Below are 70,468 nucleotides of genomic sequence, written 5' to 3' on the forward strand. Positions count from 1 at the left end.
TTTTTATGAAAACAACGTGTCAATACCACACACAGAGTGAGGGGGGGGGGGGAAATGACAAAAAGCAACATGAACACTGAATATTTTATTTTTTTTACATGATAAAAAGACACACTATACGAGTTAATCCTTCATGAATTATTTCTCTGAAAGGAAGCAAAAATGCAAAAACTAACTTCTCAAAGCTAGCAAAAAAAATGTTTAAGGGCGTTATTGGACGCTACTGCTACTGTGTGCTTAATCCTATAACAAGGATCGGCCTTGTCCGATACAATTTTACAATGATCAAACTATTTCACGTGCAGCTTAGACTACTGTTCAGATACACGTTTCTAATGCTGTAGATTAAAGAGAATTAAGCTTGAATTACACAAACATTTTTTTGTTGTTATGGGTCTAAAATTCAAGTTTTAACAAAAAAAAAAAAGATGAAAGCTGAAAAAAAATGATTTCATGAACCCTTAAAACAAAATTTGGATGCTGGGAAATAAGCCATTTACGAAACAGGTGTACGGATTAGAGCAATAAGAGGCAAAAATCTGCTTGCAGGTAGATCGTTACAATCACCTGCCCAATCACAAGCATGGCTCCCCGTTCTGTGAAACTAGATCTGTAGACGGAGTGTGGTTTGTTTTTTTCACCAAAAAATCGTGTCTCAGCTTCTGAATATTTCTGAAACCTCCACAACTTCTGACATGTGTAATTCAGTAACTTTTACCAGGTGTAATTTATCTCAAGCAAGACTTCAATAACTTTTACCAGGTGTACTTCAGTTCAGGTGAGACTAACATAATCTCTACCAGGTGTACTTCAGTTCAATGTGAGACTAACGAAATCTATACCAGGTTTATTCAGAAAAGTGTAGCCATCTTATGATATATTCGTATAACTAGAATATACACGTGATGTCTGATGAGGACAGGTGAAGTAGAATTAAGGTCTTTGACGGAGATTACATCAAAAAGGTAATGTACTTTAAGACAAAGGTAAGACACTAGCTGTTAACGTAACAAATAAATGTCAGGTAATCAGCAGTAAAAAGTCAGGAAGTCACAAATGTAAAGTCAACAGTCAGCCTCGAGAGTCAGGGTTTAACGGCATGGAATATGTGCACATGTAGCACATTAACAGTTTAACGTCATTACCTTTAACCTACGGATTGAAAGAAAAAAAAATTAATTATGCAACCCATATTTTTTGTGTCTTACCAGTCAATGCTTAGTGCAGAGAGAGTAGAGTTGAGCTTTTCAAACAGGTAACATTAACAGTTTTAAAATAATAAATCTTTAAAGTTTATATACATTTACTAACTTTAACATTAATTTTAAAACCTATTATGAAAACATGTTTAAATACCCCACTCCCCACTCCCCCCCCCCCCCACACACATACACACACGCGCGTACTTGATCTAAATTTAGCCGAGGTGTAAACAGACACCATCCTAAATTTTTTTCCTTCAACCAATGAAGTCGTCTCGCTGTCGAACTGACGTCACATGTTCATCATCCCGCACCAGATGTGCCCCGGTTGACAACGGAAGCTGCGCAGACGAGACTAATTAGCATAAATATCCCCGCGGGAGAGGAACCATAGATTAGCGCCAATCACCAAGTGGCACTGACGTAAATGCCGGGGATTTGTGTCGCGTCCCCTTCCTGAAAACGACGCTGGGGATGATTTGTTGTGAGCCCTTGTCCCGGTGCGCACCAAATATATTTGAACGCACCGTTCAGTTGAAGCGATTAGACGCAGGTAAATCCGGTGCGTAGCGATTGGGGTAAAGACGCGCAACTTTTACGAGCGGGTTTCAATCACTTTATTTTTTATTTTTTTTTTTGGACAACAATAACCGTCTGTGTGATTGGATCCATTTTAAGCACAATAGGTCAATTCCATGGCTTTTATTTTCCCTGAAATGGCTTTAGCACCGTCATTAAAAACCGCAAATTCAAATACCGAAAACATACATATATGAATGTGTGTTTGTGCGCACGTGCGTGTATATATATATATATATATATATATATATATATATATATATATATATATATATATATATATATATATATATATATATATATATATATATATACATATATATATATATATATATATATATATATATATATATATATATATATATATATTAATAGAGATTTATCAAAATTTCAGCGTTGTATGCGTAATCGAGTCGGAAAAACTCTGTGTGTGTGTGTGTAAGTGTGTGTGTGTGTGAGAGAGAGAAAGAGAGAGGGAGAGCGTTTGAGTGTGTGTGTAAACACGATAACTTGAGTACTAATCAATGAGCTGTGTTGTATGAGATATATAAAAGGGCGAACATTTACTAGATGTTCTTAGATAAATTTAATCAAGGGGAGGTCTGTGGTAATTAAATCAGCGTTAATTTAAAATTGACGTTTAAAATATAGGTTTTACGTAGCTCCGAAAACTGTCTAACAGCACCAACAAGACAGACGTTTTGTATCTTTACACGACATTGCCTTGTGAATTTGCTCGGTTTCAGTGCATCTGTGTTTACTCTATAGCTAGTGTAATTTGTTAAAACTAACAATTAATATTCATTTTCTTTCAAGCGTTAAATTATGTTTTAAATGTGGTTATAAGATAATTGTCTTAAAAGGCTTGTGTCATTTCATTCCCACCGAATTAATTTTCTTGTATTCAGTGGATTATTACCTCCCATTATTTAAATCACATCACTTCTCTCCCTTCTCTTCTTGTTTTTACTTTCTCGTATATACGAAGTATAGAGAGTGTATTGTATCAAATTTGTAGTTCTGTATCAACTTTTCAGCGATTTCCGTAACAGGAAGTGGAACTTATTCTACTTTTGGTTTTTCAAAAGCCTAAAACTTGACTACTATTTCAATTAGAAAAACAAAATTTCACAAATAATTAAAATTTGTTAAATTTGGAGTAATTTCCGTTGACCGGAAGTAGTAATTTATGCTATTTCCGTTTTCTCAAAAAAAAAACGCATGTGAATTTATAAAGTACTAATAATATTCCGCACTATTATTCACAATATTGTTTGGCGTTCACTTGGTGCGCAATTCTTTTTTCTGCGAGATTCTATTCTGTTTTAAAAAGATTAAGTAATTAAAAACGGATTAAAAAATCATGTCTATATCCCGAGTTGCCATCCCCCGTAGTGTTATATTAGAATATTCGAGAAAGTTTAGGGGAGATAACTCCCGGTTTATTATGACGCGCGATTGTGTAAACCAGTTCTGACTGGCTTTGTGTTATCCCGTTGTAACAGATTATTTAATCCGCTGTGACAGATTATGTAAGCCAATTGTGACAGATTGTGTTTAACATTTAGTCAGTGGTAAAATGGACAGGGGTTTGTAAATGGGCAGTGGTATATAAATGGTAAATGGTGTGTTAATGGTCAGTATTATAAATGGTCAGTAGTATAAATGGTTAGTTGTATAAATTGTATAAAGTGTTATAAATCGTCGGTTCTATAAATGGTCGGTTCTATAAATGGTCGGTGGTTTAAATGGTCGGTGGTTTAAATGGTCGGTAGTATAAATAGTCGGTTCTATAAATGGTCGGTGGTATAAATGGTCGGTTCTATAAATGGTCGGTTCTATAAATGGTCGGTGGTTTAAATGGTCGGTAGTATAAATAGTCGGTTCTATAAATAGTCGGTTCTATAAATGGTCGGTTCTATAAATGGTCGGTGGTATAAATGGTCGGTAGTATAAATGGTTGGTGTTATAAATGGTCGGTGGTATAAAAGGTCGTATTGTAAACATGTAAGGAACTGTTTTCAGTTTTTTTCTAAGAAATGTTTCAAAAACTCAAAAAAAATTTTTTACACAATTAGTTCACGCGTGTTAGTTGTATTCCCCGCACCTAGAGTTGATTTTATCGTTTTATAAAACCAGAGGCGTACACGAAGTTTATTGTTTGATGGGGTGCTTAGAATTCACAATACCGCTTCATGATGTATTCATTGCCACTCCCGACACAAGGGACGGTGATTAGGGGGACGCGTCCTTTGACAATAATGAGTGCATGGCGCATTAATTTTGCCCACACTGACACGTGACATCGCTGTGCAATATGGCAGTGACGCGGGGAGAGTGCGGGAAGAGATTTCAATCTAGAAAGTATGGTGCTCCGATAGTGTAAAATTATACTATTTTGAAATAAAATCTAATGTTAACGTTTTTTATAGAATTGTTTTAAAGTACTAAGGCTAAAATAAAATTGTTAAAGTTGTTTGGAGAAGTTAAAGTTAAGGTTAGTTTATTTTAAAAAGTAAGAGTGAAGGATACTTTTTTTTTTTACATTTTTATCCCATTGTCTTGTCTGCTAATAAACGTTTGAATTTTAAAAAATGCTAAACCATTATTTCTAATATGCTATTGGAGGTTTAAAATTGAAACATTCAATTTAAACAAATACGTTTTTAACGTGAAATGTTATCCTATTTGTTGTTGTTTCGTCTAGATAATAATTTTTTACTTCTAATTTATTTGTTTTCAATTATTATTCTTGAAGTTGGAGAGAAAATTGCATTTAATTTTTTTCATTTAAGCTTATTCTAAACCCTATGTCGTTATTAGTTTTCTCCTCGTTAATGTAACTTACGCGTTGATATTTGCTTTATTTGTTTTGATATTAATTTCTTGTCTATATTTGGTTGAGTAAAGTTCTAATTTTAGCATCATTGAATTTATTTAGATTTGTTTCTCTGCAAATTTATTGCAGATTATCTTATACAATAAGCAATTTCGAATCGAATTTTTTTAACCCGTTAATTATTCTCCGAGATCTCGTTAAAAAAGTGAAAGATGATCACACGGAACACCGTAGACTACCTGCATATTTTCCGGTATAGCACGTGAAACGGGATCACCGCCACGACCACTCGCTCACTGGTCAAATGCAAACGAAAGATGGGGCAAATACAACAGTAATCACCCGCGCGCGCACGCTCCCGCACGCGCGCGCAGTGCTCACGGATAAAAGCTTCACTCACGTCCATCCCCCGGCAGGCGCTGGTTAACGGGCGCGTCACGTGACCGGCATGGCGGGGACCCCGGGCATGTTTAAATGACGGTGTCATCCACGCTCACGCCACTGGTCAGTATTGGTGGACAGGTGTTCATGCGGGGGGGGGGGTTGGAGGGGGAGGTCTAGGGAGGAATATAGATGGAGGGTAGAGTGGAAATAACGGAATAGGGAGAGTGAGTAAAATTTGAAATCATTTCAAATGTCGGTGTTGTCTGATAGTGTGAGTAAAATTTGAAATCATTTCTCGGGGGTCGTCCGATAGTTTGAGTAAAATTTGAAATCATTTCTCGGGGGTCTTCTGATAGTGTATTTCCCAAACTTAATATTTTAACCGGAAAACTTTGGGTCGTCGAGCTAGTATACTCCAAACTCAATTTTTTTTTTACCGGAAATGATTTTAATAGAATGTCTCTCTATTGTAAAAGCAATGACATCCTTAAGTAATGACAGTGGCCATGCTGTTTGCTCACTTCAAGTCGAGAGTTCCAACAGTACAAGTCGTGTTACATGAGGAAATGGGTAAGAAAATGAAAGATAGGTCGGCGTGGTGGAGTCGGTAAAGCTCATGGTTGCTAAAACCGAAAAGTCTCGAGTTCGAACCCTTGGGCAGAAGAGGCACGTTAGCTGGGGACAGCCACTCTTCTATGAGAAACAACTCCAACTGCTGCCTTGTAGTTTGTTTTTGGTTGCACATAGGCTGTGGAAGCAAATCCAAAAAGAAAAGAAGGCTGTCACGTTTCAGCCTAAACTACACAGAGACACACACACAGACACACACAGAGACACTTATATACAGTCTTACACATACTCTCACACCTACACACATACTGCACGCACACAAAAAGCCACACATATATATCTCAGAAATAAAGCTAAAAGTTCACACACTTATACACTAACAGCCTACAGTCTCATTTATAACGACAATCATACACATACAGCGCATACAAACATTTACCCTTACACAGCATAATACATTATATCAAAATTTTATATTTTTATATTTTTAAAAAAATTAACAATGATTGATTCTTACCACATAAGAACATATTTTTATCAACGAAAATATAATGTTAAAAGACATTCAGCGCAAATTTTAAATTCTGTTATCGACCCATCTATACACTTATTTATGTGCTGTTTAATTACTTCTCTAAATACAAAGAAAAAGTACCATAAATAATGTTTTCAGCGTGATAAAAGTTCAAATCAAACCAAATAAAATGTGATTCTTTTTTAACCTCACGTGGCAAATGCCAAATTTGGACTCGGTGAGTGACGGACGGCGCATGCGCAAATGACCCCATTTGTTCCTTAACATGTTGGGATTGGGGTATGTGGGCCACACAGATGGGGCCGACACTTGGCGTGGACGCTGCTCACGCTGACCAGTGGTCACTGCTGGCCACTATGGCATTTGTCCCCCCGTGTTGACACAGGATATGCCATTTGGCGCGCGTGCCTTCGAGAATGAGCTTTTATGAAGCCGCGACAAGGGAGAAGCACTCACTCGCAAAGATCTTTATTGACTTCTGTTGGGGCTTTTAGAAAGTTTGAGAGAGCTGGACTTAGCAGTGTGCATCGGCGTTGGCTGGGGTAGGATGGAGGGGGAGGGGGGTGGGGTAGGGTAGGGTAGGGTTCGCTGGGGGAGGGGGTAAGCGGCAGATTGTAGGGTTGTATATCTAAATCAGGGTTTACTTGAAGGTTGACTCTTGATGGGTTGACTTTCTAGTTAGAGTTAGCGAGTGGGAGAAAGCGTTGTAGTAGGAACGGCGTAGTTGCATTGTAGAGCTAGAGTTTTAGCCGGAAGTATGTCTGTCTATTTCACGGCATGTATGTGAAAGTTGTCTATTTCACGGCATGTATGTAATAGGTTGATATAACGGCGTGACCTTGTGGTAGAGAGCGCTAGAAAGCTTACCCGAGAGTCTCGAGTTCGAACCCGGTTAAAATCCTTAGAACGTCCCTGAGTCCACCTAGCTCTGATGGGTACCTAACTTACGTTAGGGAAACAAGGCGGCTGGGCATAGTGCTGACCACACTATCCCTTCATATACCGAGGTCTCTGAAGCAGAAGAACTCTACTTCACCTCCCTAATATTCCTTGGGCACGAACGGGTAATGATGATGTAAAAGTTTTCGGTCTATTTCACACGCATGTATGTTAAAGTCGTCTGACTACTCAAGCAAGACTCCACGGAGTCTATCTTTCGATTCTGTAGTCGTCTTTAGGGTTGGTTTTTTTTTGGGGGTTTTTTCTTTTTTTTTTTGTGGGAGTGGGGGTGTTCGGGATGGAGGCCTTTCTTTATGTTAAAATCTGTTTTGGGGGGATGTCTTTATTCTATAAAATCAAAATCTACTTCTTCTGTATACGGATGCCATATTCAAAAGGGTAACTTCAATATATCGAGCCAAGCTTAAGTAACCTCTTAACTTAAACCAGATAAATAAGAAGTCTAGAATGTTCCCTTAAGAAATGTTTACTTATGAAATACCCATCACATAAATCAGGCGTCCCTGTGTCAATGTTCACCCTCGTGAGTACTAATCCCGTGTCGAGCCAAAAGAGAGGGCGCTTTGACTGGCCGTCTGCTGAGGCACGCGATCTGACATGCCGGTGACCTGAAAACATGGCGCTGCTATCAATGTCAGAACTGTACGCCCATAAAGATGAGCACGATAGCGGAAACAATAGTCGGTGAGCGGTCGCATTTTTTTTTTAAAAATGGTCATGTGACTTAGCCAAGACCGGTGAATCGTCAAGTCCTGATACACCTGAAAAAAAACCACCTTGCGTTTGTGGTGGGTTTTTTTTTATTATATACGGTAATAACGGACGCACGTGTTTTGCGTACGCTAATTTTACACGGCGTTTTACTAATCAGCTGTGTGTATGGCTGTATGGCTTTGGCTGCGCGGTTAGAATTTCATGGCGATTAGTTCATGGACAGTCATCCGTGAAGGAGGTGAGTGGACAAAGCCGGAAATGTCCGGTCGATTAGGTCCGGCGCACGCGAGAGCCCTGCAGCATAGAGCATGTCATATTTGGTGTTTTTTAGCCTTTCACTTTCTTTTTTTTTTTTTTTGGTCGCGGTGATTGGGGAAAAATGAAGAGTGTTCAGTGGAGCGGAACGAGAGGGTTAAAGTAGTTCACCTGGGAAGATATCGGGAATAACCGCTGTTAACGTGTCACGCTGCGTAGCGTAGTGTCATCGAAAAATGGGGTCGGTGGGGATAGGCAGAGGGATGGGCGGAGAGAGGGGGGGGGGAGGATCAGACTTATGGTAAATGGATAAAATGGGTTCTCTACACTACATGGGGGCCGAAAACAAATTGCGCCCCCCTCCCCTATAAGCTCTTGAGCTCCGTACATTAAATGGGCCCTTTAAGCGCATGGGCTCCGTACATTAAATGGGCTCTATAAGCCTATGGGCTCCGTACATCAAATGGGCCCTTTAAAATCTTGGGCCCAAATTGTGCCCCTCAACACTTATGGGCCCCTAACCCTATTTACACGAAATGGGCCCTACACGCGAGTAGCAAACGTCCCCTTCCGTTACACAAAATGCTTTTTTGTACGTGAAATATCACGTGGGCATGAGATTGTTTCAACTTGAAATGAGCGCTGGACATAACATAGGTCTGAAACATAATATTAGCCCTCGACATGATGTCATTAAAATAAACTTTACGGGTCCCCACTTTTTTATGGGTTTCGTACTTATGATGACCCCCAAACCCTAGTTGTCCCCCGTGTATGAGATGGACATTAAACATGGCGTGGACATAAGATAACAAGACGGTATGCACGCGTAATACATGTTATAATGGTGCTCACCTTTAAGAATTAACGTTACAGGTTTTTTAAAAAAAAAACAAATCTGTCTAAGTCATTGCAGTACAACTGGATTTGCCGGCTTTTAAATAAATTTTACCCCGGATTAGTTTAAAAGTTTATTATTACCAGCTTTTTCTCTCTGCGCATAGCTCGCTCTATTGTAATCCATTTTGTTTTGTTGTTACACTCGGCTGTATTTGATGATAATTATAATATTACTTTGTACAGTTAGCTTAATTCTTTATTAGCGTTTGTTGAAATGAGGAATTTTTAAACCATAATTATTTTTTTTTAAACCATAAAAAGTTGCATTTTTGTTTTCTTTTTTTTTTTATTGCTTTATATTTTATTCACATTTGTATAATATATAAGTTGTATCCGTTGGTAAAATTAGAGTATTAATTATGGGAAACAGCCATAATCATATAATATTTATAAAAACTAATAAACGCATGTTTCAGCTAATTAATTTGTCCACACTTTAAGCAATGTGTTGTCAACACGAGTTCAAAAGATGCTACCCTAGCAAATATGGTTGGTCATCCTGTACAGTGGGCCAGGGATTTTATACTTGAATCACTACCCCTATTAACAGCTATGAAATAAATACAAAAAAAAAAAAAAAGCTGATACTTTCGAAATAATTGTATCAAGCCTGTATTTGACCTAGACCTTACGGCCTACCAATACATCACCCAAAAAAAGTCAGGTAGTTCTGTTTTCGACGACAGGGCGATACAATATTGTTACTAGTTTATTTTGTTGAGCTGGTCTGGCTGTTAGGGTTAGTGTTAGGATTAGCAGTGCTAAAGTATCAAGTCTAGTTTTATCATTTAGTTATATGTCCCCGTCAGGGCTAAAACCTTGTCTAAAGATAGGGTGCCGATAGCAGATGTAAATGTGGTTTTTTTTCTACTACTATTGGGAGAAAACTCAAACCATAAAAAGTTGCATTTAATAGGCATCATAAATAACTCAGCGGGAAATTAAGCTACATTATTATTAGAAGTTCTCATAAGCCAAATTTTTTTCCCCGACGGCTATGTTTTTAAAATAAAAATTGTCCAGAAGTTTTAATTTCAGTGACAATTTTTACAAGAATTTACAATAATTTAAAATCAAGTTTTGAATTAATTAAAACTTGTAAAAAATTGAAGCAATTTATATTGTATTCATCGTGCATGTTTTCGTTATGCTAGGTTATTTAAGTTATTTTAGATATCACTTTATAAGTTATTTCCCTTGAATTAAAACTCTCCTTAATAAATGTTTATATAGGAGATGATGATTCACGTTCATTTCGAATTCCTTCATCTAAGATTGACGGCTTCCTTTTTACTTTCTCGTATATACGAAGTATAGAGAAAGTCTTGTAATCGTGCAAAAAAAAAAAATCGAGATTTTTGCAAATCTCGACGTTTTGCATCTCACTGATACGGAAAAACATAATTTTGCAATCTTGTCCGTATGTCTGTGTGTCTGTGTGTGTGTCTGTTTGTGTGTGTGTCCGTGTGTAAACACGATAACTTGAGTACCGTTACAGCTAGGTTGATGAAATTTCATATATAAGTATTTTATCAAAATCGTAGATCCGTATCAACTTTTGAGCGATTTCTGACAACCGGAAGTGGTACTTTTTCTACTTTGAATTTTTCAAAAGCCTATAACTTGAGTACTATTTCAGATAGATAAATGAAATTTCACATGTAAGTAAAAGATCTAATTCTCTACCTTCTGTTAAATTTTGAGTAATTTCCGTTGACCGGAAGTAGTAATTTACGCTACTTCCGATTTCTCAAAAAACTAATGTAAATTTTTAAAGTAATAATAATATTGCGCACTATTATGCGCTTTTTTATTTCGCGTTCACTTGGTGTGCAATTAATTTGTCTACGAGATTTTATTCTATTTTTAAAACTTTAAGTATTTAAAATGGATTAAAAATCATGTCTATAGCCCGAGTTCCCATCCCCTGTTATTTTATATAAGAATATTCGAGAAAGTTTAGGGGAGATCACTCCCGGTTTATTTAAAAAAATTCTCAGTTTAGAGATACTCCTACAGCAGTTATTTACTACAGTAAGAGAACATAAGTAGCATACCAGCTAGAATTAAAAGTCATAACGTAATAATCGATTGCGAATGATTAACATGATGAGCGGACACTATGGGGAAAACCAAATACATTAGTTATCGTTGTATTTTTTGGGTCTAAAATCGTCATATATTACGCCTACACCACAACCACTTGAGTCTTTATATGATATAACCTAACTAAACAACTGTAAATCTGCTGGCTATTGTTTGAGGATTTAAAATTAAAACTGAAAAAAGGGTGTGGTTTTTTTTTTCATTAAAGTCAGTAAAAAAAACTATCGAAAAAGTATATTCATGTAGTGAGCTCATTGTATTTAAACATTGAATCTGTTTAGACCCCCCCCCCCCCCAATTTTTTGGAAATTACAGAATCATTGAGCAAAATGAAATACAAAAGAAAAAATACTATCAAAAGCATAAAGGCTATATATAGTGTATATAGAGGCTCTCGTGCTATTCTGTATGATTCAGGATCTATTTTTAATTTTATTTATTTATTTATTTATTTTTTTTATGTAAAAGACAGGTTGGTACAGGTGTTCTTTCCCCATCAACGTTGGTCTAAAAATAGATCGTCCGTCTGGCTAAAATCACTTGATACTGTAATTATTTTTTAACTGTCCGTTTGACGAGTCTGTCATCCCCTTGCTAATCCCCTCTTGATTGCTGCACATGTGCAGGTGTGCAGGTAAAAAAAAACATTGTGAAATCAAAGGTAGAACAGGAATTAAAAGAATAACTGCGAAAAAAAAATAATAGAAAAATAGGGTTAAAAAATATAAAGAGGGGGAAGGGATATAATCCTAGTGGATTGAATAGCGTCCCTTGTCACGACAAGGAAATCAATGGCCGATCTAATGTAACGTAACTAAGGAACAAATGACGCGGAAAGGGGGAACGCCCCCCGCCATTATCCCCTGCATTCGTCGTGATTACCGGAAGTGGACTCTGCGGAAGGGAATCACGTGACCATGAATAAAAAATGGCGAGCTGCTGCTTCGCACATGCCGGACTTGAGCATGGTGTAGGATTTAGAGACGGGGGAGGGGGTGTGGGGGAGGGGGTTCGGAGTTGAAGGGTGGGGGTTGTCCGTCTCATATTAAAACATAATTTGAAACCTCAGTGTACAGAGCATGTAAAGTTTTTTATCATGGAATAAATTATCTGAAAAATATTCTCAAATTATATTGGAGAAGACCGGTGTTTTCTTAAAAAGTGTGCATATATGCTAATTATACATGTATTTGACTGTGTTTTGTTTTAAGCTAAAGCTTGCATGCTGATTATACATGCATTAGACTTTGCTTTGTTTAAAACTAAAACATATATGCATTATCACATGCTTACAAAAAATATATATTATTAAGGTGGTAATCTAAAAAAAACTGTGTGCTGTGCTGCGTACGTCAATTTTATTAGGTGAATTTTATTTCAAATACTCGTTAAACATTGCAGAGGTGACTTTGGGAATCTTTCTTGGCGACTTATGGGGGGTGACCGTTTGGCCTCTGAAGGTCACACTATAACATACAGATACACATTTTCCTGTGTATGAGACACCTTGACATATAGAGGTCACACATCAACATGCGTGTTTGACACTTTGGCATGTAGGAATGACACCTTGACATTTGTATGTGACACCTTGAGATGTTTATGTGACACCTCGAGATGTGTATGTGACACCTTTAGATGTTTATGTGACACCTTTTGATAATCATATGACACCTTGAGATGTTTTTGTGACACCTTCAGATGTTTATGTGACACCTTGAGATTTTTATGTGTCACCTTGAGATGTGTATGTGACACCTTGGGATGTGTATGTGACACCTTGAGATGTTTATATGACACCTTCAGATGTTTATGTGACACCTTCAGATGTTTATGTGACACCTTGAGATGTGTATGTGACACCGAGATGTGTATGTGACACCTTGAGATGTTTATGTGACACCTTGAGATGTTTTTGTGACACCTTCAGATGTTTATGTGACACCTTGAGATGTTTATGTGACACCTCGAGATGTGTATGTGACACCTTTAGATGTTTATGTCACACCTTTTGATAATCATATGACACCTTGAGATGTTTTTGTGACACCTTCAGATGTTTATGTGACACCTTGAGATTTTTATGTGTCACCATGAGATGTGTATGTGACACCTTGAGATGTTTATGTGACACCTTGAGATGTTTATGTGACACCTTCAGATGTTTATGTGACACCTTGAGATGTGTATGTGACACTGAGATGTGTATGTGACACCTTTAGATGTTTATGTGACACCTTGAGATGTTTTTGTGACACCTTGAGATGTGTATGTGACGCCTTGAGATTTTTATTTGACACCTTGAGATGACACCCCCATTCAAATTTAACTTATAAAAACTAACGAGGAATTGGTGCAGGTGTTGAATATCTCAGGGTTTAATCAGGGTTGGTGTTGAAGTTTGTGTTGAATTTATCAGGGTTTAATCAGGGTTGGTGTTGAAGTTTGTGTTGACTTTATCAGGGTTTAATCAGGGTTGGTGTTGAAGTTTGTGTTGAATTTATCAGGGTTTAATAACAGGTTGTGTTAAATATCTCAGGGTTTAATAAGAGGTTGTGTTAAATATCTCAGGGTTTAATAAGAGGTTGTGTTAAATATCTCAGGGTTTAATAACAGGTTGTGTTAAATATCTCAGGGTTAAATAACAGGTTGTGTTAAATATCTCAGGGTTTAATAACAGGTTGTGTTAAATATCTCAGGGTTTAATAACAGGTTGTGTTAAATATCTCAGGGTTTAATAACAGGTTGTGTTAAATATCTCAGGGTTTAATAACAGGTTGTGTTAAATATCTCAGGGTTTAATAACAGGTTGTGTTAAATATCTCAGGGTTTAATAACAGGTTGTGTTAAATATCTCAGGGTTTAATAACAGGTTGTGTTAAATATCTCAGGGTTTAATAACAGGTTGTGTTAAATATCTCAGGGTTTAATAACAGGTTGTGTTAAATATCTCAGGGTTTAATAACAGGTTGTGTTAAATATCTCAGGGTTTAATAACAGGTTGTGTTAAATATCTCAGGGTTTAATAACAGGTTGTGTTAAATATCTCAGGGTTTAATAACAGGTTGTGTTAAATATCTCATCGTTTAATAACAGGTTGTGTTAAATATCTCAGGGTTAAATAACAGGTTGTGTTAAATATCTCAGGGTTTAATAACAGGTTGTGTTAAATATCTCAGGGTTTAATAACAGGTTGTGTTAAATATCTCAGGGTTTAATAACAGGTTGTGTTAAATATCTCAGGGTTTAATAACAGGTTGTGTTAAATATCTCAGGGTTTAATAACAGGTTGTGTTAAATATCTCAGGGTTTAATAACAGGTTGTGTTAAATATCTCAGGGTTTAATAACAGGTTGTGTTAAATATCTCAGGGTTTAATAACAGGTTGTGTTAAATATCTCAGGGTTTAATAACAGGTTGTGTTAAATATCTCAGGGTTTAATAACAGGTTGTGTTAAATATCTCATCGTTTAATAACAGGTTGTGTTAAATATCTCAGGGTTTAATAACAGGTTGTGTTAAATATCTCAGGGTTTAATAACAGGTTGTGTTAAATATCTCATCGTTTAATAACAGGTTGTGTTAAATATCTCAGGGTTTAATAACAGGTTGTGTTAAATATCTCAGGGTTTAATAACAGGTTGTGTTAAATATCTCATCGTTTAATAACAGGTTGTGTTAAATATCTCATCGTTTAATAACAGGTTGTGTTAAATATCTCAGGGTTTAATAACAGGTTGTGTTAAATATCTCAGGTTTTTCAAGGTGGGAAAAGGTGATCCAACCCAGCATTAGCCGCCGTCACGGTTACCTGAACGGTTCCAGGTGGCTGAGCACCGTCTGCCGGGAGTGAGCAGCGCCGAACTTTCTCGTGAGAGACTCGTGTACGCGGGGTCGCGACTCGGCACCCTCGCCGGGGTCTGGGTACGATCTGCACGTGACCTCACGCGCAGACGTCAAAACGTCTGTTTGAAAACGACGAAACTCACAAGAGAATCGTGACAAATGGAGGGATCGGGTTTTTTTGTCTCCCCCTTTTTTGACAATAAGAGATAAAAAGCGGAATATAAATATGTTTTTTTTTACGGACAAAGCCGTTTTAATATTATGCAAAAAAAAAAATTTTTTTAGTTTTCGGGGTTTATTTTTTTGGGCCTGGCTTTTGTGAAATCTGTTTACATAAAAATGTATTGACATAAAAATGTTTACGTAAAACCGTTTAAATAAAAAAATTGTTTACAAAAAAGGAAATTTACTTGGCGTTTTCTCTCGGGGAATAATAAGGAAATTTTTAAAGAACTCGATTAAAAAATTGCCGTTTTTTTGTGCTTATATTATGAGGAACTGAAGTAATGATTGAATGAATAGTTGTAGTTCTTTTAGTTTTTTCGTGGTCAGTAGAAGATAATCTCAGTATAGTAGTTAGGGATATGGTCAGTGTTTGCCTGCTTGGCTGTGACCAGTGGTGCACAATTTTCTATTTACTTTTTTTTTAATTGTTGATGCAATTTTTAGTGGTGTAAGCTTACTCTGTTCTAATCGATGAATGGCCTCTAGGATTTTAAAGAGAAAATTAGTAAAAATGTTTGTTTATTGATACTCATTGTTTGTGGATTTCATGTTAAGCGATGGAAATGCACTAATTCCACGGGAAACACTAGAACACGGGCTTATAATCTAATACCGTGATTATTGCTGTTAATGCTCCTAAACATCGCGATATACGAAACTATATTCAAGTTTTCGTCTTATGCCGCTGTGTTTTAATATAGCAGTACCACTGCAGTTAAGTTAAGAGCTATAAAGGACAATACCCGAATGAAATATTGTCGAAATTGACGATTATCAGAATAAACTTTTGCACAAAAAGGCGATTTCCCGAATAGACGGTTGCCCTGAGTGTGCTTTTAACTGAATCGACGATTGTCTGTAGGCAGCTTGCCGAAAGCTAAAAGTCTTTTACCTGAAAGACATTTATCGAATTAACGTTTGCGCGGACAGACGATTGCCCGAATGGACTATTGCCTAAAGGCCATTAGAAAGAACGACAATGGTTCGTATATCCGGCACCCAGCTGGGAGCCTTCAGTACCAGAATATTATAGACGTAATTTATCTCAGCATTAAAGAACGGCACATTGTCAACAATCAACCCACATCACGGCTTTGTGTCACGATTAAAATTAGCATTTTCCCAAGGCCACGCTGCCCTTTACACCTACTGTTTCCAATCAGGTCAAACAGCCGTAGACTCCGTCACGACCACACGCCAAACACATCACACTAAAAAAATCAGCCTCTAAAATGTATCCAGTTGACTAAATCGCGATTTTACGATATCCATCGCACCAACCCACCTTCCTCTTTGAACAGTCCAAAACTCCCGGGTCTTATTCTCGGTTGACACCGTCTACCTTTGCACCGCCCAAGAAGTTGGGGACTGAGCTTCCGCGCCTTTTCTTCGCCTGATTACGCACGATTCTTCGCTCCTCTGCGCAGCAATGGTGCGCATCGAATCTCGCTGTGGAGTTAGTGCTTGTTTATTATATTTGGCTCTTACGTGTGAAACGCAGTGGTAAGGCAGCTTTTGGCCTTTTGCAACGCATTAACTTTTGTTATGACATATTTCAAAAGGGGACAATGGGCCCTTCGAGAACATTCGAGTTGTGGGCTCAACAGAAAGGCGTGTCAACTTGTGTGGCGACCGTTAAGTTCGCTACATTCTGTTTTGAACTCTTTTTTTTTAATTTTAAATTATTTTTTTGATTTTTAATTAATGTAATAATTTTATTTCTTTGTTTACTATTTCAAGTTGTTGATTTTTTTATTATTAAATAGCAGGGCTGAAAGGGTTAAAGTCTGTAATATTTCACGGTAAACTGTGGGTACTAAGACAAACCGACGCTGTAACGGTGGCAGCTCCACATGGTTGAAGTTATGTGCTAGCTGGCGATTGTGTTGGATAATTAAATTATTGACGGCACTGCCAAACGAAGGGACGGTGTGATAGAACAGTAGAGCATACGACTACTAACCCACAAGTCTCGAGTTCGAACCCGGGTTCAATACCGTAGAACGTCCCTGAGTCCCCCTAGCTATGATGGGAAAGTAAAGGCAACTGGGCTTGGTGATGACCACAATATCTATTCATATGCCGAGGTTACAGAAACAGGTGAACTCTACTTCACTTGCCTCATGGACCGTCAAATTCCGAAACGGGAATTTAACTTTTAGTGCCAAAGGAAACTAAAAGAAAAATACTAAAAGAGCCGAAATATTTCAATTTGTCTAGAGCAGGTCGCGCATTTAAGACGTTTTTCAACGTAAGAAATACAAAAGCACAAATGAGAATGCATTGAACACGCCTTGCGTAAACCAACTAGCAACATCATCAGACAGGCAATAGATTAGAATCCCAATGGAAAGTGGAAAATAAATAGGCCAAAACAAACTTATATACAATCAGTGGTCAGTGAAGCAGAAGCAGTCGGAATGTCGTGGGCCCAACTTGGAGGAATCACCCAAAACCGAGTACGACGGAGAGGTGTAGTTTCGTGTGGAAGACGGCGACCCACAGCAGAAACGACGGCCAAACAACGAAGTGTCATTTGTTTTCTATCTTTCAAACATGCATTTAAATTAAAATTAGCGAGAACGATCAAAATCATAACTTTAAAATTTTTTAACATATTGCTTTCTCCAATAAAATAATTTACAAAATATTAAAAATATTAATGTATAGTTTGTTACAAAAAAAAGAACAAATAATAATGACATTTCCATCAACATTAATGACTAATTACAAACAAAGAATTTCGTATACAATACAATTGTGTGTATTAATTAATCTAATCTAAGTTTTAAAAATGTAAGAATGTTTTTAAAATTTCGTTTTATGGAGATTATGTATTGTCTTTTATTATCAACATACTGTGTGACGTAAATGATGTAAACTGTGGCGGAACAAAATTTCTTCATTTAAAAAAAAAAAAAAAAAAAAAAACTTCATTACGACGCCATGTTGGACGCCATTTTGTGTTGGAACCCAATAAACGATTACCTTTAGAGAGACACCACGTGCAGATCGTGACGTCAACCCCATGTCTTACACGCCCTCGTTACCTGTGTCACGTGGGTGGTCTGACAGGTAAATACCTGCTGGAGACACCTGAGATGACGGATGGCTGGGGTCTACCTGTGTCTTATCACAAGCTCAGGAATTATGTAGCCAGGGCTGTGGTTTAAAAGAGAATTATCGGGATCTGGTTTGTGTTGTTCATAAATGTGTTCATAGAGCAACACAGCCAGTGGCGTCACTAGGCGGGGAGCGGGTGGGGTCTGCCCCGGTTACACTATTTAGGGTGGGGGGGGGGTGGTGACACCATGAAAAAAGAACTAATATTTATTGTCAAAACAATGTTTTATCCAGTTAAGATAAAATATGTATTTTCTTTTAACCAAACTGAAATGCAAAATCGTTGGAGGGAGGTGACCCCTTCAGTTACCGCACCGGGTGACACCACACCTAGTGACGCCACTGAATGCAGTGTGTGAGGTGTTTTTCCTTACGCATTATTGTTAGGGTCAGAATAATCACCCGCGCTTTGGAACTAAGGCTAATTTTAGAGATTTTGTTAGAGCAATTGTTATGGGTATGGTTAGATTTAGGCAGAGGCGTAGCGGGGGGGGGCGGGGGTGCGGGCCGCACCGGGTGACACCAATTAGGGGGGTGACACCAAGGCAAAAAATAGCAAAATATATAGAGAAATACTTGAGGGGGGTGCAAATCGAAAATTTGAAAGTTTGTCCCCGGGAAGGGTCGCTGCGCCTCTGGGGAGGGGGTGACACCATTAAGTGCCGCACCGGGTGACACCTGACCTCGCTACGCCACTGGATTTAGGGTTACGATTTATGTTTGAAATATAGTTAACGCACGGCCACACTTTATATAACACACACATGAGAAACATTCGACCTACAACACTACCCCTAATAACGTTTCCGACAATTACATAGACCATTGAACCCTATACGATGTAATAAATTATTAACCACCACCCCCACAATATAGAACAAATTATTAGCCACCATCACCCTCATTATTTAACAAATTATTAACCAACCCTACATTGTATAACACATTTTAGCCAACACCCCCAAATTATATAAAAAAAATTATTAACCACCACCCCCGTATTATATAACACATTATTTAACTAATCATTAACCACCCCACATTTTATACCACATTTTAACCAACACCCCAAATTATATAAAAAAATTATTAACCACCACCCCCTCCTTACATAACAAATTAGGAGTCAGCCTACTTTCCATGTTGTATGACTCTTGGAGTCTGACTACATTACACAAATGTTTTTCCCTGCCGATGTAAAAGATGCGTTCCACTAATAGTAATACGTATACGTTAATTATTCAACATATTCACCTCTTAGCATACATAGAATTGTGTTAGATTACAAATGTGCAGGCTTCCTCTTGAAGACATGAAGAGAACATTTATTTAGACGATAGAATCGTCAATAACCTTGTTCAATTCTAGAAAAAGAAGACGCAAACGTTGAGATAATATAGAAGAGACTAGCTCAAAATCATAGAGCTCATTTGTTAAGCTCTGGACACAGCCACAAAAGTAGAGTTAATACAGGAGAGATACGCTCAACACCAAACCTTACCCGCGGTCTAGGCTCCGATGTAACAGGAGGGGGGGGGGGGGGCTGGGACTTTTAGAAAGAGTAGGACCCCACCCTTAAGAAATACAAATTTATATTTTGTTATAGGAATAAGATATAAATTTGGGGGAGGGGGGGGCTGAAGATATGCGTATCTTTGATCTTATATCACAAAAACTCCATATATATTGCATTCCATTTAATTTCATACATATAAAATAAAATATTTTATATGCCCTAACACAAGGAGGCCCTTGTCGTAAGCCCTACCAGACCCCCACATTGATCCGCAACTGAATAGAACGACAAGTTCACTCCACCTAACCTTTGTTAGGTTCACGAAATTAAAATCAACAAGAAATCGCCCTACATTTTCTTCATTAAAAGTACGGGTTTTAAAAACATGGTACTTAAGCTAATTGAATAAAAAAGATATTTGGTTTCGGGATTATATTTTTTTCAAAATTAAAAAAAAAAAGAAATCTCAATTGTTGACTTAGTACGATCGCGCCAACATTCAACACAAACAGTTGAAAGTCTCCGCATGAGCTACACCCTGAGAAACCTCGGCTCACAGGTTCACCTGGGAATCTACCTGTACGGTGAGTTCCCATGATTTTCCACCCGCCCCGGCCGGCTCTCACGCGCCCGCACACGCGCACTTGAGCGCATGCGCAGTCGCATTCAAGTGAGAGGTGACATTATGAAATTGCAAGAAGGGGAGGGGGGAGCAACGTTAGGGGGTTGGGTTTTTTTTTTTTAAGAGATAATACGACAGTCCACGAAACTCGCACGCAACACCTTGCGCACCTTGCCGTGCATTGTGAAAGGCGATCCTCGCTCGCCTACAATTACGTACGTTCACCCGCGCATTGTGACACCCCCCCCCCCCCCCCCACTCCGGCATATTGTGGTATTGTGACTTATACATCTTTTCTTTAGGAATATTAACCAACGCAGATTTTTTTCTAAAATATAGAATCGAGTACAAGTTTAATGTGTGAGAGTGTCCCCCACGCGTCATTAGCAGATTTGTATTGCGCGTGATGTTGGTGAGCAGTTACTATTACACCTGACAGGGTTGTTGTTTTTTTTTTTACCGTGCGAGGTTCGGGAGTGTCGCGTGCCGTGTGACGAATTACGTCGTCGTGTTCGGGTGTAAAGTCCCACGGAGGGGCGGCCTCTTGACATTAAGGACCCGATGGCTCCCACGGTACGACTCATGGGAACAGTTTTAGTCTTGGTCCCAGGTTAGGTCAGGCGATAGATCCCATGGTAGGTCTCATGAGAAACTTTTCATTGTTGGCCCCAGTGTAGGTGTGGCGATGGGTCACAGTGTAGATCTGACAGGTCTTAAATTAGGTCCCAGTGTAGGTCTGATGGTTTCCGGGTTAGGTCCGACAATAGGTCAAATTACACGTACCACGCTGATTTTTTTTTAATAGACCTCATGTTAAGTACCCATGCTACACTGTAATAGTAGACTAGCAGGGAAGCAGCTGCAGGCTATGTTAAATACGCGGCATGGTGGAATCTATACTGGATGATAGTCAGTTTAATTAAGAAATAATTATTTTTTTATCTTTTTTTCTACTTATATACAGAAAACGAATCTTTACGCAACAAATGTTAAGTTAACATTTGTCTTTAATAAATTTTATTTTTCCTTTTAAAACTACAGGGTTACTATTTTTAATTTAAGATATAATTTTATTTATTGCAAAATACATAAATTACAACACTGTAGAAAATTATTACATCTAATTAATGTTGTAAAGAATAATATAAATTACAATTTTTTTTATGTTTTTTTCAGTATAATTTATAAAAAATGTATTTTTACACGACTTTTAAGTACTTAGTTGTGTAATCTCCCCTGGTAATTTAAAATCTACAAATTGAAATCATCTATAATAATAGTTTCGCTGTCTGTCAAGAACGCTCTGTCTGACAAGAACGCTCTAGAGAAAACACAAGCAAAATAAAAACATGCACAGTAATTCGAAAAACGAAATATGACGTCGACACATTTAGCGTAGAGTAGAACATAATCTCAAACCAGAGAGTGCACACAGTAATATGACGTCATTGATTATCGCGTAAACATTGAAAAAAAGGAAATGTTGTCTAATCTAAATGGTTTGCGTGAAGAGTTTCTTGCATACAATTCTTCGGGTAGGGGCGAAGCCCCACCCCCCGCGTAAGAACGTCTGAGCCCCCCCCCCCCCCCCCCCCTCCCCAACTCAAAAGAAATTTCCTCATCGATACTCTATAATAAAATTACAGCCTAATTAATGTGTCTAATCTAAAAAGTGGTTTTCTTGCAATGGGAAGGTAGACATGTTTTTTTTTTGGGGGGGTGGGGGGGGGGGGTGGAGGGGGGGGGGGGTGGTGTGTAGGGGTGGGGAGGGGGGTGGGGGGTGGTGTGTGGGGGGGGTGGGTTGGTTTCAGTGTTTCTTTCAGACTTTTTCCTCCCCGGAGAGGGGTGGGGGTACTTGAAATTTTCGGGGGCGGGGGTAGAATTTTCTGGGAGGGGGCGGACACTGGAAAAAGTATATAATTATATTTCGTTGAATGGGACGGTAGACATGTTTTTTTTTGGGGGGTGGGGGGTGGTGGAGGGGTGGGGGGGGGGGGTGGTGTGTGGAGTGGGGGGGGATGGGGGGTGGTGTGTGGGGGGGGGGTGGGGGGTGGTGTGTGGGGGGGGGTGGGTTGGTTTCAGTGTTTCTTTCAGACTTTTTCCTCCCCGGAGAGGGGTGGGGGTACTTGAAATTTTCGGGGGCGGGGGTAGAATTTTCTGGGAGGGGGCGGACACTGGAAAAAGTATATAATTATATTTCGTTGAATGGGACGGTAGACATGTTTTTTTTTTGGGGGGTGGGGGGGTGGGGGGGCGGTGTGTGGAGGGGGTGGTGTGTGGGGGTGAGGGGTGGGGGTGGTGTGTGGTGGGGGTGGGGGTGGGGGTGGTGTGTGGGGGTGGGGTGGGGGTGGTGTGTGGGGGGGGGTGGGTTGGTTTTAGTTTAGAGAAAAGAGACAGCACTATCAGCCTAGCGCCCGTTGTACCCTTCCTCAACGGGCCATTTTTCTCGTCTATAATAATAGTTTCGCTGTCTGTCTATCTATCTATCTGACAAGAACGCTCTAGAGAAAACACAAGGAAAATAAAAACATGCACAGTAATTCGAAAAACGAAGTATGACGCGGTCACATTTAGCATAGAGTAGAACATAATCTCAAACCAGAGAGTGCACACATTTATATGACGTCATTGATTATCGCGTAAACATTCAATACAAAGGCAATTTGGTCTAATCTAAGTGGTTTGCGTGAAGAGTTTCTTTCATACAATTCTTCGGCTAGGGGCGAAGCCCCACCCCCGCGTAAGAGCGTCTGAGCCCCCCCCCCCCCTCCCAACTCAAAAGAAATTTCCTCATCGATACTCTATAATAAAATTACCGCCTTATTAATGTGTCTAATCTAAAAAGTGGTTTTCTTGCAATGGGACGGTAGACATGTTTTTTTTTGGGGGGGGGGGGGGGGGGGGGAGGGGTGGGGGGGGTGTGTAGGGGGGTGGGTGGTGGGGGGTGGTGGGGGGGGGGTGGGGGGTGGTGTGTGGGGGGTGGGTTGGTTTCAGTGTTTCTTTCAGACTTTTTCCTCCCCGGAGAGGGGTGGGGGTACTTGAAATTTTCGGGGGCGGGGGTAGAATTTTCTGGGAGGGGGCGGACACTGGAAAAAGTATATAATTATATTTCGTTGAATGGGACGGTAGACATGTTTTTTTTTGGGGGTGGGGGGGTGGTGGAGGGGTGGGGGGGTGGGTGTGTGTGTGGGGGGGGGGGGGGGGGGGGGGGGGTGTGGGGGGGGTGGGGTGTGGGTTGGTTTCAGTGTTTCTTTCAGACTTTTTCCTCCCCGGAGAGGGGTGGGGGTACTTGAAATTTTCGGGGGCGGGGGTAGAATTTTCTGGGAGGGGGCGGACACTGGAAAAAGTATATAATTATATTTCGTTGAATGGGACGGTAGACATGTTTTTTTTTGGGGGGGTGGGGGGGTGGGGGGCGGTGTGTGGAGGGGGGTGGTGTGTGGGGGTGAGGGGTGGGGGGTGGGGGTGGTGTGTGGTGGGGGGTGGGGGGTGGGGTGGTGTGTGGGGTGGGGGGTGGGGTGGGGGTGGTGTGTGGGGGGTGGGTTGGTTTTAGTTTAGAGAAAAGAGACAGCACTATCAGCCTAGCGCCCGTTGTACCCTTCCTCAACGGGCCATTTTTCTCGTTTAATACATGTTTTAAAAGTAAACATTTTTTTTAACTTTAAACTTTGGCGTCAAATCGCAGCATCTAAGTTGTTGGCTGATAAAAATAATCATCAATACATTTAAAATAAATTGGTTAAAAACATGTGGAAGAACAGCTATAGATATGTTTGAAAATGAAGAATGTTTGATTTGAAGTGTTTGATTGTACAGAAAATATTCTGGCTTCTTATAATATTTACAATTTTGTTTTCTTTATACCCAAATTTCTCTCATCTATACTTAAAAGCCCAACCCCCCCCCCCCCCCTCAAACCACCATGCCGATTAAAACAATCAATTGCATCACCATTTATTTACACATTTGTATTTTCACGTTTAAAAACAAAATTGTAATTAGGCGTTTTGTATTATGTAAATTATCTAAAATGAAGGAGAGTCAGAAGGAAGTATTAAGATTGTTAATCTGTATCAGTCCTCACAAGCCGATGATGAAAACTGTAATACTCAAGCGAACATGAAAAGGCAAACCGACGCTGTAAACTACATGTCTGAGGCAAAAAAAAAAAAAAACCAAACAAGTAGGGACATTTTTTGACAATGTAACATTGAAAAAGAAAAAAAAATACCTTTCTATCATTGAATCGCCCTTTATTTACACTTTTACATTTGAATATTATATCAATTGTAAAATAAGTAAATGTTGAGATTGCTAAACAATATGTCACTAGTTAAAACCATGTTAAAATATTTGGATATGGATGAGGATGAAGATGAATCTGTTACACTACCTATGTTAAGGCTACTATATTAAAGAAGGTAATTCAATGCTGTACCTTCCATCAAGAAGACCCTCCACCAACTGAAGATGATGAAAACAAAGAAAAAAGAACAGATGATGTTTGCTCCTGGGATACAGAATTTCTTTAAGTTGACCAGGGCACCTTGTTTGAGTTGATTTTGGCTGCCAACTACTTAGATATCAAAGGCTTGCTTGATGTAATAAACTATTAGCACTAGAAAGTTTATTACATTTTAAATATTATTTTGTTACAATAATAATAAATAAAATGAACAAGGATTTACAAAATTGTTTTACTACAACTGAAATATCGGTTTTATATAATTTTGATATAATAGTTCAAAATGGTTTCCCTTATGTATTTAAAAATATTTAGATGGGAAGTAACTAATAAAAAAATATTTAACACTATCCAGTTACAGCAGTGCCGTAGTACAACTCACGCTTATACTACACGTACATGCTGTACATTATAATATTAGTACAACATGACTATAAGAAAGCAAAGTGTGATATTAACACTATAAGAAATATTCACAAGAAAAGGGTGAATCATTGAAAGAAGATGTATTTGTTTCAATGTATTGATGTAAAACTCTAATTGGTAGGCTTTTTTTATATTTTATTACTTTACCTAATCACTGAAGTGTTTAACTGTTGTTTCTACTCTTCAAATAGTATAGGTGCGCTAATTTCATGTTATAATAGCTAGATATAATATCATACTCCTATGGTCAAACCCCCTATGGTCAAACTCCCTACGGTCAAAACCCCGTTATGGTCAAAGCAACGCTGTGGTCAAACCCCCTATGGTCAAACCCCCTATGGTCAAACCCCCTATGGTCAAACTCCCTATGGTCAAACCCCGTTATGGTCAAAGCCCCGCTGTGGTCAAACCCCCTATGGTCAAAGCCCCTATGGTCAAACCCCCTCTAAGGTCAAACCACCTATGGTCAAAGCACCAGTGGTCAAAGGTCGGCTCACCGTGATGTCGTGGTCGAGCGCTTGGGCACTAATCTCGAGTTCGTATCCTGGTTCGAGTCAGACTTGAGTCCACCCAGCTTTGATGGGTACCTAACCCTAGGCGGCTGGACTTAGTGATATCACTCTCGTTAGGGAAAATAAAAACTGCTGGGTATCGCAGTGTAACCCATGTTAGGGAAAATAAAGGCGGCTGGGTATAGCACTGTAACCCATCTTAGGAAAATAAAGGCGGCTGGGTATCGCAAAATTACCCATGTGTTGGAAAATGATACTGCTGGGTAAATAGCACTGTAACCCATCTTAGAAAAATAAAAGCTGCTGGGTATAGCACGGTAACCCATGTAGGGGAACTAAGGCGGCTGGGTATAGCACTGTAACCCATGTAGGGGAACTAAGGCGGCTGGGTATAGCACGGTAACCCATGTAGGGGAACTAAGGCGGCTGGGTATAGCACTGTAACCCATGTAGGGGAACTAAGGCGGCTGGGTATAGCACTGTAACCCATGTAGGGGAACTAAGGCGGCTGGGTATAGCACTGTAACCCATGTAGGGGAACTAAGGCGGCTGGGTATAGCACTGTAACCCATGTAGGGGAACTAAGGCGGCTGGGTATAGCACTGTAACCCATGTAGGGGAACTAAGGCGGCTGGGTATAGCACTGTAACCCATGTAGGGGAACTAAGGCGGCTGGGTATAGCACTATAATCGTGGTTAGGACATAAGGCACCTGAGAATAATGCTTTGCTTCATCCATTTGTGATATTTAAAATATGTGAAAGTCATAGTGTCCACAAGTGGACCACAAGCAATCAAGTTGAAATGTTAGTCCTCTTTAAGGTACTATTGTAGGTTTTGCAAATGAGTTTTTTTAGTGTATTGTATACTTGTTTGAACTTTTAGAACATACTGCTGTTTTGAAAATAGAAATATTTAGTAACCCATTTTTACCGATTTTTAAATTAAAATTTAAAGGGAAACAACTTACAAATTTGTTGTTAAAATGATTTACAATAGAAATAAATTAAATTGCAATAAAAGAAACAAAAAAAAAATGATTGTTGTATTTCTGAATTAAAATATCGCAATTAACATGAATGTCAAAATTATAAAATAAATAATTTTATATGTTTATGTTTTAAAAATGTAATTGTATCTGTTTATTGTAGAACATTAACCAAATAAAACAATAATTAGTTTTAAAAAAGGAGATATCTTTTTTTCAACAATAACTGACTTGAGCCGTATTCCTATTTATTTTTGGAACCCCTAAAAGTATGTTTTGTTTTATTTAATTACTGCATGGTTACTAAAGTGTTAAAACGTACTACGTTTATATTAAGTTAGGGGTCGGCAACCTTCGGCTCGCGAGCCTCATGCGGCTCTTTTGATGTCAAGATGCGGCTCTCCAGTTCCGTGCACGAATATTAACTATACATATTATTTTATTTATTAAAACATTAAAATTATAATGACTTTAAATAACTTAAAACATGATAAAAACACTCATCAGAGAACAATGAGTAGGTGCGTTAGAAAGTATACTGACAGCAGCTTGGGCACCAGGCCTAGTCGCACAGCCGTTGGCGACGGTTCCATTCTTGCCACTGCCCAAGTGCCGACTTTTTAAAAAATATCGTTAAATGGGGAATGTTATTTTATTCAAAATGCATTTCTCTATCCGTCAGTAATCATTAATTTGACTTGAGCGACGTAGCTTGTTTAGGTTATTAGCTTCCTACTGTTGAGCCGGGTACTGGACGGTGGGGTACGAGTTTACCCTGCGTTCAGAGCAGAGGCGTAGCGACCCTTCCCGGCGCCCAGGGACAAACTTTCAATTTGCATCCCCCCCCCCCCCTCAAACTTTCGATTTGCACCCTCCCCCTCAAATTTTCTATTTGCAACCCCCTCAAACTATTTATAATGCAAAAATGCAGCTAAAATGACATTTTAATTTGTTTTTACAACCCATTATGGCGCCCCCTAAGGTCGGCGCCCGGGGACATATGTAACCCCCCCTGCCCCCCCCCCCCCCCCCCCCCCCCCCATCGCTACACCTGTAGTTCAGAGGGGTGGAAGCCTGGTGAGAACCAAAGGACTGAAGCGACCGGTACACGGAAATCAAACCGATCTCCAAGCCAGTAAGTCGGAGTTTGTCGTGTTGAGGCTGCCTGATAAGTTATTGGCCTGTAAAGTGGATTGGGATAGTCCTATAGTTATATTATTTGATTAATAATTTCATCATAGCAGAGCTAGATAAAATTCTTTAACATGTTTTGTACGAAATATTAATAGTTTTTAAAGCTATTTATTTCGAATAAAAAATCATATTTAAATGTCTAATCCTAATCAAATGCCAAAATATTGAAATAAAAATGTTAGTGGCTCTTTAAAACTGGGAAAATTGTAATTTTTGGCTCTTCCGACTCAAAAGGTTGCCGACTCCTGTAATAGACCCATGAAAGTTCTAACAATCAGACGAATGATTTGTTGCGTCCAATTATAATCCAATTATAATTTTTATAAGTCCCTCAAACGGCCCCATACTAGACCATCCCATACCCCTTTTTATGATGGATCCCAATATCATTCCAACGACAGCTCACGTAAGAAATAAGTACTAAACTAAACAGCTACATACTCTCGGCATGATTCTTAGGAGTAAGAGAAAAGATTTAATCTGTTGTTTTTTAAGACGGACGCCATTTTGGTACTAGCCAGTTGGTGGAGATAAAGGGGTGGGTAGGATTTAAACTTCGTGACAACTGGTAAGTGAGTACACTAAAACTCTGACCGTCATGGCCAGGTGCTAGCTATAGGCGCGCGTGGCCGAGGCTGTCAAATTAATTTGAACCTGAAGAAAATTTTAATTTGCCAGATAAGAACTGTGGGTGAGTCGCCGAACGGTCTAAGAGACACGTGCTGGGATAAAAACCATTCAATAGACAAAAGTCGTTGCTGGTTCTAATTATAGAATGGTGTGCGTTCAAAATTGGAATTATATATTGGTTTTTTGCTCTACTCAACAAATAACGTTTCTCAGAGGCGGTGAGAGAGGAGGGTGTTAAACAAAGTGTTGTATATAGGTGTTGTCACATGCCATGATAAACTAAAGGGGTTGTCCATAAATAATGTAACGTATGAAAAGGTACAGAAGGATCGTTTATTTAAAGTAAAATAGTGAAGGAAGGGTTTGGTAAGACGCTATTAGTATGAGGGATAAGGTTGGAACTTGGTACTATTAGTGTTGTGATCAGAAGCTTTACAAAGCGGGGATCGGGGTGTGGATGGTTCCGTTTTGGGAGTGACATCAAATTGGAAAAATAGCAAAATGGGGTGGGGGTACTACACGTAGTCACCGGTGAGGGTGACATCAAAAGAATTTGAGAGGTGGGGTGACACCATGAGTTGACACTGCGTGACAGCCGACCTAGTGACGCCACTGGTAGGGATGGTCTGGATGTTTGTGGAGATGTGTACAAGTGGAGGATGGGGAGATGGGGAGATGGGGAGATAATGAGATGGGGAGATGGGGAGATGAGGAGATAATGGGATGGGGAGATGGGTGATGGGGAGATGGGTGATGGGGAGATTAAGAGATGGGGAGATTAAGAGATGGGGAGATGGGGAGATGGGTGATGGGGAGATAGGGAGATAGGGAGATAGGGAGATAAGGTGAATTGAGCTAAAACGGGAACTCATTTACACCAAACAAATTACCAGGTATATAATTGGGGGTGGAGCGAGGGAACAGAAGAATCATATTAAATATACAAATATAATATATAAACACAACTAATAAAAATAATAACATATGCACGTCAGTTATAAACCAAATACGTTTAATATTTGTGAATGTTCTACCTAAAAGACGATTTTTATTCCTCTTGTCCACGAAAAAAAAATACTTTGAGTAAACATTGAATTCTACTTTGTCTTCTTGAATGGCAGTGTCCGAGAAGTAAATATACCAGCTAAGCTAAGCATTTTCTCAGAGCCCATGCCAGTCTAATACCAGGGTTTCTTCCAGGCATCTCTTAGGAATGGAATTTATATTGAAAATATATACATTTATACATATACATACATACATTTAACAGTGACTACCGCCCCCAAACCCCGCGAAAATTTCAAGTGCCCCCTCTCCCCCCCCCCCCCCGGAGAAAAAAGTCTGGAAGAAACACTGGTCCAATATGCCAGCTAAACTAAGAATTTTTTCTAAACTAGAACCTGCTTAGAAGAACACATGCCGATTCACGCCCCCTCCCCCCCCCCCCCCTCCAACAGAAGTTGCGCCATTTGTTCCTATTGGCGTCGCGAGCCCATCGCTTGCACCCTTCACCCCCGCCCCCCAAACAATGACAACCACGGCAGACGACAGCTTGCCGAAATGGCAGTACTGAAATCCACAAACATTCTTTCCCACGCCCGTCCCCATGGACCTCCCCCCCCCCCTACAAGGGTGAGTCGTGTAATATTTTTATTATTAGACCCCCCGCTGTCCTCCACCCCCACCCCCTGGTCTCGTGGCTTCCAAAATGAAAGTGATATTATAAAACACAAGATGGCCTCGCCCCCCACCGCAAGATGGCGTATTGTTACCATGACAATGAAACTTTAGTCTGACCATACAAACCAATAATGAAGTTAACAAAGAGGTTTGAGCTATTAAATATCAGTATTCAAACACAGATCACTGGCCGCGGTTTCGTAACATTTTTGTCTTAATTGTGGTCGGTTGCCCCCTCGAGACGGACAATCCAAAGCGCGTGACAATTTCGGACAAAGGGTGTCAAGCCGTGGACAGCTTTCTCTTGTTTGTTACAGCTGGCTACACGGCGTTGTTGACCAGATGAGTAGCACGCTCTGGTCCTACCCCTGGCTACATTGTTGACCAGATGAGTAGCACGCTCTGGTCCTACCCCTGGCTACATCGCGTTGTTGACCAGATGAGTAGCACGCTCTGGTCCTACCCCTGGCTACACGGCGTTGTTGACCAGATGAGTAGCACGCTCTGGTCCTACCCCTGGCTACACGGCGTTGTTGACCAGATGAGTAGCACGCTCTGGTCCTACCCCTGGCTACACGGCGTTGTTGACCAGATGAGTAGCACGCTCTGGTCCTACCCCTGGCTACACGGCGTTGTTGACCAGATGAGTAGCACGCTCTGGTCCTACCCCTGGCTACACGGCGTTGTTGACCAGATGAGTAGCACGCTCTGGTCCTACCCCTGGCTACATCGCGTTGTTGACCAGATGCATTATTGTCATGGACAAATAAGTCAAGATCTTTTCAACATAACTGGTTATCTTATTTCAGTTATTTCAGTTTTCAGCTTTGCGGTTTAAAAAATTTTGTAGACTGTTTCCCACTTTACTATATCAATAAACACAATATTTAAAAAATTGTTATAATTAAAAATCGATTTTTTAAAAATTAAATCATTCTTCAATCTTTAAGGGAGGTGTCGGGGGGGGGGGAGGGGCAATTGAATGCGATTGTTTTAATGAATAGTAACCACCCCATTCCCTTAATAAGTAATAATTATAGCAGGGATCTCTATGTCGGACGTAGATTTTTTTCTAGGATTCTTTGTTGACGTAGAAGAACTCTATGCTCATTCATGGTTTCTATTTAATGTATCTAACTCTCAACCACCGTCAACCACAATAGCAAAATAAGCCATTAAGAAATATTCAAAATTCAAGGTAGTTAAAAGAAAAAAGTCAATTTGTTGGGATTTATTTTATTTGTTTAAAACACGCAGTACATGCAATACTAATAGCCGCTAATTGAAGGTGATGTTAATTCAGACTTTAATCAACGACGTGATTTTTTTTTTCTCTCACTTTGTCAGACTTACTCTTCACATGAATTAAGCTGTCCCCGACTAGCTTAATGTGAAAAAAAAAAATTGTGATCCCCGATGGTCGTTTCACACAGCTAACAAACTGTCAGCTGGGGGGGGGGGGGGGAAAGGGGAGCCTTGACACAAAAAAAATCAGGCCTCCCGTGTCACCATCGAGGCGTTCAGCCAATCACACGCCTCGTTACGGCTCGCTGGCACGCGGTGTCAACCTCGGCGACCAATCAGGGGAGGCGAACACCACATGTTACTGAAACGAAAGGGGGAGACACTCATTGCAGACGACAGTGCATTTAAGTCGCAGCGGCAAAGACGATTCATTCAGTTTGAACGCGCTTGCCGATCACTGTGCTAGGGATTTGAAACTACGCTTGCTCTGTACGGGGTCACAAGAGAAATACTTCGCGGAAACTTCAGCACAGCTTTGATCTAAAAATAGTGATCGAGTCGTCTTCGCGGAGTGATTTTTAAAATATTTGTAAACAGATAAACTTACCAAGGGAGACTAATTATTTAGTTCTAAGCCAAGGACTACAACTCGCTTTTACTGCTGTCATCCTACCCATCAAAACAAACGTAAGTGTTTTTCTTTTAATCTTGTATACATTAAACATTAAACAACAATTTAAGGATTTCCTTAACTTTAAACTTAAACTCTTGTCCCAGATGCAATGACACAATCATGCATCCTGCTTTAATTATTATTAATTTTCTCTTTTAACTGCAAATGCTATTTGCATGTGAGATGTGACTAGATCTAGATCTAGATCTAGATCTAGAATCCAGGTCTTTTCCTTGTGTGTGCGACTAATTTTATTTGTATGTGCTAAGTTATACTGTCTGAATGCGACTCGTTATACCATCTGTATGTGAATCGTTATACCATCCGTATGTGACTCGTTATAGCATCTGTATGTGATTAGTTATACCATCAGCATGTGACTAGTTATACCATCTGTATGTGGCTAGCTATACGATCTGTATGTGGCTAGTAATACCATCTGTATGTGGCTAGTAATACCAACTGTATATGGCGATATTCCATCTGCATGTGACTAGTTATACCATCTGTATGTGACTCGTTATACCACATATAAATGACTAACTATACCATCTGCATGTAGCTATTTATAGTATGTATATGTTGTTAGTTATACCATATTTATGTGACTCGTTAAATTATGTGCATATGATTAGTTCACCAGTCTGCAATAAGCTGTGTGTACCTCTATTGTTATGCCATGCAAACACAGGCTGAGATATGCAATAAATACAGACGTATGCAAAACATGAGATTAGCGTAATGTTATCGTATAATGATGTCACTTAATGATAGGCGTTTTATAGCCCACCAGATTCCTGACATTGTTAACATTGGTGGTGTTAATTAATGGGTGTCAGTTGACTTTAATTTGGTGACTGATATTGTGTGAGACTGGCGTGCGATCTTTGGTCTAATTTAAACTTTTAGACTAGGAATGTTATCGAGAAGGATATCTTACAAGTGACATTGTCATAAGTAACAGACCACCTATTTGTAATTGGCAAATAAACACTATAGATTCAATGCTCAGATTAATGTAACCATACCATACACTACAAAGCACGCGTGCAAGTAAAAATGCAATGGTATTTAATATTAACGGTATCACCTTCTACTCAATGTACTGTGTGTCTCTTCCATTTCAAATCATTCTTGGAATTGTAGGCCTAATCTAGTTTTACGTTCTGGTTCATTTCGCCAGATGTCTTTGAAACAGAAAAGGTTGCCAATATTTTGATAGCAATGTTTATAACTTTCATTTGCCGTTCCGGCCAGGCTCTGCATTGGCTATTGTTGATACGAAAAGTAACTAATCTACTTGTGACTATATATATATATATATATATATATATATATATATATATATATATATATATATATATATATATATATATATATATATATATATATATATACACAAACTCTGAACTTTTTGTAATGTATAATTTACAAATAACCGCAAAATATGTTAATACTTTTTTTTAAATAAGTAATTTATAAGTCGTATTAGAACCAGCGTAGCAAAGTTTTCTGACCAGAGAATGTGTTGAATGGTGAAAGCGTATAATGTATAAGCCATGGAGACGTTTCTTCAGATTTTTTTCCTGCTAGTGTACAATAGCGCCCGCTTTAATGGAATTCCGTGGCGAATAAATCATGCAGCGAAAATTGTCCACTTTTCTAGTGTAGGTGTGCAGGTTTGACAGCTGAGGTGACAATGACAAACGGTTTGAAAAGTTTTAATTTGACAAGATGAGTCCAGGGGCGGTGAAGGGGATGAGGGGGGGGGGGGGGGTGTAAAGGAACTCAGGTTTTGACAGAAGACACCGGTCGTTAACGACGGCGTGAAATAAATGGCGCGGAATAACGTTTTGAAGAGGTGTTTGGGGAAAAGGGGGGGGGGGGGGTCATTCGAGTCCAGATGTATAAAAAAAAGGACATCTGAGGACAGGGCTATTGTGGTCAGCGCCGCAAGCTTAACGCTGATGGACAGGCCAGCCACCGCGACGTGAATTGGAGAAGCTTGACCAAGGGTAGGTGGATGGACAGCGGTTATCTATCGGCTTGTCCGGGGGTCAGGCAGGGCCAGGTGCAGAGGGGGGCATGTCGAGGTCAGGTCAAAGGCTGGTGTAAAAAAGGGAGGATCTGGAGTGGTATTGACCATAGGTTTACTGTAAACCTCCACTTCGTTCGCTTCACTGTAGAAAAAGTGTAGATAGTAAAAATAAAAATAAATAATTATAAAAGACATAAGCTTTCCCTGTCCTTACATTGCACTTTTTAAGGTTATGCAATGTAAACTATAAATATTTGTTATTATCTAACATACCATATTAAGTTAAGGTAGAGGAAAAGAAACAAAACTCGTTCTTTAATTTAAAAATAATCCACCATATCGTGCACAGATGTGTAGGTGTTGTTTTTATTTTTATTTTAGAAAGTTAATTTTTTTAATTAATTAAAATATAAGTATAACAAGTAGAGTTTTTACAGTAATATTGAATTTGTATTGTATTGCCTACCCCTGTTTTCCTACCTTTCTTCTCTCCCTTTCTGCCCCACAATGCCCATGCCGGTACATCCTATTCACCTCGGGTCCTATATAATTTCCCTCGAAGCAGCTCGTTTGTGTCTACCCTGCAGCTGGCCTATGCCCCGGTGAGTTAATGAAAGGACTGCCAGTGGTCGCCCTTTAATACCTACACAATACCATTTTTTTTAGTGTAGTGGACGCGAGATGGACGGAACAAACCGGTGTCTGATCTCTGGTAGATTAAAGAAACCACTCGGAGGATAAATTATGTCTTTGGTCTGGAGTTATAGCCCTTTAATATTGCCCAGTTTTGTTATTGGTGGAAATAGATATATCCGATGTAGACTTTGTGTCGGAACAATTTTTTGTGTTTGTTTCTTAAGATTGAAAAAATGAACTATAATTCTATGCTCTATCTAGCATTTGGTTTTACACTTATATTTACGCTTATTTGAAGTTATTTTAATATATTATTAACATAAAAAAATAACGTTATGACTATTAGAATAAGTGTTGAGTAACTTAACCTAATTAGGTTGTAGCAATAACCGCACGTGATATGTAGCATGTAGTGGGTTTATTTTTATAGGGATAAAAAAGGAATGCTCTGTTATCTGCCATTCCATAGCGATAACGTCGTCCGTTATAGCTACAAAATAGGAAAATAGAAATGTCTAAATATAGCCCCTGGTGTGTGATTACATCCTTCAAATGGAAACAATGCTCAATTTGTCTTAAGTACGCTGAACTTTGAACTAAGCCATTAAGATAACATCAGGTGCATGACCTGACGTTATATATATATATATATATATATATATATATATATATATATATATATATATATATATATATATATATATATATATATATATATATATATATATATATATATATAGGCCCTATATTATATATTTAGGCCCTATATTATATATATAGGAACTATATATTATATATAACATCAAAATGATGTTTGGCAGCCATCGGCCTTTACCGGAAGTAGCATTGTGACGTAATATGTTATTCAATTGAGCGTTCCCACGGCTTGCCATTAATAATTTCCCGCGACCCCTCGGTATCACTGCATTATCTTCCCTTGACCTCTGCGCTGACCCCATTAGCCCGGATGTGACCACTTTGTGATAAATGACGTAGCAATCAAGGGGAGCTAAATGTGCCTGACGTACACTCGCTTATCTCCCCCTTCTCCAATAGCTAGAGGGCCTGTGTTATCACATTTTAAAAGAATTTATATTATATGTACCCGTTGGTACGTGTGACCGTAAAACCTATTTAGACAAGTGACTGTCGCGGGGAGATGAAGGACACAGGATCCAACGGCTACTAAGGTCAAGCGGTCCTAAGGTCACAAAGGTCATGGTATCGGTCACTCAGTGGTCAAATTGTCGGCTCATGTATCATCGAATGATGGTCAAACTGTGTAAAGTTCAGGAATGCGAGTTATAGAGAGATTTTAAAAACAAAGATTTATAATTATATATCACTATTATTATCGTAACCAATAAAAATAAAAATAAAAATATATTTAATATTATATATGTTTATATTGCAAAAGCTTTTGATGGCATTTGTAAAGGGCCTAAATGTTATTTACTTGCACTATCTAGTCTCCCAATTAATGTTAGTATCTGATCATTTTGCGTTGTTTTTTGCTTGTTCGTTTTTTCTTGTTTTTTTTTTTGGGGGGGGGGGGAGGGGGGGCATTAGCTGGTCGTAACTTCGCTTCTACTCGACATTCTGTTTCCTTCTTATTTAGGTTCCAGATAAAAACGTTTATTCCAACACATTAGAACCGACCGTATTATTCTAAATACAAGGGCTCAAACGTTTACTCGTTGTTTGTTTGTTTGTTTGTTCGTTCGTTCGTTCGTTCGTTTGTTTGTTTAGACACTGATTCTCCGCGGAATAAACCATCGGAATTTTTTTTCCCGCAAATCCTTTATGTGTCTGAAACAACGAATCGGATATGTTTGCATTAAAAGGACAAGCGGAACTGTCAGACAATTTCCGTTGATTAATTAGATCGGGCCAAGGGAAATAAATCCGGCTTTTGATAAGGGGAAACAACTTTTATACAGAGTTGTCGCCAGACATATTTTTTTCCGTAGATGATAAATGAGTGTTTATTTAAGTAATGTTTACCTCTATTTCTTACAGTTCTATTTCTGTATTTTCATCCCCCCCCCCCCCCCCCGACTCAGTCCCTCCCAATTGACAGCTCACAGGTAGGTCGAAGCACGCTTTGGCAAACATCAATTTGATGAATGGGGTTTTTTGCATGGCGCTTGTGTTTAGTTATGGCCCCTTGGTTTAGAGAAAAAAATAACCTTTGGTTTATTTTTCTCACCTTGCGAGTCACCTGCACCTCTGCCGTGGCAAATTGATTTCTGTTTGTGTTTCACACACATGCATGAGAGATAGATGGGATGAAATATTTGCACCTCTGGTTTTGAGCTGTCACCCAATGCAAGCACGACTATACACCGGACCGCTGGGCGCGTGATTTATCTACTGCAGTACGCGACGTAAATAGACAACGAACAGATGGGGTTTAGACACAGAATTCAGTGACTATGGTTAGGTTTACGGATACGCATGTGGTTATTGTTCGTTTGTGTATCTTCTTTTATTCTTCTTTGTGTATCGATATCGGAAATGTCAAGTTTCTCTCACTCTGATTAAAAGGAACGGATATATATATATATATATATATATATATATATATATATATATATATATATATATATATATATATATATATAATTTATGTATGTATGTATGCCACCATTGGTATGTGGTGACAGATGGCTGTATGTGTTTCTACCCGGTGATTCAAGCACCCCTTGCCTAGCTCATCTTATGTGACCTAACATCAATCTTTCACGCCCTTGGTCTCGGTAATCTCCCCCTTTTTATCCTCGCCCAATCCATTTTAACCTCCCTTTCGGCCCGGAGAACTGTGACCGCACTGAAGTGGGTGATCCCCCTTTCATTGTGATCAGGCACGTCCTTGTGTTTAGCAAGGGAAGAAAGTCGTCTTAGTGAAGGCATTTTTCGTCCAACATTAACTTAATGGAAACATGGTCTTTCTCCGTGGGTTATACGCCTTTAGGGCAATAGCTTTCTTTAAAGCTTCCCGTTTTCGTTTAATTAAAAATGAGTCATTTGCCTTTATGGGCGTAATAGCAAGGGAAGTAATTCACATTTTCAATTACACGTTTAGACGGATGCGTGTAATTACTGAAATGAGACATAATTTAATTAACGTTTTTCTTCAGGTGTTCGCCGTTACATGGAGTCGTGAAATAATGGTTCCCCATCGATTAGCCGTGCTCATGTATTTGTATTGCGAATAGATTAACATAATCAATCTTAAGGTTAGGTTTAGGGTGGTTATACTTGTCAGCGATACTAGTAGTAGGAATACGCAGTTCTGACTAGTAGCGGAATAACGTTTCTACTTTTATGCTATTGTCATGTGAGGATAAAAGAAAAAATAACGAAAATAAATATTTAAACAGATTCTGTGATAAATGACTTAACTATTATTTGATGTGTTTCGACAATTTAGTTGACTTTCTTGTTCTTGGGTTATGAAATAATGAACTTAATTACTTTCCAAATTTGTTTTAAGTTACACATAGAATACCTTACATTTCTATGTTATTTAGACCTGGACATGTCTAGACATGCACTTCCTATCTCACCTTCGACATGAATTTACCTGTCCCACCTTAGACATGAACTAATGTCTCACCTTCTCTAGACATGAACTTACCTGTCTCACCTTATCTAAACATGAACTTACCTGTCTCACCTTACATGAACTTACCTGTCTCACCTTACATGAACTTACCTGTCTCACCTTATCTAGACATGAACTTACCTGTCTCACCTTACATGAACTTACCTGTCTCACCTTATCTAGACATGAACTTACCTGTCTCACCTTACATGAACTTACCTGTCTCACCTTACATGAACTTACCTGTCTCACCTTACATGAACTTACCTGTCTCACCTTATCTACACATAACTTACCTGTCTCACCTTTCTCCTCAGATGGTCACCGTGACATCTTACCGACACACCCGGGTCTCCGCTGCCCAGGTGGTTGCTAGGAGACAGGTGAGAATGCACCTGAGGAAGATCCGAGAGAGGGAGTACTCTAAGCTCAGGGCTCTGGTCCCGTCCGTAGCATCCAAGAAAAACGTTTCCAAGGTAACAGAACCTTTTTACTCTAACCACATTTTTAACACGTCCCTTTCTCTTCCAACCCACCCCAACCCAGAACTTCCACCATCAATACAAAACATGTTTAGGATAAATATTAATATAATTCGTATATATAATATATATATATATATATATATATATATATATATATATATATATATATATATATATATATATATATATATATATATATATATGTAACTGGGGTAGGCCTAACTACCAGTTACAAATGATAACGAACGAGAAGCCGAGACACGGTGTTGGTCTGATGCAACCGATAACAGGTGGCTTATTGGGTCGGGCTGATAACAACCTCAAAGCCAAGGCGTGCTATTTTGGGAAACGGTATTCAGACGGCCTGTCAACTTTGATGGATAGGACGCAGATGTTATTTTACGGTCTGTACGTTTGAACTACGCAACTGGTGGTCGGAGATCGAGTACAAGTATCGATTACGGAGGAATACAAGTACGGGGACGAGTACGGATACAAGGCATAAATAGGAGGGCACGGCAGGACTCGCTATCTCTCTCTTCCCGTTTCAGCGAGCTCATCTCTCTCTTCCGTCGTCGTCGCTTGCTTTAGATCAGTCAGTCTGGGTGACATACCCAAGTTGGTTATATTGTGTTAAAAAGGACAATAGACATGTGGATTCAGTTATATGAAGCCTAGTGAGGACTGTTAGGGGGTCAGTTGATTCAGACTATTATTGTGAAACATCTCTGTTGATTCATTGTGTTATATTGAAACATTTCTTGATTCATGTAATAAAAGGATCAATAGCGAACCTGCATCTTCGAGTCTTTCTACTGTAGTCGATGTTGTGTAGCATGAGTGGTTCAACTCGTTACAATTGGCGTTGTCGGGCAGGATAGACTCGGGAAAGGTCACATTGGGCGTTGCGAACAGGATAGATGCAACTAGCCTAGGTCACATTTGGCGCTGCGAGCAGGATGAATTAAACTAGACTTGCCGATTTAGGCACCCATAGTCAACCTTGTGCATAACTGTGTTTTGTGTGTATGTGAATTCGGACATTCAGGAACTGTGAAAATCGAGGAAAATTTTTTCATATACACACGGTAAGAAAGAACTCTTTTGTTTTACTTACGGAATAAAATGTCTACTCTGGACGAGAAGCAGACCCATATAGTGGTCCTACCCAGAGAGTCCCACATTAACAAATTTTACGGGGACGGGGATCCCACTTTAACCAACAGGTTCAGTGAAGAGGTCAAAGCGGCCTGGGCCTCGAGAGGCATGTCACCAGAGGAAAGATTAAGACTGCTGATGGGCAGCATAGGAGAGACGGTTAGGGCAGAGGTCAAATGCCACGATAAAACCATCCAATCAGATCCAGATAAGGTGCTGGATCTGATTATGGAGACCTTTGGGGAGAGACGGTCGGGATCGCAACTGCTGGCAGGGTTCGTAGGCTTGAGGCAGAGATTGGCGGAGAGTGTGATGGAGTACTCACACCGGATGAACAGTGCCTTTGATTCGGTAAAGGTCAAAACACCGAACATTGATGTACGCCTACTGAGGGACCATTTCATTGAGGGGCTGGCAACCCCGATCCTAAGAAGAGAGTTGAAAGAGGAGGTCCACAAAGACCCGCAGTTGACCTTCCTTCAGGTCAGGAACTCAGCGATCCGCAGGTCCGAGGATGAGGACCAATCGAACTGTTCGGTGGACAAAGTTTCTGTACCTGAACAGAGACAATCCCCACCCACAGGGGCCGACACGATGGAGACCATGATGGCTCAACTGTTGGCCCACCTAGATAAGGTTGACCAACGTTTGGAGAGGTTGGAAAGCAGGTCAACGGCTGAGAATCGGGAAAAGAACGGGACAAAACAGGGACGGGTTGGACGGCCGCGTCCGGCCAAGCCATCACTCCAATGGACGGCCGACGGTCGGCCAATTTGTTTGTCTTGTTCACAACCCGGACATATGGCACGGTACTGCCAGGGAAACGGTCGTCCTCTGTAAGGCAGGGCCAGGCTACAGAGGGGCGAGGGTATGGCCCAAGAAGCAAAATGATGGGAGTCTGTCCTGAAATGGTGATTACGATTGGGGACATCGCGGTGAAGGCAATTGTGGATACAGGCTCCCAGGTGACGACGATCACGGAAAATTTTTACACCAAATGGATGAAAGGAAAAGACCATAGGTTGAGGTCTGACACATGCATGCGCCTGACGGCAGCTAATGGACTAACCATTCCATACTGTGGTTATTTTCTGGCGGATGTCGTGGTGGCAGGACATAGGTTGAAGCAGGTTGGGGTGTTCGTGACGAAACACAACCTAGAGACAAATGTGTCAAATATACCTTGCCTGTTGGGCATGAATATTCTTGGCCAGTTGCCAGAATTTCCTACAAATATTGTCGGATCGACCACACCAGGTCGGGGATCCAAGTTGGCCAGGTTTGCCAAGACCAGAGGAAGGACAGCAGTCCCGGCAAACACGGTCAAGGCAATCACATTAAAAATTGGTGATAGAAGCGTGAATGGTGATGTGATGATAGAACCATGTGGCGCCGCACTGAGGGCAGGCGTCGTGTTACTGCGGACATACACATCAGCGGAAAACGGACTAGTTCAAGGGTTGGTAGCAAATGTTTTGGATGAAGAAATTTTTATACCGCCTAACACTCTGGTAGGAGTACCACAGAACGTCGAGGTACAACGGTCGGCACAGTGCATCGAACTGATCAATACCAGTAGTAATGAAGTAACAATTAGGTCGGTCAATGTGACGGCCGAGGTGAAGAAAGAAGATGGCCGATCATATACATTCCCGAAAACTGAGGACCCAAAACTAAATGAATTGCTGAAGAAATACAGTGATATATTTGCCTCGTATGAGGGTGATTTGGGGTACACGGAAGTAATAAAACACCAGATACCCTTACTACAAGACAAGCCGGTGGCGCAACCTTATCGAAGATTGCCACCAAGTCACTACTCTGCGGTGAAAGCACACCTGAACGATCTACTAAAAAAGGGAATTATTACAACCAGTACGAGCCCTTATGCGGCACCGATAGTAGTGGTAAAAAAGAAGTCAGGGGAGATAAGACTGTGTTGTGATTACCGGAAATTGAACAATATCACAAGAAGGGATGCATTCCCCTTGCCTCGTATTGATGAATGTCTTGATGCGTTGGGGGGAGCAAGATTTTTTTCTACCTTGGATTTGGCTAGTGGCTACCACCAAGTGGCCATGCACCCCAACGATCAACATAAAACTGCATTTATTTCTCCACTGGGACTGTACGAGTGGACCCGTATGCCGTTTGGTCTAACTAATGCACCTGCTACATTCCAGCGAGTAATGCAGAGTGCTATGAGTGACTTTCTATTTCAAATAATGTTGGTGTATTTGGATGATATTCTAGTTTACTCAAAAACTTGGGAGGACCATCTAAAAAGATTAGAACAAGTGTTTCTCCGTCTTAGGGAGATAGGAGTAAAGCTGAACCCAGACAAATGCTGCTTTGGTTTGAAATCGGTACATTTTTTGGGTTACGTGATTTCGTCGGATGGCATCGCCACTGACCCAGATAAAATTGCAGCTGTTAAAGAATGGAAACAACCAACAACTACGGTAGAGGTCAGGTCATTCTTGGGCTTTGCCTCCTATTATAGAAAATTTGTGCCGGGTTTTGCAAAAATTGCCGCACCATTGCATGACTTGGTAAACAAAATGACAAAGAAACACAGTAAGGAGAAAAAGAAAGGTAAAACACAACTGATAGGTGAATTATGGACTGATGAATGCCTGAACTCGTTTAAGCTCTTGAAAAAGGCTTTGACAGAGGCGCCGATATTGGGATACGCAGACTTTGACAAACCATTTCGGCTAGAAATTGACGCCAGCTCTAAAGGTCTGGGAGCTGTGCTATCACAACAACAAAAGCAAGGTTTCAGGGTTATTGCGTATGCCAGTCGAGCTCTGAAGGAATCAGAGAAGAACATGACAAATTACAGCGCCATGAAACTAGAACTTTTGACATTAAAATGGGCTGTGACTGAAAAATTCAGGGACTATCTCTTAGGTGCTAAATGTGTGGTATACACTGACAATAACCCCTTGAGCCACCTAAAGACAGCAAAGTTGGGATCCATCGAACAGCGATGGGCAGCAGAATTGGCACTCTTTGACCTAGAGATAAAGTATCGCCCGGGGCGGTCCAATGGCAATGCGGACGCCTTATCAAGGAATCCTTACGAGAGACCGGGTGATGAGGAAGAAACACTGACAGGAATATGTGAGGTCAGAGCGTCAACAGATATCCCTCATGGGGTACAAGTGATGCAGAACGGGCAGACCGGGGTGGAGCACATATCCACGGAACCCGAACATATGGACAGTAGTGATTTTAATTGCCTTAATCACCAAAAGATAAGAGATGCCCAGAGAACGGATAGTGGCTTACAACCGCTATTGAAACACGTCCAGGAACAAAAATTCCCAGGAAGAAGGGAAAGAGAACAATTTGGTCGAGAAACAAAGAAAATACTGAGTCAGTGGAACCGTCTCAGTATAGAGGATGGTGTTCTCATGCGGAGAATTCATGACCAAATTGATGGGACAATACACCAGGTGGTGGTGCCTGGACAATTACGAGAAGAAGTGCTAAGGTTGGCACATGACAGGGCAGGACACCAGGGTCAGGACAGAACCCACAAAATATTACGACGGAGGTGTTACTGGCCCAATATGGAAATGGAGGTCAAACGCCATTGTGAGGCTTGTGTGAGGTGTCAGCATGCGAAAATGCCAGTTGTCAAAATGAGACAGCCATCAGGACACCTACTAGCGACAAAACCACTAGAGATTGTGGCTATGGATTTTACGTCGTTGGAGCAATCATCGGATGGGACGGAACATGTGTTGGTAATGACTGATGTTTTCACCAAATGGACTGTGGCGGTGCCCACACGAGATCAGACTGCCAAAACAGTGGCAAAGGTCTTAATAGAACATTGGTTCATCAAATATGGCATACCAAGACAATTACATTCTGACCAAGGAAGGGCTTTCGAGTCAGAAGTAATTAACCAACTGTGCAGCCACTACGGGATCAACAAATCTAGAACAACCACATTTAATCCGAAAGGAAACGGACAGTGTGAACGGTTCAACCGCAGCATGCATGATTTGCTGCGTACGCTAGAACCTGAACAGAAAAAACGTTGGCCTGATTTTCTCCCAGAGTTGGTATATCTATACAACTGCACACCACATGCCACAACCGGCTTTACGCCATACATGTTGCTGTTCGGACGGGAGGCTCGACTCCCTCTTGATTTGTTCTTAGGAAAAAAGGAGAGTATGACTGGCTCATACACCGCACTGGAATATGTGAATGAACATATGAGAAGAATTAGAGAAATGTACAGGGTAGTACAGGAAAGACTAGAACATGAATCTCGGCGAAGGGAACCGCCGATACAGACGAAGGACCCGCCACTCAAACTGAATGACAGGGTATTACTGCGTAGCCACCCGTTAGGCAGAAACAAAATCCACGATCTCTGGGGACAGGAGATATGGCAAGTCGTGGAGATGCCTAAAGCAGCAGGTGGCCCCTTTAAGATAAGACCCATCGATCACGCCAAACCGGATCGGTGGGCGAATATTGCTCAATTAAAGAAATATTGGAATAGGCAAGAAGAGCAAGTACACACAAGGAAATCCAAGACAATTAGGGAACCGGAAACTATAACGGTAATTCACATACCCATCCCGGAACCATATCACCATCATCAGAACAACCGCGATACACAAGTGGAGGATAACGGCAACAAAGAGGATCCCGTTCCTTCCAGAAGCAGAGAGACGGTAGACCATCAGATAAGTGGTCCGCGGAGAAGTTTAAGGAACAGAAGGAATACGAAATTTTTTGTCAGCAACCATCAAGTCTTTCATGGTCGCGCTGGTATGAGAACAGACTGTTCAAAAAGCTATAAAAGTGAACTGGTGAAGTCACCAAATGGAAAGGGTGGATGTGAATTCTAGAACTGTTTTGTGTCTCAGAAAGATGGTGTAGACACAGTTGATATGTGAAATAGGTAGAACTGTCAATCGTATACGAATGGAACGTCGTGGACAGTGAGTGGAACAATAGATTTTTTTTTTACGACTGTGCGATTGACTTTGGAGGAGTGCACCTGCCAGGCGTTGTTTGTGGTTGAAAACACACAAAAAAAGCAGGGGTGGATGTAACTGGGGTAGGCCTAACTACCAGTTACAAATGATAACGAACGAGAAGCCGAGACACGGTGTTGGTCTGATGCAACCGATAACAGGTGGCTTATTGGGTCGGGCTGATAACAACCTCAAAGCCAAGGCGTGCTATTTTGGGAAACGGTATTCAGACGGCCTGTCAACTTTGATGGATAGGACGCAGATGTTATTTTACGGTCTGTACGTTTGAACTACGCAACTGGTGGTCGGAGATCGAGTACAAGTATCGATTACGGAGGAATACAAGTACGGGGACGAGTACGGATACAAGGCATAAATAGGAGGGCACGGCAGGACTCGCTATCTCTCTCTTCCCGTTTCAGCGAGCTCATCTCTCTCTTCCGTCGTCGTCGCTTGCTTTAGATCAGTCAGTCTGGGTGACATACCCAAGTTGGTTATATTGTGTTAAAAAGGACAATAGACATGTGGATTCAGTTATATGAAGCCTAGTGAGGACTGTTAGGGGGTCAGTTGATTCAGACTATTATTGTGAAACATCTCTGTTGATTCATTGTGTTATATTGAAACATTTCTTGATTCATGTAATAAAAGGATCAATAGCGAACCTGCATCTTCGAGTCTTTCTACTGTAGTCGATGTTGTGTAGCATGAGTGGTTCAACTCGTTACAATTGGCGTTGTCGGGCAGGATAGACTCGGGAAAGGTCACATTGGGCGTTGCGAACAGGATAGATGCAACTAGCCTAGGTCACATATATATATATATATATATATATATATATATATACCTAATTTTTTTTTTAAAATGTCATGTTTCAATAATGTGACTTAAACGCTTTCTTCAAGCATCCTTAGTATTACTATCAAACTTAAAGTTTATTAATCTCAAAGTAAACTTATCTAAAGATAAACTAAACCTTCTGAAAGATACTCGACCTGTTTCCTTCTACATTATATTTCAACACTGGGCTTTGTAAATGGCATGTCTGAGTGCCATACGGCTCATTATGCTACTCATGTAAATTACATGTAGTCATTCCACATCTGCTCAACCCCTCCCATCCCCAACCAAAAGAGGATATTTATCACCCCCCCCCCCCCTCACCACAAGATGATATTTATCACCACCACTCCCCTTTGAAACACGTCATCTAACCAAATATTTGTGTATGTCCCAGGTTCAAGTCATCGAGGAGGCGGTGAGATACATTGAAGAGCTCCACACAGCCTTACTGGAACGGTTCAGACAAAAACACGGTACGTCTTGCTCACTTTCATCCATCACAATCAACCCTTTAAAAAAAAGGGAAACTCATCCATTGTACGAAAATCATCCTTTTCTTCTCAGCCCATCGAAATCTTTTCTTAAAATGACTATCACACTCTTTCTTTATATGTTTTATGTGTTCACTCCAACCCCCCCCCCCCCCCCCTGTTCTAGAGGTGCCATATTTTCAGACTCCCCCTCCCCCTCGACATCTTGTCCCGTCCCACACTTCCCCGTCCCCCAACAAAGCCGTATTACACGACCCCACCGGCACCATTGGTGAGAAAAACAACATGGAGAAGACGCCCCCTTCACCCTACATCTTTTTACCCCCCTCACACATTACAAAAACCCCGAACACATTATTTTTATTTTAAAAAAAATTGTTTTCAAAAAAAATCTGGCGCGAATTTTTTATCAGCCTCCCACTCCCCACCCCAACCACAGCAGACGCGAATTTTCCCACACGCGCAACAGACACTCACACGGCCGTCGCAGAATAAAAAACCCCATCGCTCACCCCTTCAGCGCCGCCCTGTGATCAATGCACGCGCTATCAAAAGGCCCGCAGAAGGCCCTTTCCCATCTACCCTCTCCACTGTCTCGCGTCACAGATTTCCTTATTGTCAAATCTTTTCCGGTGCCATCTCAACTTTTTCCCACGTTATTTGTTCCGTCTGTCATCAAACATCTGTAATTTTCTAAAACTTGTTATATATGACTTGTTATATTTCACAATATACCTGTTCAATTTTAAATAATAAATCGAGTTGAAAAGTGTTAGTTAGGCTTGTAAAAACTCACAGACTAAATGGCGAAACGTCACTTTAATTATTGAATAAAGAATAATCACGAAATATCCAATATTATGTATGAGTGGAAGTTCGTGAGAAAATTAAATGTGTTGTCGAAGTGAGTGAATGGTTTGAAAAGCCACAACTACATTTAAAATCTAAAATTCTAATTAAAATTTATATCTCATTATCTTTTCAAAGCCAGTATCTATTATGAAAAAGTAATCAAATTTTATCATTATGAAATCGTTCTTTAAACCGCCTCCATTCTATAAATATCGTACAATTTTCGCACCGTGACGTCACGTGACCTGTATTTGATCATATTGTGTTACGAACGTCGCCCGCCATCTTTAGATGCTTGCGTGACACGCACGCCGGGGCCGGCGATTAGCTCCCAAGATGGCGGCGCCTGCACGAAACAACGCGAGGTATGCAAGGATTTATAGCCAGGTGATCGCGACATTAACGGTCGTTCTTTCGCTATTTGCTGTGAACTCAGCGTTAAATCAATACCTGGCACGAGTGATTTTTTAAATATTGGAATCTTATAACATTTTTATTTTATTTATAAAATATAATCTTTTAACACATTTCGTTTTACGAGTGAAACGATACGGTTGAAGTTTTTAAAATATCGCTATTGAACAATTCCGTTAAAGGGGTCACAAATAATAGATGTACAACAGAAAACAATGTCGGCATTGAACTGTTCCGTTAAAGGGGCCACAAGTAATAGATGTACAACTGAACACAGTGTCGGCATTGAACTGTTCCGTTAAAGGGGCCACAAGTAATAGATGTACAACTGAACACAATGTCGGCATTGAACTGTTCCGTTAAGCGGACCATGGGTGACCATTGTATTTAGTGAGCAAGACAGGTGTCCCACTATTCCAGCATCGGATTTTCTCGCGAGTTTCTCACGCAGATCAGAGGACGGGGTTAAGGTGGTCGTGTCAAGGTCACAAGGGTCACCTTTGCATCACTCACCGTGTGTGGTGGGGGTGGTGGGAGGGGGAGGACTTCGTCTCACATCTGTGTTGAGTAAAGCATGTATTGTGGTAAATAAAATAAAAAAATTAATGTATGCCCCCACCCCTCATTACTTCCCCCACAACCTTACCTTATGCCCCACCCCTCCCTTACTTCCTCCAGAACCTTTAACAACCCCCCTCCCCACTGTAATAATTATTTAATATAATTCACGTACCTAGCTTTATTAATGCCATAAAAGTAAAGTCTACCATTTTTGTTTACCTTAAGCATCTATTAAAAGTCTCGGTATCACCAAACTACAACAGACGCTGGTATTAACACGATTACGTGTGGGGGTGGGGTGGTGTGGGGGAGATTTCTAATAATTTAATTAACGAGAAACATAATGAATTACAGCAACGTAAATTTTCTGATTTTTTATAACCTAACAACCTGACCTCACATGTCATGATCCTTCCCCCCCCCCCCCCCCCCCCGTACTGAAATACTTAACAAAACCGATCGAGTTCGACTAAGATATTCAGAGACTTGCATCTGTGACACTGTGGGAACCGTCTAATCGTGGCCTGAATGGGCCATCAGGTTGGCCATCAGCGGGCCCTACAATTTGATAGGGCTGCAACAGCTGGTGTCGTAACGCTGGGGGAGGGGAGGGGGCGGTGGGGCGGAGACCGTGCGAACCGCGCGACTAACCGAGGGGGCAAAGTTTGAAATGTGGGCAAGAGTGCATTCAAGTAATCGTAATCGCTCTTGTGTAATCGTTTATCAAATCACAGTTCGTCCAATCAGTTAATTGTTAATTCATAAATATTTTTAAGTATGAAGATATTTTGGTTTCAAAATTTAAAAATGATGTTGTAAACAATAATTTGTGGAATAGGAAGTATCGCATTGATTTGTGGTATGTATGGTATCGATGTTGCGGTGGGCGTGAACGATACTGGGCCAGCTGGCATTCCGTGAGACGACAGCAGCTGTGCCAGAGATGGTAGTGCAAGGGGGACAACTTTTTTTTCGTGGGACAGGGGGATAACTCTCTGTGCTTGTACGACAGGGGGACAACTCTGTGTGCACAAATGAAATGGGGAACAACTATGTTTGCTCACTGCTTTGATGTACAACATTAATTATCGGCATATGTTATTTCAACTCAGTGTTATTATGTTGAGAAAAGAAAAAAAAAAGGGGGGGGGGGGGTCTATGAAGGGGGAAAAGTGTAAAAATAGATTGAATTATAAAGACAGTCTAGGGCTTAAGGTCATATACCACAACAAAAAACAAACAACAACAAAAACATTTATTTTTATTATTTTTTATCTCCCATTTTCTAGTCTGGAAAAAATACGTGAGAAATATAATGCGGGCAAAACAATTGAATGTGGAGGGGGGGGGGATTTGCCAGAGTGCAGGCACTTCACTTTAGGAAGAATAATTAGAAAGAATGTAGGTCAACTCAATACGTCACTTGTTGGGAAATAATAGATAAAACGGCTGTCGGGAAATTCAACCTGGGTAGGATGAAAATGATATCATAAGATGGATTCATCATCTTTTCCCGATGGTGCCCAAAATACATCGGGCAGAGGAAGTAGAGTTCATCTGTTTCAATGTTCCTCGGCATAAGAAGGGATAGATGTAATTAGATGTATTATTTACTACAACAACAAACCATTTCTCAAGTGCTTACTTAACAATTAATAATAGAACAAAGTAGACGATTCTAGTGATAAAAGTCATTAAATAAATCTCCATGAACGAAGAAGAAAAAGTTAAGCATGAAGAATAGTTAGTTACACATTCGATCTAACTAAATTAATGGGTTTTGTAAGTTGTTTTTTTTTTAAAGGTGTAAAGGAAATTTAAGTGTACCATATATTAAGATAAGCTTATAAACGTGTATGGAATTCCAAGTGTGTCATAAATTAAGTTCAGCCTCTAAACGTGTATGGAAACCCGATCGGGTCACCTATAGAAAACAACACCTGTTGGTGCTACGACCCTTCTTATTACCTGAGGACGCCAAAGGTAAAACTGCCATCAAAACCTGCCGTGAATTCTTTTGATAAAAATAATGGGTGTGTGGTGAAATACCTGGGTATGGTAACAGGCCGGTGCCAGCATACCTCCCCACCCCCCTTCCTCTCACCCCCGGGCCTTGTTGTCACCCATTAACTTACTCGTGTCAAGCCTAAAGATTCCTAGAGCACCATTAAAACCCCGTTCAATGCCCCTCGGATTTAGACATCTCGTAAATTATCGCCCCCCTTGAGACTAAATTATGACCTGTTTTTTTTTTTCCTCCTCGCCCTCCGGTCAAGACGGATCACAAATAATAGGTCAGCGACAAGTGTCACCTTAATTTAAATCTGACCCCCCGAGCCTGTACAGGTAACATACCGCCCACACCCCCTTCCCTTTTTCCAGATTTTTTTCACCCCACCCTACATCTCTACGGGCGGTGGGGTTAAACTACAATACGAGCTGGAGGGGTGTAATTTCGCCGTGTACCCCGAGGGCGATTTGCCTCCCCTTTGAATAATGCACCGTAACACAATCTCTCCAGGTTTTCTCTCCCCTGAGCAGGAGATTACCGTATAGTCTCCCTTGTATTGTGGTGACCTCCCCTTATTATTTTTTGTCTCCCATGTCAGCAAGCGGCTGACCAGCGAACTGTGCTGGACATTGTGACGACCTGTTTTCTTTTCAATGGCGCCTTCGTCTGTCAAATTCTTTTTCTGATTGACATGGAATTTTTTTTACTAATTGGTCTTAAACTAGCATATCGTGTTGTACCGTACTACAGCCTACGAAGAAATGAAGTTACATTTAGCGATACTTAGGTTTGATTTCAATTCGTGATATCATTCAGTAAATTAGCATTGAACTTTTTTATTTCTAATAACTTGTGCGATTTTAGTCTAAAAAAAATAAAGTAAATTTTTGTTTTCTGAAGTAAAAAGCTAGTATCACTATAGGGTTTCACCAAACGCCAGTAGTTAAACAGAACCGACTCTTCGCCTCGAAATCTTATTAGATTATTTTTCACGGTGAGTTAACCGCCCTTGACAGGCTGTTATCATCTCCCCTGTGTCAACATTAAGAAGAAGAGTTATTGCCCTTCACTCGTCTGTCGCCGAGTCACTACAGAGCCCTTGTCCGCTGGCCATCTGTTTGGGTGGTTTCTTGTTCGATTGTCTCCCTTTGATTTGACAGGTGAAACGAGCTGATTGGCGCTCTGGGTGGAGTGGGGTCCGCTAGGGGAGAGAACTATTACTACCTCTACCGTAGAAGGGAGAGAACTATTACTACCTCTACCGTAGAGGGGAGGTAATCAAGCCTTTTAGTCACAAGAGGCAGTGTAGGATATTCCCACGTTTTCTTTAACTTGCTTTCTCTGTTTGTTTTTTTATTTGTTTGTTTGTCTTTCCAATCCAATCTTGCGATCGAAATTTCTGGCACTTCCCAGTTAGCTAGCGCTCTGAAATTTTCAGGGAAGCTTTCTTTTGGATGACCATTGAATATTCAATTGTTATTATTACTAAATTGATCAATGGAAACATTTTATTGAGCATTTTAGACCGCTATATAATCTATATATATAATTCTCCTCTGCTAGCCATTAGAAAAAAACCCAGCGACGCGTACCTCGCGCGCAGTGAAGCGAACGATCACATGTCGCCACAGGCTTAGGGGCAGAGAATTTAGCTTGAACCGAGTTTAAACTTACAGGAGGTAGGCCAGTTTGGGGGAGACGATATGGTCGAGTGGTTGGGCACACGATTGCTATCCCACTCGACACGGGTTCAAATCTATGTGTTCTAGTCAGTAACGTATTCAAACAACGTGTTTTTTACGAGTTGTCTTTTTACGAGTTGTCTTTTTACGAGTTGTCTTTTTACGAGTTGTCTTCGTTTACCCAAAAAAAGTGAAAAGATAAAATCGATAGCAAGATTTTAATGCAAACAAACAGACAAAGACTAAAAAGTAGAAAATAATAATCATTAAAAAAGTTTTAAAAAACCCACGTTTTCTGATTGAACTAAAAAGTAGAAAATAAATGCTATAGGCCCTACATCACAATAATGCAAGCGATCACTCTACTATAAGCGAGCAAAAACGTGGGGCGCCGTGATTTTCTTACAGTTTCTAATACTGTTGACTCTCTACAAGCTCCCTAATAAAAGTCAATAGTATTATCTAATCAATAGTAATATAACTTTTACTTCGGCGCCCCACGTTTTTCATCGCTTATAGTAGAGTGATCGCTTGCATTATTGTGATGTAGGGCCTATAGCATTTATTTTCTACTTTTTAGTTCAATCAGAAAACGTGGGTTTTTTAAAACTTTTTTAATGATTATTTTTTTAATGTATTGATGTGTAATTATTACTCTTTCTCTTAATATTTTCTATATCTTTTTAAAAAAAATTCTTCAAAGTTAAAATAAATCAAAGAACCGCAGTATATATTTTTTTTATTGTGATCAACTTTTAAAATAAGCAAACAATGTTCCCCTTATTTTTACTATTTTTATTCTTTTATTGCTATGCAAAGGACACTCAATAACTTTCTTAGTTTAGTTGAAACAAATTCTACACCCTTCCTCTAATTGCTTGTAGGAAAAGGGAAAAAAAAAGAGAATTTTTTTAAAAAAATCAAATTGCTTGTTATCCTATACTATATTAGTCATCTAATACATTTACTTTAGTGCGATACCCGCAATTGGATACAATACCTTACATCCTAAGTAATACCTGTCACCATCTAGTCACCCTCCTTGTGCCTTTGAGACACAGGCTCCACAGAAAAATCTTTCCACTTTTGCCGGCAACTTTCTTGTCAGTCCAACATAGTCTTGTTCTTGTCAGTCCAACATAGTCTTGTTCTTGTCAGTCCAACATAGTCTTGTTCTTGTCAGTCCAACATAGTCTTGTTCTCGTCAGTCCAACATAGTCTTGTTCTCGTCAGTCCAACATAGTCTTGTTCTTGTCAGTCCAACATAGTCTTGTTCTTGTCAGTCCAACATAGTCTTGTTCTTGTCAGTCCAACATAGTCTTGTTCTTGTCAGTTGCTTGTCTCCATTGACCTTCCCTGTTTTCTTTTTCCTTGAGGCGCTCAGTGCAGCTCCATTACTGTGATTCCATCTTATCAAATCCCTATCATATAATCTAATATGACACACCTAGTCTTGTTACGTAACTTCACTACTCACCTTCCTTCGTACATCCTTACACATCCTTGTTTCATTGTATCACCTACACTTATATCACCCCCACCCACCCACACACCCCACACACACGAACTAACCAGCACTTTGTTTTCTCCCCCCACAGGCAGCATGGCTGAGGACAAGGCCCAGGAGACGGTGCGTACATTCGTCAGTCGCATGATGAGCCAACAGCCCAACGCCCCACACCCCAACCCCCAAGGCAACCCCACCCCCACCACCACCCTCAGACACTCCCCCAGCAGCTTTGAAAAACAAAGGAGCCAGCCAAGCTTTTTGTTCCGCAAAAGCAGAAACCATTAGGTAGGTTTTTATACTTCGATTGTAAATATCAGCGATGTTTTTATACTTTTGTTGTAAACATCAGTGATAAGTTTTTTTTTTTGTTTTTTTTTTAATTTTGTACTGTGTAAACATGAGCGATATCAGTAAAAAAAACAATAAAAATTCGATAACAATAACTAATAGGGTAGACAGAATTCAATTCAAATCCTAAAATCGATTTTCCAATATCCCCCCCCCCCCCCCCCCCACACAGTCCATCCTATCTGTCTATTAATGTCCATAGAGCTGCTTCAAAGTTTAAAGAAATCTAAGTAATTTTTTTTTCTCTCCTAACAGACGTTTGATGCCCTCATTCAAAGCTGATGCTGTGATACTCATCAATAGGTGTTCTGCTCACGTACTACTGAAGATACCCCGATGGGAAATATTCTATACAATGTTCTATGTATTACCTCTTGACTGGTCAAGAACTGTTTGGTGCTTTCCGAAAACCCACAATCGAGGTAACCATGGCGACGGTGAATCCTGAGACCACTGGGACGGTGTCCGGTGTGGCTACCACATGAACCATCCGTGTACCAGCTGACCAACATCAACCAATCAACTGGGACATATACACCACGTGACTTAATTTGTCACGTGACTCCCTCTGAGTCACGTGACTCCCTCTGAGTCACGTGACTCCCTCTGAGTCACGTGACCTCACACGAATCACGGGGCTAGACAAGACGTGCTTCGGGTGACTCCAGCACAAGTTTCATCTTCTGGTATTTAAACTGACCGTAAAATATCCAGATGTTTACAGTGGTGTAGCTGTCGGTAAATAGACAACCCAGGACACAGTGTAGACGAGAGAGGACACCTAGTGTGAAATGTAATGCTGATATTTAGCACTTCTTCCTGTTTATATGTAAATTAATGCAATCCCTTGTTTGTTTTTAACGATGAATATCTAATGTACCTATCAAGTAAGAAAAATATGTCTAAAGATGTGCATTGGAATAATTATAAGTTTGCTCTCAAAATCAAGAGAAAACCAATTTTTTATATAAAAGATAAGTTTTAATTTGTACCCAAAAAATGCGCATCTTAAAAACAAAATATGTCATTTGTAATTTGTTTAAACTTAAAAGTAATTTTGATTGGCGTGGCTATGGGCATGTTTCTAGGTCCCCCCCCCCTTCCCCTCCCATTCTCAACTGTACACTCAAATAAGATACCAAAAAGTGTAGGCCAAGAAGTTTCTTGGCACAGAGTAATAAACCCAGATCTATTTATAGCATGTCATTTATTGTGTATGTCTAATAAATCCTGCGGCTCTTTACTTAAAATGTGTACAATAAATGCATCCTTGTTAAAAAATCTAGGTTTGCAACTGATTATATATATATATATATATATATATATATATATATATATATATATATATATATATATATATATATACATATATATATCATATTACTGTAATCAACAAAACTGCCTAAATTAACAGTGCCTGTGTATAAATCGCATTTCGTTATTTTGTATATCAATGAAACTGTTGACATCATTTGAATAATTACTTTTTAATTGTTCTGAAAATTTTTGATGCATGTAAGTTATTGCTTTTGATACGTAAATAAAATACATTTACACCATAGCACTTTGTTTACGTTGAGTTAAACTAAATGTTTTTTGACTTGATACGTGCCTATCAGTTTTGAAATCTAATAATTTTCGTCTTATTTTAGTGAATTTTGATCTGGCAACTTAAACTGCTTATATAAACGGTGATTCTTGCAATGTCTTACTTTGTAAAAATAAAATCTTCCCAAAAAAGCTGGTCTACATGTCCCATTACTTGTAACGTAATTCTTAATTGGGGTATAGGAAATACCGTCCAACATTAACTGTTAGATGTCACCCGAGTTACCCTAGCGGGTATCACCACCCTCCCCGCAACTTCCCTAGACCAGACCTATTTACATTTGCTTTTCTTGAGGCACTGCAGCAATTCTATCGTTTATTTCAATAATACTAGGACACCTACGGAATTTAGATGATAACGAATTTGCGATTTTTATGTGTAAAGGGAAATAGCTCAAATATTTTAATAATAAAAATATTTGGAGCTAATTGCCTTATTAAGATTTTAAACATTTAAACGCTTGAAACAAAATCCATCAAGCAAAAAAACTTTTATTTCATCTCTCTTTTTTCCGTCGTAACTCATATACAATGTATTTTCTAATTGCATACAAATAAAACATAAAAACAATAAAATGTTGAAGTGCATTTTAGATTTATTAATTTTTACCAACAAGTAATAGTTTGTTCGGGTTATTTTGCATATCAGATCTAAAAGTGCATTGTATATTAAAAGTTGAGGCTAAACTGGCATCGAGACCATGACATGATTTTCTATAAAGCTCATGGTTGCCAAACCCAAAAGTTTCGAGTTCGATCTCTAGGGCAGATAAAGCTCGTTAGCTGGGGACATAATGGAGGCGTGGTCGAGTCGGCAAAAGTTCATGGTTCAAAAAAGTTCTCGAGTTGAAACCCTCTAGCAGATAAGGCTCGATCCCTTCCAACACTAAAAATTAAGAAAGAAGAAGAAGAAGAATCCAAAAATGACATGACCTTTAATCCAAACTGACACCAACATCTTAATATGACCTTTAATCAAAACTCACATCAACATCTTGACATGACCTTTAATCAAAACTGACACCAACATCTTAATATGACCTTTAATCCAAACTCACATCAACATCTTGACATGACCTTTAATCCAAACTCACATCAAAATCTTGACATGACCTTTAATCCAAACTCACATCAACATCTTGACATGACCTTTAATCCAAACTCACATCAACATCTTGACATGACCTTTAATCCAAACTGACATCAACATCTTAACATGACCTTTAATCCAAACTCACATCAACATCTTAACATGACCTTTAATCCAAACTCACATCAACATCTTGACATGACCTTTAATCCAAACTCACATCAACATCTTGACATGACCTTTAATCCAAACTCACATCAACATCTTGACATGACCTTTAATCCAAACTCACACCAACATCTCTACATGTCCTTTAATCCAAACTCACATCAACATCTTTACATGACCTTCCACAACGAGCAGCCCAAACCAGTACCCAGCGCTGCAGTGTTGACCTAAAAGGTCATCGATGATGATATCACACTCAGACGACCCCTGCCAGAAGTGGTTCCCAGTACACTTTTGGTAGGCTGCGCAGAAAAAACTGTGAACACACTGGTCGATGTAACGTAAAGATTTTCTCTGTAGCAAAGGCTGTAAAATTTCTTTAGGTTTTATATTCGGGCTACCGGGAACAATTCACAAGATTATGCAGCAAAAAAGGATATATATATATATATATATATATATATATATATATATATATATATATATATATATATATATATATATATATATATATATATATATATATAATGGACCGTTAAAATATCTACAGGACAACTTTTTTTAAAATTTGATAAGTTATGTTGGTGGGATGTGGTCGGGTGGTAAGCATAGGGTAATAATCCCAATGGAACTGTGGTCGAATTCTGGTCGTCTGGCACGAAGGGAGTCCCAGAGTCCACCCAGCTCTTTTAGGAACCTGGCACACAATTAGCGTTACATTTCATGCTTTGTCTTAAAAACAAACGAATTGTCTTTCATCAACTCTTTACACAACGATTACAGTTTATCTTAATGGAAAGTTCGAAAGTTACCAACTAACTTCCAGACCACCTTTCCCATAATAAACGTAACCATCACACATAAATCAGATTCAACAAAACAGTAGACCTGTATCAATCGATTGTCTCACATTGATGAAATAGATAGGTGTGGCTGATGATGATCCAGCCACATGTGGGTTGGTACCAGCTCTTTCTCGCCAGGTGGGTGACGACTCGCGTGCCATGTTGTATGATGCCAGAACTCCTGGCAGTAGTAGACACACACATGTGAGAAAATCTAACACACCCATATTTAACCTGGTGAGTTTATTTTCATTTTGTTTTTATTTAATCTTAAGCTCATGTTTAATTTTTTATAGTCAAAATCAAAGGTTTTTTTGTTCTCAACAAAACTAAAATAATCAAATATAGCCTCGGCTAAACTACAAACTGAAATATTTTCATGATTGTTCCCCTTTGATGACATTTTTTTTTTCTTTTTTCAAAAATAACTTTTTTAAAAATAAGCGGAGAATTAAATTTTTATCATGAACTTAACAGCATTGATTAAATAAATTGAGTGATATTTAGTTATTATTAAGCTAGTATTTCATTTCTTAAATGAATGTTTGTTGTTTTTTTTTTAGTTGGATTAAAAATACGTAAGCGATATAACCTCAGCTTAACTATGAATTGGAAAATTGTTATGTTTACTTCCCTTAGACCACAAATTTTCTGTTTTCAAATGTAATTATTAAATTCAAAGAGGAATAACCGATAATTTATAATTTTTAATAAAGTATATGCTCGATTATTTCTCTTTGACCGCTGAAAATCGTTTTGAAAAAATTGAAATATTTTAAATAAGATAGGGATATTTCTCACTTTATTATTCTAACAGCTAGTAGTTATTGCAATTTTTATTTAAAATTTTATTCTTGCTTTCTTAATTGTTAGTTAATTATCTCTGAGTCCTCTGTTTAAAGATATTTTTACAGAGTACTTTATGGAATCCAGTATATTAAATTTGTATTTCTGACAATGGTAAAAGTATATATTGTATATGTAAATTCTATTTTGTTCGGGGGGGGGGTGGTAGACTCTCTTCATTTTTTTTACAATATTAACATCCCCTCATTAGCAGCTTTAAAAAATAAAATTTACTTTTTGTAGTTTTTTTTTAACTTTTTTTTTGTAATTTGTCTTTAAACTATCCAAGTTTTAATATAAAATCTCCATAATATTTGTGGCTGATAAGAAGATAATCTACGCGCTAAATTAATTATCATAATATTATTAGAGTTCACTCCCTTTTTGAACCAAAACAATATGCACTTAACAATAGCAGGTAGATAAAAAAATAAATGTATGTACAAAAAGATTTTCTGCCCAAAAATGTTTCCCAAAGGATCTCATTATGTTTTTTTTTCCTAATCTTATAATCTTTGAATGTTAGAAGAACAATGGTATCAGCAATTTGAAAGGCTGAAGATAATCTACGGTTTAAAATATTAAAATATTTTACTAATTAAATCTTTAAATTCTAATTAGAAAATCCCTACAATGCAGCATTGATTGGTCTTTGATTTATTTTAAGTCTTTTGGCAGACAATGTTTTTACTCTGAAACTAAAAAGTCAGCGCGCTTGTCGTTGATGTTGTTTAATTCAATTGGGCAAGAAAAGATAACTCGCTTCTATTACCATAACTTTAACAGAAATGGTGTAAAAAAAAAAACATTTCCACTTCTGCTGTTTGCTTTTAATGTCAACGTGACCTTTCAGCGTGACGCTTATATTTGACCTCGTACTTTCATTTGACCAGCATTAAAAAACAAAGGTTCGTGTGTGTGTGCGAGTGTGTGTGTCTGTGTGTCTGTGTGTCTGTGTGTTCCCTATATGACAATGTGGACAACACGTCCGACAAACAAATCTCAAATTGATTTTATTTCTCCTCGGCTGGACATCTTATTAATAGATTCTATAGCACAATCTCAAATATTTGCGTGTTTGTTGTAGAACAAAGGCATCAATTACAAACGTAGCCTTGAAGATATACTTAAATTACACGCAATTTTTTTTTTCAAAAATCAGAGAAATTTAAATATAAGCCTATATAACACTATTTTCATTAATAAATACAGACTTACTAATGAATAAAAAGTTTTTTTCGTTATTCGAAATTCAATTTAAAACTAGTTTTTATAATGTATTTCTATTAAACGGAAGTTTTTTTTAAACGTTTGTTTGTTTGTTAATTATTTAACAATTATTTTAATGATCTCTAGTTGCAAATAATTTAAGATCGTGTTGTAAAATACAGTTGACATTGTCAATGACAAAAACAAAAATAATGATTTAAAATATTGCCGGCTTCTGATTGGTTAATTGATGTGCTCTTTCATGCCATGTAATTAACTTGTTGAGACTGTAATGTCATTCACAAACAAAAATTCTTGTAGGAAAATTCATCAATTTTATTTTAAAGCAAAAAAGTTTGTAATTATGTCAATACATTATGAACATTTAACACAGACCTCAACTATTAAAAGTATAGCGCATAATTTTAGATTCAACTGCTTGTAATGAAATTTTAGAAAATTATCTTTATTTCTTCTAACTAATTTTGAAACATTTTTCGTTGTTTGCTTTTATACCCAACTGTTTTTTTTATTTCAAGTCATTCATAATTGTTTCATTTAATTTGTTGACATGCTTTACTGGACAACTTTTGTTCTCAACTTGCCTCCAACATTATGGGAAACGACGTCGGATCATTGACCTATCATGACGTCATCATTGACCTAACTTGCCTATGGCCTGCACACGAACTGAATCTCTCCATAACAAATCAAAGTGAAGTTCGTCAATTCTCAGTAAATATTATTAAATCAATTGCCCAATGACAATGAGTGCTTACAGATGGAAATAAAATCAATAAATTTAATTGGAATTTTTTTTTTTCCTATTGGGTTTTTAATGTGGTTGTAAAGGGGAAGCAAGCGACATTACTTTTTGGAATGCTCGAACTTTGCAGAAAGAAATGTTTTTTTTTTCTTTTTTTTTTCACTTTGCTTTGTTTACTTGTCCAAAAACTACTTTTAAAATATGAATAACTAGCTGAATCGAGGCAAACTTATTTGAAACTATAGAACTCAATTTCTGCACTATAATATTCAATACATTAAACACTTATTAATCTTTTAATTTTAGAGCATGATATATACAATAATTTTCAATGTGCATAAGATGTAACATGTTGATTCTATTTCAAGACTTCTAGTCAACAAAGAGATTTATAAGGTGATGTTAAATAAAATTACTCTTCCTTGTTAGAAAACAATTTGGACCAAATCTCGTAACGTAGCACACCTCGAGAAAACTATAAATAGTTTACTTTTGTTTTCTACATAACAAAGTTTATTCATTTAGAAAAAAAATAACTGTCATTTCGATCTACGTTTTTCTTCACGTAGCACACCTCGAGAAAACTATAAATAGTTTACTTTTGTTTTCTACATAACAAAGTTTATTCATTTAGAAAAAATAACTGTCATTTCGATCTACGTTTTTCTTCACGTAGCACACCTCGAGAAAACTATAAATAGTTTACTTTTGTTTTCTACATAACAAAGTTTATTCATTTAGAAAAAATAACTGTCATTTCGATCTACGTTTTTCTTCAGAGCATAACAGTGAGATAACGTACAGAATCGAACGTGGTCTGGATTTGTTTACCCCCCCCCCCCCCTACCTCCTCAATATATAAGTAATTTAAAAAACACATAGAGTAAACTATAAAACATCTATCGAAATTGCTATTTCGTACAAGTTTAGGTACTGTTGTTTCAGTATTGCACCATTATTTATTGCGAGGCAACTTCTCCGAATATCTTAAGAACTTGGTGACAGTTTCGACACCCATCTAGGAATACAAACTTAATCCAAAATCTTTTAATAGTAATGAGAGCCACAGGTTGATAAAATATGTATTCAGTGTTAACTTCTAAACGAAAAGATTTTTTTTAAAAAACATACCCTGAATTTATAAACAATTTGCGTGTAATAATTTGACTAATATCAAACGTATGTAATGTATACATTAACATCATTGCAACCTGGATTCCGTTTGATAAAACTGACAACCCGACACCACGGTCAAGGACGTGGAGGACAACCCGGAAGTGCCAGGACTCTGTAGGACCAGGTCACACTGGGCGCCGGGTGACCAGTAGTTGATGCCGACACAGCTGGCATTGGTCAGGCACTGAGCGCCACAGAGCAGAAGGTGGGATCGGGCGGGGGTCGGGGTGGTCATCTTGGCCGTGTCCGTGTAGCAGAGGTTGGAGATCTTTCTGAGGATCAGGTAGCCTTGACCTGTGGGGGTCAAGGTGAATAGGTTAGTGTAGCCTTGACCTGTGGGGGTCAAGGTGAATAGGTTAGTGTAGCCTTGACTTAGGGGTCAATGTATATAGGTTAATGTAGCCTTGACCTGAGGGGGTCAAGGTGAATAGGTTAGTGTAGCCTTGACCTGTGGGGGTCAAGGTGAATAGGTTAGTGTAGCCTTGACTTAGGGGTCAATGTAAATAGGTTAATGTAGCCTTGACCTGAGGGAGTCAAGGTAAATAGGTTAATGTAACCTTGATTTGTTGGGTTAAACTAAATAGGTTAATATGGCCTTGACTTAGGGGGTCAATGTAAATAGGTTAATGTAGCCTTGACATGCGAAGGTCAAGGTAAATAGGTTAATGTAGACTTGGCCTGAGGGGTTCAAGGTAAATAGGCTTATGTAGCCTTGACCTGTGGGGGTCAAGGTGAATAGGTTAATGTAACCTTGTCCAGTAGGGGTCAAAGTAAATAGGCTTATGTAGCCTTGACCTGTGGGGGTCAAGGTGAATAGGTTAATGTAGCCTTGACCTGTGGGGGTCAAGGTGAATAGGTTAATGTAGCCTTGACTGGGGGGGTTAAGGTAAATAGGTTTATGTAGCCTTGACCTGAGGGGGTCAAGGTGAATAGGTTTTTGTAGCCTTGACATGTGAGGTCAAACTAAATAGGTTAATATAGCCTTGACCTGAGGCGTCAAGGTAAATGGGTTAATGACTAATGTAACATTGATCTGTGGAGTCAAGATAAATACGTATTTAACCTTGAACTGTCGGGTCAAGGTAAGTAGGTCAATGTAGCCTTGACATGTGGAGGTCAAGGTATATAGGTAAGTGTAGCCTTGATTTAGGGTCAAATAAGTAATAGGTATAATGCGCTTGTTAATAAAACAGCCCCACCCCTTTTCTTAACGTTACACTCAGACTTTTGGATAAGTGTGCAATTTTAAAAGTCGAATTAAATCTGTCTAGTTTAAGAATTTTTTAAAATAATGTGTTAGACAGTGGCGAGCACTACGCACCTGTTGTTTGAGTTGAAGACTGGGTGTTCTTCGTGGTTGTAGTAGTCCATGTGGTAGTGGTTGCTAATGGTGGTGTTGTTGTTGAGATAGTTGATGGTGTTGTTGTTGTTGTTAATGGTGTTGTTGTTGTTGATGTTGTTGGTGTTGTTGTTGTTAATGGTGTTGTTGTTGTTAATGGTGTTGTTGATGTTGATGTTGTTGGCGTTGTTGTTGTTAATGGTGTTGTTGTTGTTGTTAATGGTGTTGTTGATGTTGATGTTGTTGGTGTTGTTGAGGATGTTGTTTTTGAGGTTGTTGATGATGTTGTTGATGTCGTTGAAGTTGTTGAAGTTGTTGATGGTGTTGTTGAAGTTGTAGAAGTTGTTGAAGTTGTTGATGGTGTTGTTGATGTTGTTGAAGTTGTTGATGGTGTTGTTGAAGTTGTAGAAGCTGTTGAAGTTGTTGATGGTGCTGATGTTGTTGTTGAAGTTGTTGTTGTTGCTGCTGATGGTGTTGTTGTCGAGGCTGTTGATGTTGTTGTTGAAGTGGTTGATGTTGTTGTTGGTGTTGTTGAAGTTGAGGAAGTCGTGGATGTTGTTGAAGGTGCTGTCGAAGAAGTTGATGTTGCCGAAGTTGATTCAGTTGTTGTTGATGTTGATGTGGCTGTCGTGTCAGCTGATGTTGTCGTTAATGTTGTGCTAGTGGCTACATTACTCAAAGGCGTCACCACCTAGATTGGTCAACATTTCAAAATATCTTTTAAAATTTAATCGAAAAAAGTCAACAAACATCTAATATAGCTTTAAATATGTTTTCGTAATGACTAACACACAACAGTACTACTAAATCAAAGAATGATTTGCTTTAACAGTATTTTTACTATCTATAGCGAACTTAAAACTATTCAACATCATTTAGTTGTTTTTTTTAATAGTGCAAACGGCAATACAATTGTACAAAACCAAAGACTTTTCTTTAATTTTGGCTTAATTTTCTCTAAAATGTGTTTATTGTTCAGTATGAATTTAATTAGAAAGATGTAAAAGAAATTTAAGTCTAAAAATAGTATTAAAAAAGCAAAAAGGTGATTCTAAAATAATTACCGTGCATTGTCCTGTTTTAGTATCGTTACACACACAATACCAATAAACGTACACTTGTGGAACAGATTGGCTGAAAATTTTAGTTTTAAATGTTTTGTTGAAATAAAGTTCCAAACTGCTATAAAAAATAGTGTATAGAATAAAGGGAATTAACCCAGAAAAATGTCTTTTAAATATTAGTTACTTCCCTTCTGTAACGCGAAACAAAATAATTTTGTGACTTGAATAAATGATTACAATGCAGTGGCGTAGGCAGGGGGGGGGGGTTAGGGGGGTTGAACTCACACCCATATATATATATATATATATATATATATATATATATATATATATATATATATATATATATATATATATATATATATATATATATATATATATATATATGATTTTATACATATGGAAAAATATTTGAAAACCTCCCATGACCAATTCCTGGCTACGCCACTGTTTACAATGAGAGTTGAATCATAAATGGCAATCATTCTAAGTTAAGTTTATCCTCCGAGCAACTATCGTCATACAAAAACAAAATGTCAAACCCACATCTACGAAAAAAATATTTAACTTCTTAAAAATCTAAAACGCAAAAGAATTTTTTTAAATGTCGAAATATTTAAAAATGTAACCTAGATAACTCACGTGACTTCCATAATTAACTGAATATCAGGACAGAAACTTGACCCCATGTTGGCCAGGTTCTCGTACTTAGACACGGCATTGAGCAGAAAGGTGTAGTTGTCTACCTGTGTGTAGGTGTAGAACTCGGTGCCGCCCTGGACATATTTAGATCAATTTTTTTTCTAATACATTTTTAAACAAGTTAATAAAAAGTCTAGTGACAATTTAAGCGCAATTTCCTTATGTTATCCTTACCAATTTTAATTTTTTTGTGACCGAATGAAAGGATATATTTTTGCGCTAAAAAAAAGACAACTATATTAACCTATATCAACGGAAATAGTTTTATTTTAACGAGTAGGCCTACACGATGCTCAGTTTAAAGAAGTAGTAAATATCATCCTAGGCCTACACGATGCTCAGTTTAAAAAGTTGTAAATTTTTTTTGTGACCGAACGAAAGGATATTTTTGAAAACTTTCTTAGGCAATATTGTTCTAAATTATGGCAGGAATCGATTGGTACATATTTCAAGTCGCTAAGTGGTCTGGTTGCCGATATATGGGCCAAAAACTGCATTTTTTTGAGGTTTTTTGGCTTTTCCGGGAAATCCAGGAAGGGATTCCGGGAATTTTGTTGGCCCACAATCATTCTCGGAATTTGCTTAACATATTTGCTTTTGGAACTAGTCCTCGATATTGCTTCGTTGAGGAGATGATACGACTTAAAGCTGCGGACACACATCCACACATCCATCCATCCAGAAATGACGAATTATTAAACGCAATTGCCAATGGAAATTGCGCTAAAAATATATTGAATATCATACTTGCAACAATTCAGATTCATAATTAATTATTTACTTTATCACCATCTGCAATTAAACCCACCCCGTCCCTTGTGATAAACTCCTACCTACCCCCTCTGTTGTTTCTGTGTCCTAGTGGTTTGAAGTCAATGTTTTAGAATAGATATCAACTGTGTTTATTGTAGTGCCTGGTTTATCCAGTTGGGTTTGTGTTGATGGTGATTGTGTAGATATTAAAATCTTTATTTGTTTCGTTTACCAGCCTTTTTGTTTTATAATTTCTATTTGTTTCTTGTTTGTGTTTTGTATGTTCGCGTTAAGAAGCGATGCACACAAATTGTGATGCGTTTTTGTTCAGTTTCTTCCAGTCATTTCTTCGGGGGGGGGGGGGGGGGGGGCGGAGCCCCCCCCCCCGAAGAAAGTCTACCCTCCCTCCCCCCCCCCCTCCCGAGATGGATTCTATATAGTAAACATACACTAGTGTCCGCCCCCCGCACCCCCTCCGAAAAAGGTTGACCGCCCCCCCCCCCGAAAATTGACCGCCCCCCCCCCCCTGAGAAAAAAATCTGGAAGAAACACTGGTTTTGTTGACGACACCCTAAAAAGGGGAGGGGAGGGTTGATTCCTAGGGATGTTATTCGGGTTAAGGTGAAGGTAAAGTTGGGATTATATTTCGCGATTAACCAGGGCATAAGTTGAGATTTGAACAGAGACATACAAAAACTGGTCTGGATTAAATTGCTTTGGGATAGTAAGAAAAACAGATGGTGTTTTACTTGACTTACTGACATGGAAGATACAGGTAAAGTAGAGCTGAGGTAAAGCTTCCAGCCACATGTAGGTCGGTACTCGGTAAAATCGAGGCAGGTTTTGCCGTAGACTGTTCTTGTGTTGTCGTACCCCGTTTGGCTGTAGAAGTTGGGGGCAGAGTTGGTGGACGTCTGCGAGCTGGAGACGTCTGACGTGGAACCGTAGTCAGTCGACTGGAACGACCCCGCTGTGTCGCTCGTGTCCATTGTGGAATAACTCGCTTGCTGGGTACTGGATTTAGCTGAGCTCGACGAGGCTATCGTCTACAAAACAGGGTGTTACATTAGCCGAAACCAAAAATTTTAGAATTATTTTTTTATCTGACCAAAATACTATCAGCTTTGTGAAACATGGGTTCGAATACAACCCAGGCCTAGAACTCTACGTCAAATATCATCATTGTTATGAATCATGCGAAGTCGAGTGGCTGAACAAACTATGTCTAAACCGAAAAATTCGAGTGTGTAGGATGTAGCTGGGCTGAGGCGTAGCGACCCTTCCCGGCGCCCGGGGACAAACTTTTCGATTTGCACCCCCCTCAAGATTTCGATTTTCACCCCCCCCCCCCCTACTCTCAAACTTTCGATTTGCACCCCCCTAAACCTTTCAATTTATTTTTCCAACCCATTTTGGCGCCCCCTACGGTCGGCGCCCGGGGACATATGTCACCCCCCCCCCGCCCCCCCCCCCCTCGCTACGCTACTGTAGCTGGGCCCACCTACCTATAGCGGGTACCTATCTCAGGTAAAGCGAAAACAGCTAATTGAGTTACGTAACAATCCCTTTACAAACAGATATTTTTAAAAAGGCGAACTCTATACTTTATCTACCCTGTAGATAGACTCTACTGCGTCTACCTAAAAGACCGTCGTGTCTAAATATCAACTTCTCTAAAAGAATGTTCTAGCTCACTTATAGCATGGTTAATGAAAAAAAAAAGGAGAAAGGTTAAATAACATAAAAAAGGTTACATTTTGTAATACGTTACCGTGCAAATACCCGTTGTCGAATCTGTACAGACACAATACCAATAGACGTAGACCTCTGGTACTGACGCGCTGAGAAATGTAAACAAAAGGGTTTCTGTATCTATCTGTATCTATCAACGTATGGTTAAACACGTGGGGGCTTGTAAAACATTTGGTGGAGCATGGCCATACATTACATGGCATCAGTTTTGTACTTCCATCAACGTTAGGTTCAGGGTTAAGGTTAGGGTTAAGGTTTGGATTTTAGCTAGGGCTGAGGGATAAGTATAAAGTTAAGGACAGGGTTAAGGTAGTGATATTTGTTTATTGAAACTTGTTAAGATCTACTATCAGCGTTCTAGTAAGTACAATACACAAATGGGGTTAAATATTACAAATTTATTGAGACCTAAAATTGTCTAGGCTAAGTACTATAAAAAGAAATCTCTTTAAAAAAATTATCATTTTATTTATGTATTCATAATTTGCAAGCGTGTGACTACGGATGAAGCTTAAGGAACAGTTACACTACTTCACGACATATCACTTTACATGTGTTCTGCAAATCAATATTTTCAGTGAAAGAACTTTCCAGGAATCGAACATTTCACAGAAGGCTACAGGATTTAGGATCTAGCATTTTTCTCATCCATGTTAACATACGCATCACCTATTTTGGACATGAGGGTCAGTCCGGTCGATGGACAACCTACGGTCTCGAGCCTGGGTACAAAAGGAATGACTTCCTAGTTAGACACTTCCGTCGATCGGTATTGGACACTTCCGTCGTTCGGTATTGAGACTTCCGTCGTTCGGTATTAGACACTTCCGCCGTTCGGTATTGGACACTTCCGTCGTTCGGTATTAGACACTTCCGTCGTTCGGTATTAGACACTTCCGTCGTTCGGTATTAGACACTTCCGTCGTTCGGTATTAGACATTTCCGTCGTTCGGTATTAGACACTATTAACGTTCGGTACTAGACATTTCTGTCGTTCGGTATTAGACACTTCCGTCGTTCGGTATTGAGACTTCCGTCGTTCGGTATTAGACACTTCCGTCGTTCGGTATTGGACACTTCCGTCGTTCGGTATTAGACACTTCCGTCGTTCGGTATTAGACACTTCCGTCGTTCGGTATTAGACACTTCCGTCGTTCGGTATTAGACATTTCCGTCGTTCGGTATTAGACACTATTAACGTTCGGTACTAGACATTTCTGTCGTTCGGTATTGAGACTTCCGTCGTACGGTATTGAGACTTCCGTCGTTCGGTATTAGACACTTCCGTCGTTCGGTATTAGACACTTCCGTCGTTCGGTATTGAACACTTCCGTCGTTTTGTATCAGACATTTCTGCCGTACGGTATTAGACACTTCCGTCGTTCGGTATTAGACACTTCGGTATTAGACTTCCGCCGTTCAGTATTTTAACTAAACACCCCAAATAGACACGATAAACAACCAAATAACTCACGTGACTTCCATAATTAACTGAATATCAGGACACAAACTGGACCCCATGTTGACCATGTTGGCGTACTTGGCCACGGCGTTGAGCAGAAAGGTGTAGTTGTCTACCTGTGTGTAGGTGAAGAACTCGCCGCTACCCTGGGTGAGAGGGGCGCGGAAGGTGGGGGGGGGGGGGGGGGGGGGCGGGAGGTTAAGAGTTCGAAAAATATAAATTAAAATGTAATTATTGCTAATTTACCATTATCAAATATTAATGTATTTAATATTTTGTACGTGAATATTTTGTACATACTAGTTATGTTTATTTACATACATCATAGTAAAGCTACTTTCATTAACGTATATAACCAACCAATGAAATAAATCGTAGTTAACCAACTGGGTTTAGCGCGTTAGCATAAGCTTATCCAAGTTTACCCACCATGTCAATTAAATACTACAAAATAGTTTTTTTTTTGTTTTTTTTTTTTTTTTAAATGTTGGTGCGTTATTTAAATTACAATTCTTTTAACCGATCTATATTCACAACTAATTTTTTTTTTAAAAAGCAGAATGGCTTATACTCTACTTTTCTGGTTCACGACATAAAACCATCAGCATCTCTGCTTGTTTTAATTTATCTCTTCAAACAAAAGGTATCATTCAGCACTATTAAAACAACGTTTGAACCATAAAAAGTAATGTTTCGAGTTTCGAACATTTAGTATTCTTCAACGTTAACAATTACAAAGTGAATAAACGAAGAAAACTGCATACCGCCTCCCCAAGGCCCTAGGCTTAGCGTTAGGGTTAGGATTGTAGGGTTAGGAATGGGCTTAGCAGAGGCGTAGCGACCCTTCCCGGCGCCCAGGGACAAACTTTCGATTTGCACCACCCCCTCGAACTTTTCATTTGCACCCCCCCCCTCAAACTTTTGATTTGCACCCCCCCCCCCTCGAACTTTTCATTTGCCTCCCCCTCAAACTTTCAATTTGGCGCCCCCCCCCCTAAGGTCGGCGCCCGGGGACATATGTTCCCCCCCCCCCCGCTACGCCTCTGGGGCTTAGGCATTATGGTTAAGCATTCGGGTTAGGCAGGGTACATATACATGCACAGTACTTCGAAAACATTGCTTTGGAGAGAAGCAAGTTTTTTTTTTCTCACTGTGCATGCGTAGTTTGTTCCCGTTAGTATCGGCCAAACATTTAACTATACTTTGTACAAGTGAACATGAGAACGATTTTGGCTGAGTATTTATGTAGAAGTTACCCAATCGCATCGCTTACAAACACGCGAAAATAACATGGAGTAGATACCACACATGATTAGCATAAAAACAAGACCTACAGACATGTAGCTGATAGGTAAAGTAGAGTTGAGGTAAAGCTTCCAGCCGCATGTGGGTTGGTACTCGGTGAAATTGAGGCAGGTGGTGGCGTAGACAGTTCTCGTGCCGTCGTACCCAGTCTGTTTGTAGAAATTGGGGGCTGCTCGGGTGGGCGTCAGCCACACACACAAGGTCAAGATCAGCAGGCTGGGCCCTAGTCTTAGACACAATACACAAGGTCAAGGTTAGCAGGCTGGACCCTAGTCTTAGACACAATACACAAAGGTCAAGGTTAGTATGCTGGACCCTAGTCTTAGACACAATACACAAGGTCAAGGTTAGCAGGCTGGACCCTAGTCTTAGACACAATACACAAGGTCAAGGTCAGCATGCTGGGCCCTAGTCTTAGACACAATACACAAGGTCAAGGTTAGTAGGCTGGACCCTAGTCTTAGACACAATACACAAGGTCAAGGTCAGCATGCTGGGCCCTAGTCTTAGACACAATACACAAGGTCAAGGTCAGCATGCTGGGCCCTA

At 39.3% G+C, this 70,468-nt stretch overlaps 1 protein-coding gene across 1 annotated transcript; it reads left to right on the plus strand.

Moving 5' to 3' along the window:
• The first annotated feature begins 32,117 nt into the window (after positions 1–32,117).
• LOC131940723 (uncharacterized) lies at positions 32,118–53,771 on the plus strand. Its single transcript, XM_059299488.1, has 4 exons — positions 32,118–32,203; positions 38,788–38,946; positions 46,360–46,438; positions 53,575–53,771. Exons 2-4 carry the CDS (start codon positions 38,788–38,790, stop codon positions 53,769–53,771), a joined length of 435 nt encoding a protein of 144 aa, XP_059155471.1. The 5' UTR covers positions 32,118–32,203.
• Positions 53,772–70,468: the final 16,697 nt, after the last annotated feature.

The sequence above is a fragment of the Physella acuta genome, unplaced genomic scaffold (genome assembly GCF_028476545.2).
Source record: "Physella acuta isolate Inbredline_101_S28 unplaced genomic scaffold, ASM2847654v3 ptg000327l, whole genome shotgun sequence".
NCBI lineage: Eukaryota > Metazoa > Mollusca > Gastropoda > Physidae > Physella > Physella acuta.

Excerpts from the sequence above, each read along its gene's own strand:
- LOC131940723 (XM_059299488.1), top strand. The coding sequence starts at position 38,788 with ATGGTCACCGTGACATCTTACCGACACACCCGGGTCTCCGCTGCCCAG. Across the intron at positions 38,947-46,359 it reads CCAAGAAAAACGTTTCCAAG|GTTCAAGTCATCGAGGAGGC; the intron begins GTAACAGAACCT and ends TGTATGTCCCAG. Across the intron at positions 46,439-53,574 it reads ACGGTTCAGACAAAAACACG|GCAGCATGGCTGAGGACAAG; the intron begins GTACGTCTTGCT and ends CTCCCCCCACAG.